General features: G+C 42.4%; 1 protein-coding gene and 1 long non-coding RNA gene across 2 annotated transcripts; both read left to right on the top strand.

Moving 5' to 3' along the window:
- Positions 1-35,128: 35,128 nt before the first annotated feature.
- Positions 35,129-38,626, top strand: LOC136051768 (uncharacterized). The gene is made up of 3 exons (XR_010622496.1): positions 35,129-35,230; positions 35,783-35,850; positions 38,569-38,626. It is a non-coding gene; the product is annotated as an uncharacterized LOC136051768 (long non-coding RNA).
- Positions 38,627-50,026: 11,400 nt separating this feature from the next.
- On the top strand, positions 50,027-66,799 carry PLCXD2 (phosphatidylinositol specific phospholipase C X domain containing 2). The gene is made up of 4 exons (XM_065744125.1): positions 50,027-50,165; positions 62,080-62,540; positions 63,591-63,832; positions 66,097-66,799. Exons 1-4 carry the CDS (start codon positions 50,027-50,029, stop codon positions 66,245-66,247), a joined length of 993 nt encoding a protein of 330 aa, XP_065600197.1. The 3' UTR covers positions 66,248-66,799.
- The last annotated feature ends 5,290 nt before the right edge of the window (positions 66,800-72,089 follow it).

Here is a 72,089-nt window from a genome sequence, read left to right as displayed (position 1 = left end):
CAATGTGATGGCATTCTCGTGCATATATGGTTAAATTAATTTTCCCTTATCAACATAAAAATGTAGCTGGCCAAAATAGATTAGAACTGCATAATACGTTGGATCACATTTTATTTAGGTGGAGAAGAGGAATATATTTAATTTCAGACTGCAGTAGTATTGAGCAGAATAAATGATTGAGTTCAAACAAAGAGATCGTGCTTCTCGGGTTTTTTTCTTTTGTTGCATGAATGAAACGATATCTAAATTCATGACAAGATGATGATTTTCTCAGCTGCAGAACACTGAAAAAAATATAAAGACTTTTCTTTGTGGTCAAACAGAAACTTCTGATCCTGCTGGAGCCCAGTCTTTGAAGAATTATTATCTCTTTGCAAAGACATTCAGATTCTTGGGGTTCACCCATTTTCTGTGCAGTTTGAGGCTAAGGTGGGATGAAGTAGTCTGTGTCCTGAAGGACTGTTCTGTAAAATAACACATCTTCTAAATGGCTCCAAAATACCCATGATTGCTAATAAAACCCAGTTCTTTCCACGTAGGATAAGCAGTCATAGCATTGTTTGGGTTGGAAGGAACCTTTAAGATCATCTGGTTCCAACCCCCTGCTATAGGCAGGGACACATCCCTCTAGACCATGTTGCTCCAAGCCCCATCCAGCCTGGCTTTGAATGCTTCCAGGGAGGGGGAATCCACAACCTCACTGAGCAACCTGCTCCAGTGTTTCACCACACTCACAGTAAAGAATTTCTTCCTAATCTCTACTCTAAATCTACCCTCTCTCAGCTCCATGTCCTTCTTGTGTTGGGGGCCCCAGAACTGGACAAAGTACTCCAGGTGGGGTCTCACAAGAACAGGAGGGCCTGAATCACCTCCCTTGTCTTGCTGGTCACAATTCTCTTGATGCAACCTAGGATACGGTTGGCCTTTGGGGCTGCAAGCACACGTTGCTGGCTCATATTGAATCCTGCATCAAGCAACATACCCAGATCTTCCTCCTCAGGGCTGTTCTCAAGCCATTTTCCTCCCTCTGTGCTTGGGGCTGCCCTGACACAAGTCAATTTCAAGGGTGAAGTTTTACCATTGTCTTGCTATCTTCTGGTAAGTGTATATTTCCTTTTTAGCAGTAACTTCAGTTTACTCAGTGTCTGTTCTAAGCAATCAGTGGCACCAGGCATGTTCCTCTGTTAAGCATGTAAGCAGCCCCTTGGAACACATGAAATATGAGGCCATTTCCTCATGAGTTAGAAACAGCAGTAAGAGGAGGCATCTTTGTTCTGTTGTGCTTCACTGCTTGTTTGAGATTTTCAAGGATTTTGTTTGTTTGTTTGTTTGTTGCTTTCCAAATTCTGTTTTACTTCTACTTGACAGAGAAGTGTTTCTTGAAGTTGGTTATGGGTTTCTTGTTGGATTTTTTTTCTGTTTTTCTTTTTTTTCTAACCATGATGCTGCGAAGAATCATTCAACCTTCAGCTATTTTTTATGAAAACTTTTGTAGAAGATATCTAGTGCGTGTGCCTTAACTGTCTATTTCAATGATTAAAAAAATAAATAAATAAAAGCAACCAACAAAATCCTTAAACAAGACAGGTGAATATCTGCAGGAAAGGGAGATATATTTTGATGACTACTTCTAGTTTAAGCTGTGTGGATGTTTTCCAATCTGTAAATAAAAACTCTCCTTGTAACTGTTGTAGTTTAGTTTCCATGGAAATAAATAGGAGGCATTACTTTCAGAGTGACCTGCATATGTGAATGGAGAATAGATGCATTTTTGCTAAATGTTGCAAACTCATCTCTGTGCAAAACTCCTGGTTTCTGCGCTGTCTTGAAAAGGTTGACCTTGTTGATATTCAGGGAGATGAATGTTAAGTGGCTTCAGCATGAGGTTCTGTTGAAATGATAGAGTAGATAGCACTTCTCCAGAAATTATTAGACTGCATCTGTTAAACAACAGAAGAATTTGACAAAATAAAGTGTATAAGCTGAGAATAAGGGAAATTAAGTTTGTCAGCTGTAATTATGTTTATAGAAGTTTTTGGTACTGTATGTTCATAGCTTCTTACACTCTGTACCAGAAGTCTTCGGTACCCAAGTGCATGTCTGGCTCTTGCTGGCTTTTTCCAACAGCTGATCTTGTGGAAGACATTCCCTTTTCATGGAGGTCTATAGACCCCTTCTTCCTAAGAAACAGTTGCACATACTATTTGCTCAACCACATGAAATGAGAGATGTTGAAATAAAACATAATCAGTAACAATTCTCCAGTATCACCTGATTACACCAGTAATAACAATGTATTTGGGTAAATCTAGTAAATTAATTAACACTGAAATAATTGTCAGTATAAATCATTCAGTTTTAGCTTTGCTATACAAATGGTGTTTTTAAACAGACAAACACGGTTCAGTACAATAAGGATTTTAAAAGTCATTTTCAATACATATCAGGGAGGAGAAATAAGGGAAAAGACTCTTTAAAGCACCAAATTTTTGTATATCAAAGTAGATTTAACATTATAAAATAATTCTTGAGGAGAAAAACACTCCTCCCTCTTCCCCTGACCTATTGAAAGAGGCACCTATTGTGGTAAAACGTTGTATGGGAGAAAGTGTGGCTGTCTGTGTTGAAGGAAATGAAAAACCATTAAAAGGATAATAGAATAAAAGTGCAATGAGATGTTCGGAGGATCCATCAATAAAAGGATGGCAAGCAATTGCTAAAGACAGCCATTTCTAAATGTGGTTTTATTGCCAGAGGATGGAAAATTGAGAGAGAATTTGCAAACAGTTGAATTTATGGTAATGGCATATAAGCATATTGTACCACCAAAGCAAAGCACAGAGAAAATATAAAACACAAAATACACCCATGTCCCATGGAAATGCTTGTATTGGTATTGCGAAATGTAATATCCAGATATTAAAATCAAATATATTGTGAAATGCATTAGCAGTCATTGACACAGATTACATTCTGCTCCGTGCCTGCTTTAAGGTGAATTGCTGGACCAAAAGTAATGCCAGAGGTGAGTGCCAACGAGCTTGCTCCTGTGTGCTCAGGGCAGTGTTGTTTCTTGGCTTCGGTGACATCTGGGCAGCCCTGTGCTGGCTTACGGGTAAATCACCTGGGGATAATTTAAGTCAATTTGGATTTTAAGCCTTTTTAAAATGCGCTGGTGTTTGGTCTGTGCAGCCAGCAGAGGTAGCTGCTAGACGACAGGCCGGAAGAAAACAATTAACTGATGGTCTGGGAGATGGAGCCTGCCAGTAACCAGATAAACCAGAAAGGAGAAGAACAACTTCTGCCGCAGGACAGGCACAAATATCTGCTCTGTATGAAGCCCCAGACAAAGGCTGATAGCATGAAAAACCTGTGGCTGAAAAACCACAGGCGTCAGGGATCTAACTGTATGCTTACAGTCAGCCTGCACGGGGCCAGAAGGGCAGCCTTCAGGGAGGGGCGGGGAAGGCTTTCCTGTAAGACGCTTCGATTTTTTTGCATCTGTGGAGAAACTGCTGGCCAGTATTCAAAGAGGATATCTGTGGGTGGTTTGGGTTTAGTTTTTATCCCATCTCCCTGCTTCACGGTAGCAGCAGTGTGCCATCCCTGCCACTGCCCTCACTGCTGTGCTGCTGCCTGCAGCAGAGGGACAACCCAGCAGCAAAAGCAGCTGGGGATTATTTATCAGTGTTGTTTAGTTTTTTAAAGTGTAGTCCCTCCTACTGCCAAGTAGAGCCTGGGAGCTGGAGCTGGTGGGATCGGAGAATTTTGGGTTCAAGTGTTGGCAGAGCTCAGAAAACAGCACCAACACATAGAGCTGGCAGAGCCAGTTTATGACCCTGCTAAGGTGGATAAACCACAGCCAGTCAAAATACCTCTAAGCCAAGCCTCCATTTTAAAGGTAAAGACTTCAGTGTTAACTTCTTAGTCATCAGCACAGTACTGAGTTTCTTTCCCTGAAAAATGTTTGCTAAAAAGCTAATCAGCATGTGTTGTTATTAACGACTCTACTCACCCTGAACTATAACATCTCTGATTTATGATGTTTTGCTTGTTTCGCATTGTTTCACCTGTAATACAGTGATTGCTAAGTCTCGGGAAAGCCCTTAAACAAAGGAGGCACAGCAAAATGAGCTCTGCTGAAAGATTGTAACCTATCATTCTGAGAAGTGTAGTTATCTTGGCAGCAAACAAAGATTTAAATACCTTTGAGACATTTGTGTTTAATTGTGGAGGAATGGCATCACCAGCTGCAAAAAAAAATGTTGAACCCTCAGAAACACTTTACTTGTTCATTGGCATCTGTTTAGGTGATAATTAGCAGAAGGAGGATCAGAGGGGGGTCAAGGGGCATCCAGAATCACTGGGCCTTGGGAAGGCCACAGGACCTTTCAGGGAGTTTCTTTGAGTTACTGGAGGTTTACAGCATGGTAGCAGTGTCAGTAGCTTAGCTGGGAGGAGAAAAGTTAAAACCTGTCAATCTGGCTTTGAATATAAGACTGGGAAGCAATTTGGGAGTATATTGAGAACTAGAATGGAAGTTGGTCATGTCCTCTCACTGGGCATGATTTTTGGGTTTATGTCTTTCCCTCATTGTCATGGGAAGCATCCTGGGAGTTTAACATGTATGATGTTGTCTCAGGAGAAGCCCTGTAAGTGTAACACAGAGTATGGGGAGTTGGAGGAGTATTTTAGTTTAACATCTGCATTCCCTTTTCCTGCACCACCAGAGCTCTTGTGATAAAAGATGTATACCTACAGAAACAACACTTCTTTTCTAGATTATTTCTTATAACAGGAAAAAACATTACTTTTCTGGAAAGAGCTATGGTAGAAACTATTGCAGATAAAATATTCCCATCACCTATAGCTACTTGTGAATGTTTCAAACCTTGTTTGTCATTAGGAAGCTGGACTTCCAAGCACTGATATGCATCCATGACTGCTGCTTTCTCCCCAGGAGCTGTCTCTCCCACTGGTCACTATGGCATGGTGGTATTTTGATGAATCCTCCCAAGGCTGGCCACTGTAAATCACAACCTCTGTGATAATGAGCTCAGCAGGCTGTCCTCGCTCCTTCCACCTCCTCCTGTTCTTCAGTGAGAAATCCTGATTTACTAAGCTGTCCTTAAGCACAGATCTGATCCAGCACTGTATTTGTCGATCCCAGCTTCCTTCATTCAAGCAGGATAGCTGAAAAATAGCAAACACAACTCTATACCTGGTAGGGTCCAGCACTGTAGAAATCAGTCTCTGAAGACTGGAATCAGGCTCTCCTTTTATATAATTTAAGTAAGTTCTTTACAGGGGGAACTACGCATTTCCTTGTCAATCACTGCCTTCTGCCAAGTACTCAGCTTTCATTCTCTTCACCATTAGCCCAGTCTTCAATTTATTCTGTATAAATTGAGATGCTGTAATTGGGCTTCTCCGGGTCTGCGCAGCCTGTCTTCAGGTACCCCAAGTGTCTTTTCCAGTCTTCAATTACTCCTCTGACAGACTACAGGCATCCTGCCTTTTAGTTTATTAGGCAGTTTCTTATCTCAATTGTAGTCTTAAGAAACTCTATCATTTCAGTAGCACAGCTCCGATAATTAGTTTCTGCTTTTCTGGTCTGGGTAGTGCTACCTTAGCTTATATAAAATGGAAGAAAGAGCTGTTACCTCTGGTAGCACTCACCTATGTAAGGTGGGCACTCCAGTCATGTGCATCAGATGCTGAATCCTGCAAAGGTGGGGTGTTGAGCAAACAAGAAAAGAGGTTCTAACAGTGGCTGAAAAGATGAATCAGGTGAGATAGATTAGCTTTTCACAAAATAAAAAATGCTTATTGTATCTTTCCACTGAAAATCTGCAACAATTATGTTTTCAATGGGAAGATGAACTTGATTTTGGATTAGAGATGCATATATGAATCTTAATCATATGGTAATATGTGCTGCTGTAGAATGGACTGCCAAAGTACAAACATTCTGATTTCACCTGCAATAATACCTTAAGTTAGAACAAGATTCAGGACTTTCAAGTGCTATTTAACCCTTGCAAAAATGAAGCCTGATTTGAATGCATTGAGGCACTATGAACTAGAGATGTTTTAATCAGATATTCTCAACAGTGGACATCGGTAACTCCAACAAATGTTAATCCAGATGAATGAACAAAGGGATAATTTTTGGCCTTCAGCTGTCCCTATTCATGGCCAGCCACATATCACACTGCTGGTTCTTGCTGACAAGGTATCTTCTGTGCCTGGAGAGAGCGTCTGTATATCTCCAGCCACTTCCATCATTTGTCAGTCTGCACTGAGCTCATCACCACCAGAGCTGGTCCATCTTCTGACCATTCACAGGCAAGCAATATGGAGCTCTTTTTCTGGAGGCCAACAATCGTGTGATATCTCACATGATGTGGTATTCTATGGGCATTACAGGAGCCTGACAAAAGGTTAAGTAAGACCCTTGCCTGGCATCATTTTAATTACTCACCAATACAGTACAGGGGGGTGGTTGCCAAAACTACTTCTCGTTTGGCCATACTTCGATGTTGTTCAGGCAGGAGGAAGTTTTAATAAATTATCATCAAGCAGGGAATGTGGCTATAAAGCTATGCCATAGAGCGGAGGTTTTTACAGCTATTTTCAGTCTTTCTGGGTCACATCTCAGCTTCCTTCCTTTGAACTCTTGTAAGGGAATTCAGTCTATGTACAATGTTAAGGGTTTTTTTTTCCCCTTTGGCGGAGCCCTGAATACCTTCATTTTTCAAATAGAGAGGCTGATCCCATAACTCAGATGAGTTAGCTGCCTTATGGGCATGACACATAATGGCAGGAGAAACTGGCCTTTATGTGCTGGGTCTGCAACCCAAAAAGCGTGACTCGCATACTTAGTTTCCATCCTCTTGACAAGTAGCCAGTTTCTGCAGTAAGATGAAATACCTTTACATATAGCTGCTACCGTTTTGAGGTTAAATCTTGAAAAACTCCTGAAGGCAGCAGGGAAAGTTCAGTTGTTAAAAATGCAATGGGGTTTTATGGAAGGGTTTTCTGAGGAGGATGAGCATTTTGGCAGAAAAACTATCAGAGCAATTTCAGCCCAAGGTTTTGATGCCTGCATCCCAGCTGTAAAAAAATGCATGTGCACCTGAAAGCTTTTTTCAGGACCAGAAAGCTGTGCAGATAAAACTGAGAGTTACATGGTCATGACTGAAAGCATTCAGGCACAACATGTTTCTTTTGACCAATTGTTCATGCAGAGGGTTGTGAGCACTTGTGGAACTTCCTTGAGAGATGGTTTGTGAAATACAGCACAAGAGATGCCATTCCCTGTGTTTTTCCCTGCCCCAAAGCGGGAACATTAGTGGGAATGTGCAAACTAGGACTGGTATCTAATATGTTCATGTGGTTGCAGCTTGTCCCTGGTGCCCAGCAAGCAGGGCAGCAGCTACATTCCTTTACCTATCTCTGGGTTTACAGCATTGTACATGAAGTTAATGAGATTTGTCATTAAAAAAAAAAAAAGGCAACACATTGACCATCTCTGTTAATAATTGACTTAATGAGGCTCTAACCACCTTATCCCATCCTGGAGAAGTTAATTGAAGGGATTGTGTTTTTAATCTGCTTTCAGTGCCCTAATCTTATGTTCTAGCACTACCAAGCCACAGACTGATTGATTGATTTTGGTCTCTTGGAGCAAAATAACAACCTCCTGAGACAGACATTGGTATTTTCCCAAAGATTAACTGCATGGCATGAGGAATCAGGAAAAAAAACCATTCTCTTTCATGGTGATTGAATGTAGGTTGCTACACCCTGTTTCTAGAAAATGCAGACTTTGAGATGTCAGGCTCATAGGCATGCTGGGGAGGTCTTTGCCAGAGGGCTCACTCAGCTACATGTGCACTGCCAAAGGAGCTGGTCAGGGTGGCATAACAAAATTTGGGTGAGAAATGGAAAATACACACCCACACAGATAAATTTCCTGAGGTATCACAGGAAATAAATCTGGAGATGTTGTCAAGAAATCTAATACCCCATCTTGTGCCAAAGCAAGATCAAGTATGCTTAAGCTATTCTTTGGTTAATGTTCTTTTAGATAATGATTTTAATTGTAAGATAGCTAATGCACTTGTTCTGTTTAGCACTACCCACAGTTCATTTTGAAACAACCAATTACGTCCCTGCGACACACTACTTATTTCCTGGGGTATACAATATAGGTGCTTTTCTAATCAGAAAAAAGGGGCAGTGAAACACATTTGTGTTTTCAAACACATGTAACATCCACCTTGGTATCATTTATTCTGGTTAAACTGATCATATCCATAGCGTGTTTCTTTCCCTTTTGGTTTCATATAAAGATTGTTTAGTCTCTCTCCTGTTCAAACCACTGAACTATATATGAATTTTCTTTGAACTTACATTTCTTTTACCATGCACTTCAGCCTCTTCTTCCTGGGAATTACAGTCAGTGCAAAGCAGGAAGGCTGCCTGGGCAGTCCAATATCTGAGGGTGATATGAGATTACAGCCCAAATCTAATAAGGATAGATTAGTTTTATTTCCCATTTAGCCACGAGCATCGGTAGTAGAACAAGATATTAAATCAGACTTCAAAAATTGTACCTGTGCTCTGAACAGCTGGCCAACTGCACGACTCCCCAGCCCCAATACTTTCTCTTGCATCCTGAAAAACCACAGCCAGGCTTTCCAGAGCACTGCAAGCCAAATGCGTCTCTGGGGTATTCAGTGAAATCGTTTAAATGAGCCCAAAATGACTCTGAGCACAAGTCTGTGGCACATCTAAAATCTGTGGGGGATTTTTTGTGTTGGTTTTCTTTTTTGGTACTTTGTGGCAGGCTTTTTTTCCTCCTTGTCAACCTCTTTGCCATAGCACAACATCTGTTAGAGAAATACACTGCATGAGTCAGTGCAATTTTGAAGGGAGAAAGGATGACTGGTAATGGCTGTGGCTGGCTTCGTTTGCATGATGCTTGTTGCTCTGGACTCTGTGCATCTGAGCAGGGGGCAGGGTACTGTCCTCTGGAGAGACTGATTCACAAGTCAACTTGTTCAGTTCTGTAACAAGAGAGTTTCCTTATTTGCAAGTAAAATGTCTAATACGGTTGGAGTTCTCTAGCTTACTGACTTGAAGGAGAGCTGAGCAAGATACTGATTTTTATAATCCAATTACAGCAGAAAACTGAAATTAATTTATTGAACTGTTTATTTTCTGAGAGGCAGAAGGTGTCTTCAGCTATTTGGAAAATGAGATTTGGGGAACACAAGCAACTTCCCTTGCCTTCATGATGGCTCAGTTTTAGGGATGCCTACTCTGGAAGTATCCAGATGCTACCTGGGCAGTATCTTTCAGCCCTCTGAGCCTCTGCATATTAAAAAATGGAGGCAATCATGCAGAATAGAGTTTAACTGCTCTGGTAGAGGTCTCAGATGATTTCATGCCCATTGGAAATGTTGTTCAGCTCAATCATCCATGCAGAAGCTAGGCCCAGCCTGCTGTCTGAGAGTGGAGGAGTGGTGCTTGGGCCCAGCAGTGGTTTAGGAGCTCAGTACAGGGACAAGGCACCTTGCATATTGAGGTGGAAGTGTCATTTAGGTTGGGGGGCCAAGTGACAGGCAGGGTAGAGCAGGTGATTATCAACCTGCTTGTGGTTCATAACCACAGCTCCAGATCAAGTGACATTCGGAAATGATTCTCATGATGTGATTCTCACATCTTCCCTTTAACTTTAGACAATGAAAGTGCTTTATTAACTGGGATATAGTGTTTTACTGGAACAAGGGGAAGCAGTACAGGCCCTTCCTAGTATTGTACCTGGAGGTGACAAATTGAGCTAGAAACCTATCATTTATTTAACATGGGCCATTACCCCTGCAAACTAAACAACCGAACAGAAACTAGAAATCTCTGAGAATTCACTGTTGGTAGAAACTTTAGGAACTTATATTGAGAAAATATCAGTTATCTGTTGAAAACTGGTATTTTTTCGTCGTTTATTCAGCTATTTGGCCATGGAGCTCCCTTAGAGGAGGTCAGTACGCGGTGCATGTTACTGCACTGACGAGTCCTTGTAGGCTCCCCGGAGCAGGTTCATATTATGCCTTTGTGCATGGATTGAACAAAAAGGAACCATATATGAAGAAGCTAAATGTTGCTCTGATTACTCTCTGAAAAACATCATTATGCGAAAACATCCAAGAAGTTTCCTGTTGTCCTTTTCAGCATCTAGATGTGTGCTGGATTTATCCTAGCTAACAGCTGTTAATTCTATTGAGATGCTGAAACGGAAGAGTGCACCTCCCCATGCTGCCCTTGTGAGCTGCACTCACCTCTGAATTACCTTGGTTCCTTTTTCCAGGTCTGAGCCAAGGCCTCCAACGCTGCGAGGCTCCAAGCACCCCAGGACCCTAAGCTCAGGCTTCACTATGGTGCAGTCCCTTCTCTGCAGTCACAGAATCAACATGAAAAATAATCTCTGCTTTACTTTTCTCATTTGTACCATTTCTGAAGGGACGAGGAATTAGGATGTTATTGGGAGCTTAATTGATGATGGTTGTAATGGGTGAGAGATGTCACTTCCCTGTGATTGTTTCTGACAGGCTGATAGCTTGAGAGGTGTTCATAGGGCTACAAAGATAATGTGTGTAAACAAACAAATTACTTTCTCAGGTATTCTATCAAAAAAGATCCAGGTTAGGGTTCTCAATGTCAATGCAACTTGGCCTTTTATTGCTGCAAATTATTTGATTTTTTTATACATATATCATGGAAAGGCTGCTTCTGCACTCAAATTGTCATTGCTACTGTACCTGAAGTTCACTTTCACACCTTTAATCTTTCTCTATTTGATGTATTTCTTCAGTGGTGAGTTCTATTCAGGCTGCTGTGTTGAGCTCTGGCCAGACGGCTGTGTGTCTGGGAGAGATGGTATTTGCATACAATAGCACAGAGGAATTTAAATTAATCTGGGAACAAAACCCAGCAAAAACAGTCTGCACAGGATAATGAGCTGTGCAACTCATCTAGGCTCACAGCGCTTCTCCTTTCTGAGTGAGTGGTCTGTTGTTTGTCTAAACAGCTCCCTCTTTCACATGGATCTCAAGGTAAGGCTCCATAGCAGTGTTTGTGAAAAGCGCTTTCTGAGTCAGAGTCCTGTCCTCTCTTGCTGGCATGATTCACAAAAGCTTCTCCAAACATGGTCTCTTAGGATTCTGCTGAAGTGACCAGGAGACAGCAGTCTAATAGGAGCAGATGTTTCCCAGCACTGACAGTGGGCTACTATTTTCTAACAAATGCCTTTCTAAAGCCATGAGTGCTATTGCATTTTGTTACCCGGCCATTTACCTAGTCAGCTTAACTTTATTAGATAATTTGGAGGATGAGGTGTACAAGTGAAAAGCCTCAGGTGATGCTGTACAAAACTGGGGGAAGGTTTGATTCGTCCTGTAGCTGGAAAAGGGAAAGCAACTGGGGGAAAAAGAAGAAAAAACAGAGCTGGTCTCATATGTGCCTTCCATATTATTCTGAGAGTAATGATTCCATACAGTCTTTAAGTTTTTGGACATGTCTAGCTGCCTCTCACATCTTAATTTTCAATGGTGTGTAGTTTTTGGGACAATGTGATTTGTATTTGTTTTGTTGGTTGGTTGTGGGGTTTTTGTATACATTTTTGCCAGCAGTTTGTGCTTTGCACAATGCAGTTTTAAAGTTTTCAATGGCTGATCATCATTGATAGAAATGACATTAAAGGTCAAGGACTACAGGGAGCTGTGACTGGAATGGCAGAGAAGGTGATGGAGCTTGTTTTCTTCAGTTTATTTTTAAACTTAAGCTCTCTTTTTCTGAAACATGACATGTAAGTTAGGCCTTCTAGTTAAAAACATCAGAGCTGATTCTAGCAATCTCTTTCTTATATCCAGGCAATTGTCACAGAAATAGAGAGCTAGAGATGAGCACCCACAAGAACTCAGCCCCAGACTTATCCGAGATACTCTTATTTTCACAAAGGGCATTCTATTGCCTTATCTGAAAGGCTTGGTTAAACACAGAATGGTCATGAAGGTATTTTCCTACAGACAGCAAGAAGTGAAAGTTTGCAGGCTCTATTCCTTGCCTACCCATTCACTTTGACTCACAGCCTCAGGCAAGGCCATTCAAAAGCAAGTTCCTAGCTGACACAGAAGAAAGCAGTAGCTACCAGCAGAATGAGCAAAAGGCATAATTAAAGAGCTATTGCCTAGATGGATTTGCCCAAAATGTCCGTAGGATGTCACAGCAAATGAAATGTTAATTTCATGCCTGCAGTTCTGCTGGAAGGAGCATCCCTGGAGCCAGAGCAGATCGTGCTGGAGCAGGCAGGTGGCCAGGGCTGGGATCTCCTTGTTTCCCTCTGAGCTGCCAGGCAGGGAGAAGGGATGAACAGTCTGATCAAGTCTTTAAACATCTTTTGGCCAGAAAAATCACTACTGAGAAGGAGGTGTGTGTGTCTTTGCCACGCTCTTTAAACAACCCAACTGAAACCAGGGCTGTGCTATGTCAGCCGCACTGTGCAGATGTGTGCATGTAGCCAGGAGAGAGGAGGAGGAGAGGAAGAAGAGGAAACAAAGTGAGAAACGCCCTCTCCACTGGCTCCTCTTGGTGCCGCCTGGAGAATGCCTGCTAGATGCAAAAACAAAACACAATGACAAAGAGGGAGTTTTTGTACTAAGCATCAGCTGATCCTGGAAGGTTAGCTTGCTCTTTAATGAAATTCTGCTTCAAAGTCTCCCTTTCTTTTTCACAGGGGAGCAGCACTTTCTTTAAGCGATATTTAGAGGACACTAGTCTGCAAGGGTAATCATCCTCGCCTCTGGCAGGAAGAGCTCGTGCACTCGCATTTCCGAGAAGGCTCTCTTTGTGAATAATTGAATTTGTCTCTGGAGCACAAGATTTCTTTTTCTGTGGGACTAACTGCAGCTCTGCTTCTTCCTTACGCTCAGCTTACTTTAATTGAGGTAGGAGAAAAGTATTCTGGCTGATGTTTTTGTGAACGTGACGCATAATTGAGGTGATTGCCATGAAAAGAGACATTTATAGCGTTCCAATTCTTCCTCCAGCAGTGAATGGATCTGCAGAAAATAATTAGAGGACCCCCCACTGCCACCCTCCTGCCACCCGAAGGAAAACATTATTGCCGAATGAGGTAGCAAGAAGAATCTGTGAGCAGCTGGCAGGGCAGCTTTGTGCTGCACCCAGAGGTGCTCAGAGCCCAGTGATTCCCCCAGGCTGACAATTCCTCAGCATCTGCTTGGGATGCTGGTTCCCACAAGGTGCAGCCAAGGCCAGCCCAAAAGAGATGGCTTCTCTCACCATAATTTGTATTGCTGCGAGCAGAACACTGGGGCCAATTGAGGAAAAAATCCATCAAAACGGGAGTTGACTTTTTTATCTTTCTTTTCTCAGTAAGCTTAGTAATGATGTTGGGTGGCTGGATTCAGACAATTCGATGTGGCATGGCTGCAGTGTATTTTTAGAATATCATTTTAGGGAAGAGGGAACAAATTCTAAGGGGAAGACGTAGACATGAAGAAGCTGCCCAGGGATTTCTTTGGCTATTAGATACACTCCATGGCACTTGAGCTATCTTGTCAAATTGTGATGCGTGTTTCAGATCAATAAGAAGGCTCATCTGAGATTTCTTTGTCCTGAGCATTACACAAAATGGTACAAATCAGCACGAGCTGATCAGCAGGAGAAGCTAAGGTAACTCCACCCATGACTGGAAGTCCAAACTCTAGATTTAATAGAGTCCAATTTTCTTGGACTCTAGTCTCTGACAATAATATTTGGGTTGTGATCTCCTGTCTGAGCCAGAAACCGGAGCATATACCTTTAACATTTTTACTTATTTCTGTGGCTTCCAAATACAGTGGGTTGGATGCTCTATTCAGCTTCAGGACTCAAGTTTCTGTATGACAGGTAGAGATTTTATCACCCGATCACATTCCTTTAAAGCAACCCAGGCATCCATGACTGTTTTTAGTGCATATCCTTAGATAGCTGAGTAAAGCAAACTAAAAAGGATGAGTACAGCAACATCTGTCCTCCCAGCCACAACTGGTACCTGACCAGTTGTAGCAGCTGGTCCAGCTGCAGCATATTAGCTTGATTAAACATGCTACCAAAAGATTGCTGTGTGGGAACTGCTGAATCACGGCCTGAACCACTGATTGGTCACCTGAGGTGAGCACCAAGTCAGCCATGGGGCCACAGGTGAAGGTGATATACCTGTGTGAGTGGAAGGGGTGGAGCCTGGCTCCACCTCTCCCAAACCCCATTTAAGGGCTGACCACCACCAGGGAAGGATCTCTTCTTGGAGATTCCTCCTATGTGGAGTCCCCTGCGAGCCTTGTCATCCTGAAGGTGAGCCATCCTCTCTTTTGTATTATTTGTATACTGTCTATATAGAACTACTCAAAATGTGCCAACATCTATACTATTTCTTTGTGAAGTACTGTCCTTGGGAGTTATTTACCCCACAATTGCATATGCAAAAATTAGGGAAGTGCTATGAGGTTTCTCAGCATCCAGTAGTGTGTGAAGTGACTGGTGAGCGTGCTCTTTTATTTATTTACTTTATATTTTTCCCTGAGCTCTGTGTCCTGCATGCTAGAGCTACGGGGAGATCCATGGCCAGAACAAGTTTCTTTGGGAAGGAAGCAGAAAACTGATGGGGAGAAAATTACATATGATGGCTGGGAGTTTTCAGAGGCATTACTTGAGTACCAGGAATGGGTACATAAAGAAAAGGGGCTGATAAAGATCCTCAGCTCCTTAGAAATGCTTTCAAGAAAGAAATACCAGGACCTAGCTACTGTGCACCCCTAACCACCAGCCAAACTCAGCAAGGTATGGTCAGCCACAACAGGTGCCAGTATCACCTACAGTGCTGGGATCCTTTACCCTGCAGAAATCAATTAGAGCTCCCCTGCTCCACTGAAAAATATAGATGCGGAAAGCTCTCAGTTCATTTAGGTTTAATTTTTTCAAAGGAAGTGGGAATTGAGTCTGTAAAATACATATTTGGGCTATTTTGAAATAACATGAAGGAAATGAATTGAGGGAAAGAAAAAGCAGCATTTTTATGTTATCTAATGAACCCAAGACCCCTGCTAGGTTTTCAAGGGAGAATGTAACCCAGTGAACTGTTTACTCTGATTTCATCTGAAAAGACAGAGGAAAAAATAAGTCTTGAACATGGGTTTACAGTATGTGTAGTTTTACAGCATTTAAGTTTCACAACACACTCTAATTTTGTTCCTGCAACAGAAAACTGAGTCTTTCACATTTAATGAAGCATTTCTTTGAAGTGAAGCTAAAGTGATGGGCGTGACTGTGCTACACATCTGCCTGTGTGCATGGGGCAGGCCACCACAACTTCCTTTTCTGAGAAACTAGGGAACAGCTCAAGAGAACCTGAGGTATTTGTCTGAGCTTCAGAAAGAGAAGATGGAACAATGGCTCTTCCTCATCTCTTGCTTGCTGTTCGCACCCTGTGTTACAGGTAACAGTGGTGGTGGGATACCTGGCCTTCAGAGCAGGGGCTGGGGAAGTGTGGTATTTTCAGAGAAAACCTTGCAAGTGTGTATTTCTAGTACAAATCCTAACTACTGGTAACGATCTTCTGCTCTGTGACAAGTTTCTAATAACCTTGGTAATATGCAGCTGATGAGGAGTGAATGTTTTGTGCTGATGAGCAGATTACATTTGTTTATTCATAATATCTAGCATTTTTTCAGCAGAATAATCACTGAATTGATCTCACTCATGTTCAGGACAACATATACTCATCTCCAGTTGGAAAAGTCAAACTATGCTTTCAAAGAGCAAGGAAAATCTTTCTCACATATATACCTTTGTGTGTAGGAGGGAGAAAGAGCTGAAACGCTTCAAAGAAGGATAAGTTGCACAGCTCTAACCCCTCTAGCAGACTTTTTCTTTTCCCCACTCAGACCTAGAGCTTGAGAAACAAGTTTGTCATTGCAAGTGAAACTTTGAGCAAATTAGAGTAAGGAGAACTGAATCACTGTTAGGAGTTTAAACCAAAAAGCTACCTGAGGAAAATGGGAAAAGCTCACAAGCCCTTACACCCCAACGAGCTGACAGTCTTGCTCACAGGAGCACTTATTGCCATCTAGGAAACAGAATTTTGTGGGATGAGTCTTTTTCAATTAGGAAAGGAAAAAGTTAAGGTTCATGCATTTGACTGGTATGATAAAATGAATCTTGGTATCTTTCATAGGCTGTTTCTGTCTTCAAAGTCAGTGAGATAGATTGCATTTAAAGTCAGGAAAATATATTAAGTATATTCACGGAAAATAAAAAGTTTCCAGATGCAAACTAAATATAAGTCCCAAGACATTCAAATGGAAGAAAGCTCAATACAATATCATTCAGTAGGACTGCTTTTTCATTCCTGAGAATGAAACCCATGCTGAAGTCACTCATAGGTTAAAGTGGCTACCATCATCCCCTTAGTGGAGATTAGATGCAGGTTGAAATTTAGTAATTTCACAGAGCCCAAATATTGGCTAATGGACAGTACTTGAGCTGGTGAACTGCAGCTAACATATCTAGACTATTTGCTTTGACAAGCAAATATTAAGTTAGAAACCCTTCTGTGTGAGAGAGTTCTACTTTATCTAACCCAAAGTATTAGGCTACTAAGAAACAATAAAAAATATAATATTGATTCCTCATAAGGAACTTTTTCATTTTAATACAAAATATTGAAGTAATTCTTGGTTAGCCTTGTTTATGTGGACTTTTGACCTTATAATGCATCAGTATGAATGTGACAGGAGACATGCTGGGTGTCTCTTGGCTGCTAGTCTAATCCCAATGTTGCTAATCAGGATTTGCTAATGCAAAACTTTCAGTGAAACCCATGAGCATTTGTTATAATGAGCTCCTTAGTCCAGTGAAGGCAGTTCTATGTAGTCTTTCTCACAGCATTTATCCACTCAGACTTATTTGTCTTTACCTTTCTACCTCTTCACATCTCTTGGAAGTAAATTAAAAGATGAACAGTTCATGCACAGATATATTAAGAAAGAGATGGAAGTTTTCCCTGTTCAAGTAGCATTGTTTTCCACATACTTGGTCCTTTTGTGTTTGGGTCATACATCAGCAGCTGTGTCCCAAACCTCAGCCAGCTCTGCAGGGACATGCTCTGATTTGTTTCCCTGCCAAAGGGGAGCTGCAGGTGCCCCAGGTGGCTCCCAGGCAAGCTGGGGCATCATGGGGACATATCAGGGCAGCAGTGAAGAAGTAGTGGAGGCTCATGTTGAAAGCCCCTTCATTTCACTAACCCAGTACTCCTTTACGTGGGACACAGAGGACTACCAACATATTTTGTGAAATTAATTCAGGAAGAAGCCATTCATACCAGGGCTGCTCATGCTGACAGTGAAGAGGGCACTGCTTCAGGTCATGCAGGAGCCATTTAACAACACAGAGGTGAAAAAACAGCTTTCTGCTGAAATAGCTCAGGAGTGGGAATGAGCAGTGGGACCCACATAGGGAAGTAGGGATGTCCTATTTTTTCTTGCAAAAAGAGCTGGGAATGAGTAGTCCTGGCATCTGCTTCTTTTGTATCATTTGAAAGGTTTTCATTTTTCACAGAGCCCCCCAGAGTTATGCTGCTCTTCATTGAGCATGTCAGGGGCTCCCCACTCCTTCAGCAAGTGCTGATTTGCTCTCCAGGTCCCTCTGCAACCCACACCAGCAGGGATCTACAGCATTTCTCAGCTCTACATCTTCTCACTGAAAAGGGGTTATTGTGGTTGTAGGTGTGACCACGCCACCTTTGGAGTTAGCTGGAGGTAAGGCACCAAATCAAGACAAAGGCAGTTCAGGAGAAAGCTTGTAAACCAGCACATGATTAGGAAATCTTCTTGGTTTTAAGTAGGACATGAGTGCATTAGTCTACAAATTGAACAACAGTTGTGTCCACTGGCCAGCAGTCAGGATGAAGTGTCCAAATTGATAAGAAGATGGAGCTGGGCAGGGATGCTGGCTGAACTGGGCAAACTTGTGTCTGTGCTCATGAAGGGCTGGACTTGATGACCCCAGAAACATCTTTCAGGCCGAGGTTTCTGGATTAAATTGATGCAACAAACTTGGCAAGGTCTTGTTTCAGAGCTGCAAAGCTAGCATGCTGGCCTTCTGCTGCCTGGGGCTGTACCCAGCATACTTTCAAGGGCTGAGAGCAGGGCAGGTGTCAGAGGCAGCAGATGGCAGCAGTGCCCATGGGTGCAGTCCTGTCCTTTGTGCAATTTTTCTCCATCTCTTCCCTAATATAGCAATAGTGATAATCAAGCACTGATTGTCTTTTCTTGCTCTTGTTTGATTCTGGCATGTTTGATGCTGTGGTCTACATTTGATTAAATATGGGCAGCTGCTGTTCATATCTGCATCACTGTGGATTTTTCAGCCACTGCATTATGTGCTACTGATAACATTTGCTGGAGACAGCTAAAAAAATCAGTTTGCAATGTACCTCTTGAAGCTTTTCATTTTAAAGTAATTGGAGCTTTTGCAATGAACCTTGTCCACTCAAAAGAAGGCAAAAAACCTTAATGCAGCCTATGAGTGGAGTGGAGATGGGTAGTCATTATCAGTGAAGTACAGCTCCCAGCTGCATCAGAACAAAGTGAATCCAGCAGCACTTTATTCCAACTGAGTCCATAAGCCAGAACTATGAGGAGAGCAAAGTTCAGGAGTGTCTGTGCAGGCTGCAGCACAGAGGCTGGCCAGAGATCTTGACATCTGCCAAGGTACTCACATTATTGCATGACTGTACCACTGTTCTTCCTGCTTAAACGTGGGGGTGCAGACTGATCTGACTTCTGGATAACAGCTGCACTCTGATGCATCACTTCTGACCTCCCACAGGTGGATTTGAGACCCGAAGGAATGGGGAGGGTAGGAGATGCTGAGATGCTTTTTAAAATAGTCAACATGGGAACGAGTGAGAGGCTCTGCTCCTGGGGGAAGGCAGGTTTGAGAATAAAAAAAGGACCACTTACATTGAAAAATGGAGTTGATCTTAACCCATGTGACATGCTGTACACCTTACCTGATGCAAAGAAAGCCTGCAGAGAAAAGGAAATAGAGGGGCACAAGATTGATGTGAAGATTTATTGCAGTGGAAAAAATCATAAGAGAAAAATTGAAGTTCAGCTCCAAAAGGAAACGTTTTGGTCCAGCAGTTAAGCAAAGGTTTTTATGGATTTTGGTAAGGTCGTGAATTAGAGTAATGAAATCGCATGTTGAATTGGATGCAGAGCTTTCATTTAACAAATTTGTCTATGGATAGTGGTGGAAAATTATTCTTCTAATTAAAAAAAAAAACCTCCTTTCATCAGAAGACTAGTCAGCATTAGTTCCTGAATCATAATGAACACTGTTTCTGATTTTCCTTCTGGTTTTTTTCTTTTTGTTGTTCCTGGTGTTACTGTTTTTGCCATGATAAATAAGAGCAGCATTAAATGAAGGAAGTGGTGTGGTTAAACCAGACTTTAGAAATTCCATGCTCTAAGAACATGACCTCAAGAAACTAGTCCAATTATGCTTTGAAATGGATAGTGGTAAGTGTAAGTATTATTTCATCTCAGGTACAAATTACAGAAGAAAAGACAGGGTATTTTTGCAGAGAGAAGTAGAAACGTTAGATCTTACTGTGTCCTGCAGAATCTGTTTCTGTTAAACAAAAGCTATCAACTGTGTTACAACGTGATAATAAAGGAAAAGGTATGGAAGTGGTTTTACAACATAGATACCACAAACAGTAGCTGCTCAAAAAAAAAAAAAAGGAGGGAGGGAAAATCCTTCCTTAATTGCTTTTCATTTTTCATGAGCACATGTAGAGCAGGTCTGTGGAAAGTGACAGAATTTAGCAAATATAACTCAAATATTCTTTGCATCCAATTTCTCATGGATTTTTCTGGTAGTGAAACTCTAATCTCTGAAAAATACAGTTACTGCATAGGTTACTGAGGTATCAGACATTTTTAAATTAAAAAAATAAAAAAGCTGATAAGGTTTTTGTGCTTTGTTGACCTCCACACTACAGGCGCAAGCTAAAGACCTGCACTAACTTCAGTATAAATACCAGCAAGCAGCATGCTTGAGCTTTGTCCTTAAGTTTCTATTGTTGAGGTTTTTCTTAAAGGTGGCTTTCAAACACAATAGGTTTCTCAGTCTTCTGTCTTAGGTCATCACCTATTCAGATTTCTTTGCAGAGATTTCTGAATTTTAAAACTCTTTAACATTTTCATAGGGAATGTGTTTGTCCTTAACACCATTTAGTGCAACTAGGTCACTCTACAAAATCAAGCAGCAAAGTAAGGGAAAAAAAACAAACAACCAACAGCACAAAAGGCCAGCACAATAACACTCATGGGTCACCAGAGTCATTCAGAGAACAGCTTGCAAACATGTACCAAGGCACTGCTACTTGCTCCTGTCTCAGGGTGACTGGAACACAGGCAGTTAGAGGAAATGACTTCTGGCTATTATCACTACTTAAAACTACCAAAGCAAGGATTGCCTTGGTGTTTGTTATGTTTTGTGAGTAGATCTTCAGGATGACTTCCAGGAAGCTGCAGTGAGAAAGCTCTCTGTTGCAAGGGCCAGGACTTACAAGACTCAGCCATTTTACCCCATAGTTTATTGGTAAGATGATGAAGACTATAAGTTCTGAGGGATTTAATCATAAAAAGACAATGTATTTGGGGAAAAAAATAGGTATTGGAAATGTTCACATACATCTCTTCGGTGTTACTCCTCACTATTCTAGTAGTGGGAATAGTGTTGGTCTGCGAAAATAGGAGGGAGTTTTTGGTATTCATGTGTTATGTGAGATGTTTTATTTGTATGAGGAAAATAGAAAGAGAAAGGAACTTATAATTAAGCAGCCCTCCTGTCCTGAGGTGAATGGAAAAGGCAGTGCACTGTATGGGTGGAGAGTCTGAGTCTGAATAACACTCTAAAGATTCTCTCCACCATCATCATCAGTGATGGCAAGAGGTTGTCTCGTGTGAGACTCTGGAACAGCAACACCACCATGAGAGTGTTCAGTAAGAGCATTTTGCCAGCTGTCCTCTTATTCTTCTTAAAGTAAAAATTCTAATTGGTTTTGAAAGCAGTATCTCTTGAAAAACACTATTTAAAAAGAACATGTGTAAGTGTACATGTATAAATACATTCACACTTCACTACTTTTTTTCAGCTGCAGTAAGTTAAAATGTTTGTAAATAACCCTGTAGTTCTTTTAAAGAATAGGCTCAAATTCTTCCAATTTCTGTTGTCAAAAATATTCAGGATACTCCATCAAGAGCATATCGACACCACTGGTGTACAAATTGCTACCATCTCACCCTTATGTGTAAGCTTATGTTGGCACAGTGCAGTGTGTTAGTCATGAAAATCCTTGAGCCCCAGTTATTTTATAACCTTGCTGTCCATAGTTATGAAATCATTGCTAACATTTGTTACACAGAGTGATTTTGGAACTGTTATTGCTCCAAAGTCACATCATTTAGAAACATGTGATTTATAAATGTTCCATAAGCTGAGGCTCTGGAAGTGAAGCCTTACCTGGGACATCACAAACTGCTCAGGAGTGGCAAGGTCCATGTACTGCGAACATATGGGATGGTATTTCACACTGGAAGCCTTCCTCATCTTCATTTTCTTCCTTGTTCCCTTTTTTATGACTTAGGAATCACTCTACAAATGTTGAGGCACAACTTGGTAAAAGCTGATGCTGTGCGAGGAAAACAAGGCTGTAATTTCTGCTTAAACCAGCGGTAGGTCTGAAAAACAAATTTCTAAACCTCCTAAAGTGAATGGGGGTCAAGTGTCAATCATTGATGCAAGAGAAATAAAAATAGAAGTTAATGATCTGAGATTTCCTCTTGCATTTGCATGATTCAAAGATGAGTCTTACTTATAAAAAAAAATAAACATTTGTCAAACAGCTACAAATGTTACCTGGGTAATCATCCAAGTATACCAAGATATTTTAACTCTCCCTGTCCTCTGCCCCTGCTGATGCTCTTTGCCTTGGTTTGTACATCAGTCAACTAAAGTGGTTGCTTTACTTGGTTTATTCACTGAATTACTACATCACGTGTGGCTGTATGTGCACCCCAACCAGCTTTTTAACACAAGAGGGAAGAGTGACAATCGAGAAAGAAACTACAGCCTTTGCTGTTGGGTTTTTCTGAGCATCCTGTGATGCTTCTGGGAACTGTTGCCAGGCCTCTGATGGCGGTGCTGGGCCAGCGCAGTGGCAGTGCTCTGAGTGCAGGGTTTGGTGGAGCAGCTCTCTGAGTGAGACAGGTGCTGAGGCAGCCTTTATAGACCTTGGGCCAACAGAGCCCTGGTCCTAGAGGAAATGTGTGTTGTATGCTCCAAAGCCCTTCATTGAATCTCAGCCCGTTCATTGCTAAGGCAGGAGCTAGGGAAAAAGGAGTGCAGGGACTCTGAGAGCTGGGCAGCATGAACACAGCAGAGACAGCCCAGGTCTGAGGGACACAAGTGACACGTGGCCTGGGTGTATGGGAACTGCTGAATCACGGCCTGAACCACTGATTGGTCACCTGAGGTGAGCACCAAGTCAGCCATGGGGGCACAGGTGAAGGTGATATACCTGTGTGGGTGGAAGGGGTGGAGCCTAGTTCCTCCTCTCTCAAACCCCATTTAAGGGCTGACCACCACCAGGGAAGGATCTCTTCTTGGAGATCCCTCCCGTGTGGAGTCCTCTGCGAGCCTTGTCATCTTAAAGGTGAGCCATCTTCTCTTTTGTATTACCTGTATAACTGTTTGTATAGAACTACTTAAAATATACCATCTTCTATACTATTCCCTGGTGGAGTATCGTCATTAGGAGTTATTTACTCTACATTTGGCGAGCCAGGCAGCTCTAACTAAATCCATAATGTCGTTTATTTGGAATATGTTTAAATGGGCCAAGGGGGAGAACGTTACCCCCCTAGAACAGACAATCCCTGGTCTAATTCCAGGATTCATGGGGTCACCCTACTATGGATTGGCATCCGTTATTGAGAAATGGGGACCCATGCGGGTTCCAGGGACTGCCGCTCCTTCTCCATCTTATTTGACTGACTACTTTGTAGGATTAGATAAAGACATACTTGTTACCAAGGAGCGGCGGTTAGCTGCCTCTGCAGTAGCCTGGCCATTAGTAATGGCCATACTCAAGTTAGATGTTGCAAATGTTAATTTGGAGACTGAAAATCAGTTATTACGAGACCGTATTGAGAAACTGGAACAACAGCTGGGTACGTTAACAACCAAAAAGCCTGGCCTAAATGTCCCCACAAGACAAATAAGGAATATATTGGTAGAAGACACCCCAAAATCAGAGGAAGAAAACTCTGATATGACAGGGGAAAAGATCTCTAAGGCAGATCTCGAAACTCCATCTATGATGGACCCATTCGAGATTCGGCCTATTATAACTCAAAAAACAAAGAAGGTACAGGATAGACCAGCAGGGGTGCCTCCTGACCAATGGCCCCCTGCAGAAACCTGCCTCCATGTGACCGCTCGTCCATATACAGCCAATGAGTTGATGGACCTAGTACAACGGTTCCATCAGAAACCAAGAGAAAGCATACCATCATGGCTCCTAAGGTTATGGGATGCAGGAGCTGAAAGTGTTTTAGTAAATGGAACAGAAATGTCAAAATTAGCATCTATAACGATAAACCCGGCATTAAGACAAAGATTATATGCAGCTGTCCATTATAATGAGGAAAACCATTCTATTATAGATTGGTTGATGGCTGCATGCCGCTTGACATGGCCCAACAAAACCGATATCCCTCTTAATACTGGTTTGTGGTCCTCTATGGAGGACCTCCAGACCTATATCAGAGAACTGGGTATGAGGGAGGCTCTGTATGCGGACACTTTTGAAAGCCCCGATACGGAAAAATTTACAGCGGGCATGAGAGATCTAATACTACAGCAGGCCCCCTCCCACCTATATGGGATGTTGGTTTCCATATTAAATCCATTGGTGGCATCAGAAGCCATCGTACAGCAGGCAGCCCAGTTAGTAGCAGACTTAGGGGAGACGGAGCGCGTAAGAACCAGGCGTAATGTTCGTATAGTGGAAGATGCTGAGGCCTTCCCTATTAGAACTAAAAAGCCTGCTCCACGGATGCCCCGATCAGGCCCCGTACGGGTATCCCGGAGGACTATGTTTAATGATCTCATACGGGCTGGGGTTGCATTTACCAAAATTGATGGGCAACCCAACCATGTTTTGTTACAGCTGTGGAAACAGCTTAGAAATGATCAGAAATTTCAGAGTGCTCCCAGAAAATCGGGAGTACGAATTATAGAAAAAACACCAACAACAACCTGGAATTTGGCTGACTTTATAATACCGAACAGAAGGAAAAAATATCCGCAGGTGTCACAGGCTACAGTGCCTGAGCCACCTGTGGCAAAAGATTTAGATCTGGCAAAATTCATGGATTAACGGAAAATTCTGGTCCCCATAGGGCCTCTAGCTGTGACCGGAGGCCCTATGTAGAACTAACAATATTCTGGTCCAGGACAAATGTGCAGAAGGTGATGGCTCTAGTGGATACTGGCGCAGAAACATCGATTATATATGGAGACCCAACGAAATTTAAGGGTAATAGAGTGATGATTGGTGGGTTTGGGGGACAGACTATTCCAGTCACCCAGACGTGGCTGAAATTGGGGGTTGGGCGTCTCCCGCCCCGGGAGTATAAGGTGTCGATTGCCCCAATTCCAGAATATATCTTGGGCATAGACATTCTATGGGGTCTGGCTCTCCAGACAACTGTGGGAGAGTTCAGACTACGGCAGAGGTACATTAGTATCCGGGCAATACGGACAATATTGAGGGGCCATGCGAAACATGAGCCCATTTGTTTGCCAAAACCACGCCGGATTACTAATGTAAGACAGTACAGACTCCCGGGTGGACAAGAAGAAATATCAAAAACAGTGCAGGAATTAGAGAAAGTAGGTATTATAAGGCCTGCACACAGCCCATATAATTCCCCCATATGGCCAGTACGGAAGTCGGATGGAACATGGAGAATGACAGTGGATTATAGGGAACTGAATAAGGTCACGCCGCCCATCCATGCGGCCGTACCCAATATTGCCTCCTTAATGGACACTCTTAGTAGGGAAATTAAAACCTACCATTGTGTCCTGGATTTAGCGAATGCGTTTTTTAGCATACCTATTGCTAAAGAATCACAAGATCAATTTGCATTTACGTGGGGAGGCAGGCAGTGGACCTTTCAGGTCTTGCCACAGGGGTACGTGCACTCACCAACATACTGTCATAATTTGGTGGCACGTGACCTGGCTGATTGGAGGAAACCAAACAGTGTGAACCTATACCACTATATTGATGACCTCCTGTTAACATCCGACTCACTGGAAGCAGTAGGGGAGGCAGCAGATTCATTAACTGCCTACCTAAGTGAAAGAGGATGGGCTATCAATCCTCAAAAAGTGCAAGGTCCAGGACTGTCCGTAAAATTTCTAGGGGTAGTCTGGTCAGGAAAGACCAAAGTATTACCTGATGCCGTCATAGATAAGGTTCAGGCATTTCCAGTCCCTACAACACCAAAGCAGCTGCAGGAATTCCTGGGTATATTGGGATATTGGCGTTCCTTTATACCTCATTTGGCGCAGCTGCTGAGACCTTTATATAGACTTACCAAAAAGGGCCAATTATGGGACTGGGGGAGAACAGAACAGGATGCTTTTCAACAGGCGAAACAGGCAGTTAAACAAGCCCAGGCACTGGGTATATTTGATCCTACCCTTCCAGCTGAGCTAGATGTTCACGTAACTCAAGATGGCTTTGGCTGGGGCCTGTGGCAACGTCAGAGTTCTGTTCGGACCCCCATTGGATTTTGGTCTCAGGTGTGGCATGGAGCAGAGGAAAGATATAGTATGATTGAAAAACAGTTATTGGCTGCCTATTCCGCATTACAAGCGGTAGAGCCAATAACCCAAACGGCCGAAGTTATAGTCAAGACTACATTGCCAATCCAGGGGTGGGTAAGAGATCTGACCCACCTTCCTAAGACGGGGGTGGCCCAGGCGCAGACGGTGGCACGATGGGTTGCCTATCTCAGTCAGAGGAGTAGTCTATCTTCCTCACCGTTGAAAGAAGAGCTTCAGAAGATTCTTGGCCCAGTAACGTATCATAGTGATGCACCAAAACAAACTTCGGTTGCTCCACCACAGAAGAGTCCCGTCCAGGAAGGAAAATATCCTATTCCTGAAGATGCCTGGTACACGGATGGGTCCAGCAAGGGCAACCCAAGTAAGTGGAGAGCAGTAGCGTACCATCCTGCCACAGACACAATCTGGTTCGAAGAGGGGGATGGTCAAAGCAGCCAGTGGGCAGAGCTGCGGGCAGTGTGGATGGTTATAACCAAAGAACCTGGTGATGGTATCCTGAATATTTGCACAGATAGTTGGGCTGTGTATCGGGGGCTCACTCTTTGGATCGCACAGTGGGCCACCCAGGATTGGACTATCCACTCCCGACCGATCTGGGGCAAAGATATGTGGTTAGACATATGGAATACAGTCAAACACAGAACTGTGTGTGTCTACCATGTTTCTGGTCATCAACCCCTACAGTCACCAGGAAATGATGAAGCTGACACACTGGCCCGAGTTAGATGGGTTGAGAACTCTCCATCTGAGAATATCGCTTACTGGCTACATCAAAAGCTGCGGCATGCTGGGCAGAAGACCATGTGGGCAGCCGCTAAAGCGTGGGGACTGCCCGTACAACTATCGGACATCGCTCAAGCATGCCGAGACTGTGACGCCTGCTCTAAGATAAGACCGAGGTCGTTGCCTGAAACTACAGCCCATCTTGCTAGAGGACACAATCCTCTACAGAGGTGGCAGGTTGATTATATTGGGCCTCTCCCTCGGTCTGAGGGGGCGAGATATGCCCTAACCTGTGTCGACACCGCGAGTGGGCTAATGCAGGCCTATCCAGTACCAAAAGCCAACCAGGCATACACTATAAAGGCACTCACAAGGTTGATGGCTGCCTACGGGACACCGCAAGTCATCGAGAGTGACCAAGGAAGTCATTTCACGGGTGCAGTGATACAACGCTGGGCAGAAGAAAATAATATTGAGTGGCGATTCCACCTGCCATATAATCCAACGGGGGCAGGCCTTATCGAACGTTACAATGGTATTCTCAAGGCTGCCCTGAAGACAGACTCTCAGTCCCTGCAGGGGTGGACAAAGAGACTCCATGAGACCCTGCGGGACCTGAATGAAAGACCTAGAGATGGCAGACCCAGTGCCTTGAAAATGTTACAAACAATATGGGCCTCCCCACTTAGGATCCAAATTACGGGCACCGATAATGAAGTGAAACCTCAGATTGGCAATGAGAACAACCTTCTGCTCCCTGCCCCTGAGGACCTAGAACCAGGTACCAATAGAATAAAATGGCCCTGGAAGGTGCAGGTAGGACCACGATGGTGCGGCCTACTTGCACCTTGGGGGAGATTATTGGAGGTGGGGGGTTCGGTAGCTCCTCCGGTTATAGGTACATGGCCTACTGAAATAATGGTTAACACTCCAGTCTTCATTGCTAAGGGGACCCCTATCATGTCTCTGTGGCAGATCAGGACACCCCCTTTGGTGCCTGATATAGTCGTACAGCCACAGACATCGGGTCAAAGGGTTTGGTACAGGCGACCAGGGCGTGCCCCTGTACAAGCTGAAGTGTTAACCCAAGACAGGAATACGGCCTGTATCTTGCCCTGGAAAGCGGATCTTCCCCTCTTGGTACCTCTAAAACACTTGTATTACTCCCCATAAGTCTATGAATCACCAGAAGGAATCAAAACAATACTGCAGTGTTCCAGAGTTGTTATAAGACCATGTGAAGCATCTGGTGATGGTCTAACCGGGACTGATGACACGTAAGATGGACCTGCACTGTATGATTACATGCTTCCAGTAGATACCACTGAGCACTGGCCCAAAGAAGAGTTCGACGGATGCGCCGATCATCACTCATATCAGATTACATCAGCATGCGTTGCGACGGGCAATTATGTAAGCGTCGCGATGTATTGGGTCTCTGTATCAAGGGGAACTCACCTTATGGTTACTTGATCAGTGGTTCATGTCGTGAAGGGGTGGAGTGTATGGGAACTGCTGAATCACGGCCTGAACCACTGATTGGTCACCTGAGGTGAGCACCAAGTCAGCCATGGGGGCACAGGTGAAGGTGATATACCTGTGTGGGTGGAAGGGGTGGAGCCTAGTTCCTCCTCTCTCAAACCCCATTTAAGGGCTGACCACCACCAGGGAAGGATCTCTTCTTGGAGATCCCTCCCGTGTGGAGTCCTCTGCGAGCCTTGTCATCTTAAAGGTGAGCCATCTTCTCTTTTGTATTACCTGTATAACTGTTTGTATAGAACTACTTAAAATATACCATCTTCTATACTATTCCCTGGTGGAGTATCGTCATTAGGAGTTATTTACTCTACACCTGGGTATGACTGAGAGTGCAGTGGAAGGATGAGGAGTGCAGGTGAGAATCTCTCTTTGAAGTTGAGAGTCTGGATAGGCTGAATAGAAGATGGTGTTCAATCAAGAGAGCTTTTCTGAAGAGGGTACTTTTTGACTGAAATGCTTTAAAATGTGTCTTTCCTAGAATGGAGCCCTTCTAGGTACAAATTTTCAGAGCAAATGTGTGGTCTTTTCACATCGAATTCACATCGAACTTTGCCAAATATTGATTTCTCCTTTTGGCAATGGCTCAGCAACAGAAGCTGCTATACTAAATATTGAATTTCTGCTAGACCCAAACCATTGGTAAAGACAAATGAATGTCAAACAGTTAACAGAGGCTGAGCTGTTAAATGAAAAAGATCTACTTGGTAATTCAGAGCTGTGCTTGAGAGCTGCTGTCCAGCATAGCAACCTAGCAAGCATATCTTCTGAAAAAGCAAAGGCCAGCATCCAGCACTGAAGTGGAGATACGTGCCTATTCTCTTAAAAACTCCAAAGGAAAAACCAACACCAGATTAAACATTTAGTCTACCAGCCAACCTTCAGCTCAAGTTAGAAAACCCACTTTTACCATGTTTTCTTAAATCTGGAAATACATATCTGTCCTCTGACATCCCCACTACCACTTGTACTGCCTCGGAAAGGTGGAAATCTTATGACATTCCATGTCTGATAAGGAGAATCCTTCAAACAGAAAGCAGAAAGGAAAGAAAAAAATTAAAAAAGAAAATTCCACTCAAAATGTATCCTAAGTTCAGAAAGACACAAGACAGTGATTATTAAACATTAATGTCCTGGATTCAGCTGGGACAGAATTTATATTCTTCACATCTGGTATGATGCTAAGTGTTGGCTTTACGAGAAAAACAATGTTGATAGCACACCGATGTCTTATTTGTTGCTGAGCAGCACTGTACAGAACCAAGGACATTCCAGTTTCTCAGCTCTTTATGCTGTCTTGTCAGTTAGGGAGGCTGGGAGGGGACAGAACTGGGCAAAGGGATGTTCCATACCATATGACATCATGTGGAAAAAACTATAAGGAGGAGTTGGTCATGAGAGCAACTCCTATGAGAGGAGTTGGTCAGGGAGAGCAGCCAGTGCTTGGAGACTGGCTAGTCAGTAGATGGTGAGCTATTGCATTGAGCATCATTTGTTTTATATATATATATAATTAACATTACCATAATTTGTCTCCTTTTTTCCATCTTAGTGAATAGTTTTTCTCTTAACCCACAAGTTCTATTTCTTTTTTTTTCCCTGATTCTCTTCCCTGTTCCACTGGGAGGAAAGGGAGTGATCAATAGACTATGAAGCTGAGCTGCTGCTGCTTTAAACCATACCAATAGGTCAGACCAGGCATAACCAGTCAGAAACACTAAGTAGAAAAGTGGAAATTAGAAGAAGAGAGAAAGTAAGTCCTACCTGGATTGGCTATAAAGAATGTCAGTGAAACTTGAACTCATTATCTCCAAGAGGAAAGTAAAGAACTAAGGTGACCCTACATGGGTTAACAGGGTTAGCAAAAAAAAGAAAAGCAAATTATATTAATAGTGGCAATTTATATGAGATTTATGTTGGAAAGAAAAAGAATGGCAGATCTCCTAAGTAACTCTGAGTCTTCACTTGTTTCCAGGCCAGTTTTAAGGCTCAGAAAGGGCCAGAAACATGATTTATTCAAGGCTTTTGGGTCATGTAGTTACCACAGTTTCAGCACTTCTCACTTAACACTCAACATAGCTGCAAACCAATGCCTAAATCAGAAATGCCAGGAAAATATGGGCTTATGGTACTTAATAGCTTGTGTCTGTACAGTCAGCTGTGCCTGGAACTGAAATACTGTGTGAACAAAATAAAACAAAACACAATTTCCATTTATTGTGGTCATCAAAAATGTGCTGCTTTAATGCAAAGGTGAAGTTTGAGCTTCTTGGACAAGCAAGAACTGTCTGTGGTGTGACACTGTCACATATCTGCCCAGGAAACAGAATATGAGAAGATGGTTATTCACCATCAACGGAAATTTTGGGGGACAGAAGGCAATGTCTAAAGCTTCTGCAGATAGTTTTGATTGGCAAACACCTGTAGGAACCAACAGGTGGAACAAATGCCCTGCTATCAGCTGTGATAGAAGGATGGTTTTAGCTAGCTTTAATAAAGCCAGCCAGTCATACTTTGAAAGGTATGGAAATGCATCGCAGATCTTGTAGTAGTAGCTGCTGATATATGCTTCCAAGCCACTTCCTTGACCTCATATTGGAGTGTGCAAGCTTTTATCTTGCCAGGTATGTGGGTGTATGTAGGATTTAATTTGCACTCTTTTTACAAAACAAGGCCATTAAGTCTCATTACAAGCTGTTACTGTGACCTTCAGTACTGATTTCATTGATACATTTTTGTTTGCTTTCCAGCCTACCCTACAATTTCTGCTGGCCTACAGGGGAGCTCAGCTGGCACCTTGCAAATGGTGAGCTCACACAGCAGCTGCAAGTCACTTAGCCACTCTTGGTGACTCACATCTCTTCTGAGCAATTCCTGTCTCTGTAGCTGTACACTGCTTCTGTGAGTCCAAATGAGAGCTAGCTGGGGGATTCTTCGTGGGGTGGTTATTAGCCGCCAGGGAAGGCTCCAGGACAGGATGGAGAGGCTGCGAGTGGTCGGTGGTCTTGCAGGCGGCTGTGGGTCTCTCAAGAGACATGATGGAAATTTTAGAGCTTTAGCATCCTGTTCAAGTATTTATTTTTAGGTTAGGAAGTAGCTATTTATTCTATGTGACTTTTTGAAACAAAAATGAAACAATGGAAATCATGATATTTATCCAAGGGAATAATATTGCATAAGGGAAGAAAGGTAAGGAGCCAGGGACACTGTAGCTAGTCAGCTTCTGAGAAATAAGCAAGAGAGAAAATACAAATCATTTGCAAGTGGTCCATTCCTTGGGCTTGAATTAAACATGGTTTACAGCCAGCTAGTCAGAAAATGACTTTTTTTTTTCTCTAAAAGGCAACCGTTCCTCTTTTGCAATAACATCTGGTTCATTAGGACATGGAAACTACTGTGTCACAACATTTATTTTTATTTTAAGCTTCAAGTAAAAACTTAAAACATTTTAATGGCTGTGTTTCATGTTGCCCGGGCAGGCTGTGGAAGCCCCATCCCTGGAGGCATTCAAGGCAAGGCTGGATGTGGCTCTGGGCAGCCTGGCCCAGTGGTTGGGGACCCTGCGCACAGCAGGGCTGTTGAAACTAGATGATCTTTGAGGTCCTTTTCAACCCAGGCATTTCTACGATTCTTTGACAAGTGTTAGCCTGTTCTTCACCTCCAAACAAACATTCACTCTTTTCCTTCTCTTTTCTACGCTTCATTGTCAAGCTTAAATCTATTTTGGATGACAGATCTATATTTCTTCATAGTAAACATCTATGTTATGAACTAAAATAGTTGAGCAATAAGAGATTAATGAAGAGAAAAGAGGAGAAAGCAATTATGCTATGAGTTCAGTGACTATTTACCAATACAGAGTTTCAGCTGGATAGTTCCAGTCTTCATACTGAATGATTGACTTCTGATGCTGGCAATACATCAAACTTGCTTTCAGCTAAAAGTGTATAGCATTTTCCTTGATTGTGGGTGCAAAGGTGTTTAAGCTGCATGAGTAATGGCATGAACATCTTTGTTTAGAGGTAAAAAGCAATTTAGCTTAGTACCGTAAGGTGCTGAGTAAATATAATTAGGAACATCCAGGCAGCATGAAGACAAGATCTCCCACCCTGCTAATGCGCATCTCTTTATCCAGGCTTGATTTTGAATCTCTCTAGTCCTTCTCTTTTACTGCTTAAGGAGAAAGTAAAGTGAGAACAAATGCATGTTTTTGGAGCAATTAGCGTACAACCAGGAGTACTGCATCTAAAGCATGCAATTTCTTGTGACTTCTAGAAACCTCTTATATATGATGCCCTTTAGAAAGGTATCTGATTTTGTATATTCAGTGTATCAGTGTGCTAGGCAGCCTTGTTCATTGTATTTATCTCCTTATCCATCTAATGAAGGTAGGAGTTGCATGGTAAACAGGAAGTGTCTCATTCTTGGCCCTGCACTGTGCCCATTAGTAATGATAGTGCTTCTCCGTTTGGTTGTTTGTCCCTGAGGTATTGAACTGAAGCATGTGGAAGCCCATTATTCAGCCTGGCTCCAAGTAGTGATGAGGGTGTCCCTTGACTTTCCTTTAACGATGTCTCCAATCAGAAGTATAGCAGGAGAAGAAATGCAATGAAGAGGAAGGAAGTATATCCTTGTCAAGCAAGATGGTAAGTAACTAAGTTTGTAGGAGAGGCTCTGTCTGTTGTGGATATTGGGAGTCAGCAGTGGCAGATGAGTGAGAAATGCTGGAAGCCAACAATTGGCTTTTACTGCCCCACAGCCTAATGTGAGCTGCATTGTGAGAAAGGTGTTTTCCAAGCCAAGCATTGTGTGGTATGTGGACCAAGAAAACTGACAGAGCAGCCTTGAGGTAATAAAACCCATGGATAAGTCAATGATATAACTGTAGAAATGACTAACAGCAAAAGCATTGGTTGCTAAACCACTTCTGCCAGTGGAAACATGTAGATGTCCATCTGGGTTACCACTCTGGATAGCATCTCAGCCAAGAAGCTTTCAGCCATATGAGCTTGCTTTTCAGTAACAGCACCATTCTGATTTATAGTTTGAAATGCAATGAAAGGGGTTTGCAGATTTGCTTTGTGTTTTTGTTTCTTTGCTTCTTTTTTCTTCTCTAGAAATGTCTGTTGAACAAAAAGACTCACGAGACAGCGAAGCTTTCTATCATCAGATCCATACTTAATATTGCGTGGGACACACTAGGTGCATGCGTCTGTTTTCCTTTCTTGGGAATGAAATATGGAGTATATAAGAAGAAATATTTATTTCCTTTGGTGTGTTTTTCATAGGTAAGACATCTGTAATGTTAAGAACACTAAACATATGTATGCTTTGTTATTTAAAATACAGAAGAATTGTTAACTGTATGGAAGTACTGTACACATTCATCACACAGCTTGAACTTTTTCTGGCAGATTTCTTAGCTCAAGTCTCTAAATGTGGCAAGAAATCTCTCACCTGAGAGAACTTAACTAGTTAAGAATAAACTCCTACACAAACAAAAGTTGCTTGCTATTGTTGGGCAGCATCTTGCTGCAATTCCCATATCCAAAAGTACACTCACTCAAAAGTACAGCTCACCAGTGCTGCGTAGCTATAACTATGCATTTCTCAGTGAGTAATCCTGCAGTGTGGCTGCCAAGAAGTGCAGACTGACTTCCTTTAGCACCCTCTCGTGCATGTCTCATATTCAGGTGTAAATGCACAGTTAAATTTTTTTTTAATCTTCTAATGTGTATGCTCTTTGCACACTAACAATATAACTGAGCTGCTGGACTCTGAGCAGCCTGTATTGGTACACCAGGTGAAGCAGCAACTGCTTGCATCTGTATTCACTTTCAGCTGTAGATACACCTATTGGTATGTTTTTCAACAAAGACTTTTGAAAACCAGAGCTCAGTCCCCTTGAAATATAGCTTCACAGGGAGAGAAGATAAATGATCATTTTTCTCTAAAATGACTCATTTCACACAATTTGCAGTTTAGTAGAAATGTATTCAAAAGAGAGTTCCATCAATTAAAGAAGTCTACTTTTTTTTTTCCTGCGGGCTATACAAAGATAGCTCCACTCTGTGTAAAAACGTTAATGTATTTCGATGTGACAGAAAGGAAGGAATCTGCATTAATGCTTGGCTATGTTCTATGAAGGTGATATATTAATGCACTATGACACAAACCCCAAACTAAACTTTCAGCTTTTGCTTAAAAAAGAAAGCCTCATTTCTTTTAAGGACTGCTTTCATCTTTTTCCTCCGTCACAGACAATGTATCTAATGAAGCCTCAACCCAACCTTTTACCACGATGGCTTCAGAAGGGTAGAACAAATTATAACACAAGTTATTTTGTTTTCTATGTTAGGGGTGCATCTATAATTTTTTTAAAGCTATTATAGAAATGGTTTTGCAATAGTAAGTTATTCTTTTCTGCTGCTATGACTTCAGAGCAAATACAACGAAGAGAGACTCTGGTGATGTAATCCATCATAGCTAAACCCAAACATAACCAAACTATAGTTTAGCTCCTTGAGGAGCACTTTGTTCTTCCTGACACTTTGTCTGGCATCTGAATACGACCCCTTCAGCACTGAGCTGGTAATTAGAAACAACATCTCTACTAATGGTTCAACATTCTGCTTAAGGGAACAACCAACATCCTCAACACTTCTACCTAACTGAGGAACTGATGAGATATTTCTTGATTTGTGTAAATTTGGCAAATCTATGCTCTGTCTCCATAAGTTCGTCTTAGCTTATTGTAGATAAATGAGCTGTTTTCCCTACACCTCGGGGAAAGTCCTTTGGAGATGGCTCTCGTTGGACGGCTGGCTTTCTCTGTACAGGGTACTGCTGTGTTTCAGCAGTGGGTCATGTGAGCATGACAGAGAAATGATGTAGACAAATGGCAAGGAAAGAGGTATATTTTTCTACATAGGCCTCCTCTTACTTGGAATGTAAACGCTGCTTGGGAAGGACAATATCTGCTGTATTTTTTCCTTACAGTCCAAGGATTGTCAGCCAAATTATTTTTCTCAACTTCTTTGAGGACTCAGTGAGCACTTTTCAATGGAGTGTCCTGGCATTTCCTGCCAGAGTTGCAGCCTCCAGAATGCCTCACAGGTGGAGCCATGCAGGTGCCACCACCAGGTCATATATGCTATTTCAACCTGCCTGCTGATAAGACACATCTGTTTGTATGAGTTAAAGCCACATAGCTTACTGCTACTCATAAGGTAAGGTGTACATACTGGAGGTGCGAGGGGCTTCAGACCCTTTAGCCCCAAAACCTTCCCTAGAGATTGCACAGCCCCGTTACTTCAGCTGCTTCTTGTTTCTTGTCAGATCACCTGGCTGGGTTGTACACTGAAAAATTACTTGGAAATAAGTGTGATGCACTTAATTTCACTTTTAAGCTCTTGAACGATCCTCTATTTTAAAGACTAATAAATACTTTTCACCCTTAGTAAAGGTGTTTGCTTTGATTCATCATAGACCTTGGAAAATCAGTACTTCCATCAGCTGTCGTGACTGCCTCAGGTAAGGAAAAAATTTAAAAGCTTTCCTTATTACTCAGTCAATAGAGGTATGATCTCTGCTTGACCTGTACTTCAATGCCATGTACACAGAGCCAGAGGCATACCAGTGAGAGGTCAGTGTGCCCTGCACTGGCAATACCTGTAGTGCTTTTGGACGGGAGTTTGTGAGCTGCGAAATCATTTAGGAAGAGAGCTAACACAAATCTTGCTAAAGCTCTGTCACGCTGTGGCAGCATGTAAAATGGCTTACTGAATATCAAATGTTATTCTTATATTTTTTATAAAGTGGAATAGAAACCCTATAAATCTATAAATAAATTCATCCTACTATGATGGAGAGGTGCTTGTGACAGAAGAGAATTTTAAATTCTCTTCTTTTTCCTTTGACCTGACAGTAGCAAATCAACCCCATTCATTAATTACGGGTAAGTGCTGCTCCTTTACTAGAGGAAACATATGGATAACCACAATAAGCTATTTTCTGCAATTGCGAGGAAATGCCACAAGGGTCTGCGAGCACCACACCTACACAGCTCTGGTGTTCTCCCAGACCCACTTCTGGAAATGCCCTGACTAGGCCAAGGACTACCAGCATGTACATAACCCACCTCACAGCTGTTAAACTGAACTCTGTGCTTAAAAACAGAAATCAGTAGTGCGCAGCAACCCCATGTGAAAGGGTCTGCTTTAATAACCTTAACTGTCACTGACTGCCTGCTGAACTGATGGGATTTGTTTTGAGCATTAAACCTGCAACCCTGACAGTAGGCTCTTGCCACAAAGTCCTTGTTTACCCAGTGCCTGCTGCAAGCTCTTTGATCTATACTCAACTGAGTTGTTTTTTTATGATTTATTCATAATATTTTTAAAATACCAACTAAAAGGGATACTGTTTAATATGTGATTATTTAGAGGACCAGCCTACATCTTTAGCCTCTCTAAATTTCACAGATCAAGCAAGCATTTTGGGCAATGCAGTGCAGCAGTGCTGAGGATTGCCTTCCCCTCTGTAGCAGCACAGTGGCCGTGGCAAGAGTGAATATAGTCTGCAGTGTCTGCGGCAGCCTTATTCTCCAAACAAAATGGATTGCAACAGGCTGACTTTCATGAGCCTGTGAGGTATTGAGTGTCCTCCTTCACCCATGCAATTCAACCTTGTAAAATTCACTTAAAGAAATCTATATTACACTACAGCAATATTTACCCAGACATGGGTAAGCAATGCAATTGGCATTTGTGTCACAATACTGGAGGGTGAAGCTGAGAAAAAGTCTTGATTCTGACCCAGCAGTGTTGCTTGGGAGCTGAATCCCTTCCTATAAAGTCCAGGGGGATGAAGAGGTTATATTTGTGTGTGTATATATTTGTGTATGTATATACGTGTGTGTGTGTGTATATATACATACCATAACATGAACACAGATTGCAGTGGCGCTGAAACTAAATCTGGATTCTTCACGGTCTGCAGTCCTCAGTTCCTAAAGCAGAGACCTGGCTGACAGTGGGTCACTAAGGGGGAATAATTTTGCCTATAAATTGCCTAAGACTATAAATATACAATGTGAATAGAGAGGCTCTCTCTCCATGGGTTGTATATCGTCACTGGTTGAGGAGGTACAATGTCAAAGTCATAGTGCAAGGCAGAGCTGAGCCATTTCTCTGCTATAAATAGCCCCGGGAACAGCTGCCTTTTAACCAGCACCCTAGACATGTGGCAGAAGCACTTTGCTGACTATGGGTTAATGCTGCATGTCTCCGACTCACTCTTAGTTCCAACACCAGTGCCACTATGGCCCTCTTGGTCAGGTCTTTTGGGCTGCAGCTGAGCTTGCTAAGTCCAAGCCTGTAAGGAAGGGTGTTGTTTCAGCTCCTGTTATTTTGCAAGATTTTAAATGAAAGCCCCGAGACAGCTGGGAATTAGTATAAGGGAACAGTGCACAGAAATAGGTGGGAGAAGGAGGGAAGGCAAAACCAAGGTTCTTAAATTCACAGCTTGGTCTCTGAATCCAGAGGTGCCCAGGCTAAAACAAAGCTGTTATTTCACTTTCTCAGATTTGTTCGGATAGCAAAATGGTACTTTTCTAAAAATGAGACAGGTGTTAGGAAAGATGGTCTCTTTTTAGTAAATGTGAAATAATCCTCATGGGCAAATAGAAGTCTACTTGCTAACCACCATCTGTCTGTGTTTGATTATCAGATAAACATTCAGCTCCAAAATACTTACTGCTTCAAAGGAAGATTAAAGGAAAATGTTAAATAAGTTGATAGCACCAGACATTGCAGGTGTGTATCCTCTGTACCAACTTCCTCAAAACTTCTCTTTGTTAGTTGGGAAAACAGTTTCATCCCATTGAAGTGGGTAAAACTCTATCTAAATTCAGATTTATGTATGTTTGTTTATTGCAGTCAATTGATATCACGTTGAAAAGAGCCAAAATGCTCACAGTTTTAAGTTTGTTAAAACTCAGCTGAAACCCAACAATCCAGGCTTAATGCCCCAAAGTTAATTCATCCGTTTCACTATGCTCCTCTTGCATTTCAAGCTTGTGACATACCTTTAAAACCAGATGCAGCTTTCTGTGGTTGTGTCTGAGGGAAGCCAAAATTTCAGGTGGTAGTTTATTAAAGATTTGACATCTTTAGGGAAGAAAGAGGAAAAAATGAAGAGCAAGCAGTGGGATTCTCAACAGTTATTATTGCAAGCATGGGTGTTTTTCAGCAGGAGAGACGATTTCTATCCCAGTGACAAAAAGCTGTATTGGCATCAGTGTTCAGAGAAAACAAAAGAGCAGCATGTGAATAGATGAAGCATCTTCTTTGCCTGTAGCAGGGGAGTTATGAGGATAATTACAGGTGGTGCAAAGTGCAAGTGTGGAATAATCTTTGGTTTGCACATTTGTGTTCTCATGCAAAAAGTGCAGTAGCAGGTACACGACTCTATGAGGCCCCTAGCTTGTAATGCCTTTGCTAAGCATGTGACATCTGCTGTGCTTAGTTCCTGTGATCAGTTCCTGCCTGATAGTCATCATACTGCCATCCACAAATGATTACTAAACATGGCAAAGTTGTGTCCAAGTAGAGAGCAAACACTGCGTGGTGTAATCTGTACTAGCATTTTAATGCTCCATAGAAGCATTCCCCTGCATGGAGTTAGGACACAAAGGCTTGAGTCTTCCAGTCCACTGAGGATTTGCAGCAGCCAGAGAGAAATGAAAAACATTTGAGTATACTGTTTTTATTAAACATATTTAATTTAATAACATTAAAATAGAGTTGCTAGGCAAATGCAGTGAGTATCGAGGATAGTCTGTAGATGAAATAAATTACTTGAGAAGCTAAATAAAATCATGGAGCAGCAAAGAAATCATGAGCTAATGTGGGGCTATAAAGGCTGGCTAATAGAGCACTGGAAAACAGCCTCATTAAAGACTAATGAATGAAAAAAAGGTGGGGGTGGACATTTTTTCACAGATTTCCCTTCAGAAAACCTCTGTTCAGCAGCAGAATGCCAGAAATTAACTTCTTTCTCAATATCTTGCTTTGTGCTTTCAGGACAGGCAGAACCTGTCTGTGGCACTATTGTAATTGTATGACAGACATCTTCTGGCTGGAGCACAAACAAAGCAGCCACTTATCTTTTCCTGAATGCATTGTTGGCAGCACACTGGTGCTTCTTTACCAGCATATAACCCACAGCTATGCATTTCAGCCAAAACCTTGTGACAGCACCTCGTGCTTCATGATCCTGCTCTTCCACAGCTTGCTCACTACAATTTCATTCAAAGAGGGAGGTTCCACACACTGCTTAATTCTCTCTCTTCCCCACAGCCTCATCTGCCTGGCAGGCTGCAGGAACATGGCCCTGGAAGGTCCTCAGCAAAGCAGCTACAACTGAGAACAGTTTCAGGGAACATGAGGCACTGGAGTGCCTGCTGAGACACAGCAATGAGTTTCAGCATGCACCCCCAGGGCCACCGGGCTCCTGCAGCAGGGATTACTGCTATTACTTAAATCCTCTGAGGCCGTAACACAAACCATTATGTAAATAATCATACGTTGCATCCATTGGCGTGCTGTATAGAGCAGTGTTATGAGGTTTCCATGTCCTTTTTTTTCCTTTCCTAAATGACAGGTCTGCCACGTATCCCTGTAGAATTTAGTACCTGATAAGCAAGGCAAAAAGGAAATTTAAATTGAATTAACATAAAATTTGTAGAGTGAATTTTTAGAGTGCCCTAAAAATGAGCTGATTTTTTTTTGTGACTGTAATTGAGCATTCATACATGCTTTGATGCATATATACATAGAACTGGTGGGGGTTTTTAATGTATATGTAGTAAAATATACATAGATACAATACATGTATACATGCATACACATACATGTATTAAAAAATAACCTTATTACACATAAGTATATAGATGCATGTATGAGTGCTGAATCTCAGTCAGAGCCAGCACCTCATGAGAGAGCTAGAGCTGCCGCTGTCGAGTTACTGTTTTACATCATTTAAACAGCGGGATTTTTTTTTCTTTGATCTATAAACCAACAATTATACTACAGACTTTCAGGTATCTCTGTTACCCCATTTATTATTTGCATCAGGAAAAAGTGAACAACATAAAATAGCCCCACTTAAGCCTAATGAAGCAGCCATAAAGGTGCTGTTAAAATAATTTAATGGTGTTCCTCCTTTTATACAGATTTGAATGTCTCCACCACTGAATCCCTGCAGAGCCTCTGCAACACAACGCACATCACTGAGGGTACAGCTCCTGAGCTCTGTAAGTGCTGTGGCAGTTCTGCAAATACCATGTAGTCATGGAGCCACATTACTGAAGTTATTGTTTTGGAGGACATGAACACAGGGTTAGCTTGAGAAAGCAGGAACACATCCTTTGGCAGCACTGATCTTAAACGCAGGCAGCTTAGCTGTATTTGGAAAGGGAAAAATGTCTGTCTATAAATAGATTAAAGATGATTTCTGTGGTACAGAGATAGTTCTTGATACAAAAGACTGAGGCCTCACTCAGTCATGGCAGAAGCAGACTAGGCTGCTGCTAAGCCACTTTAGTATTGTCAGCTTTTTCATTAGCATCAAAGAGGCAAAAGGCTTATTGCTATCCCAGACTGCTATGCTATTGCTGGAACATCTTAATAGATGTTTCTTTCAAACATCCTTTCTTTCTTCTAATGTTCTTTAACTTGATAAAAGCATAGGTTTTTTTGCCTAGCAGCTGGATGTAGGCCAAAAATGCAAGTGTCCCACCAATTGCACTTTGACATACAGTCTCTGGAATATGACTTCCAGTCCTCAGCAAAGTGAATGATTCTGGCTTCTAAACACAAAATCAGAATGTCTTGGGCATATTATTTGTTTATAAAAGTGAAATAAAATAAAAAGAAAAAAAATTTTTTTTTAAAGTAAGCTACTAAAAATGCCCATATCTTTGCATGTTATGTGTCCTTCAGCATCACCGACCAGTCTGTTCCAACTACCATGTGACCAGGCTTAGCTTATCACTTTTTCCTGTGTCCTCTGCAGGTGATGTGAGGAATACAAAAGTCAGTCACTTCCCCTGGCCAGTGGTGGTCCTGCTCCTCTTCTGCAACTTTCTGATATTGTTAAGTATAAGGAAATAGCGTCAGTACCAAGAAGAGATGTTAAGCATCAACTTGGGGTACAAAAAGAGTGGAAGGTGCAGTACAGCACAAACTCTAGTCCAGCTGTTTGTACTCAAATATTTTCATATACACTGGAAAGCTGTGCTGCCACTCAGCAAGACCTGGACAGACTGGAGAGTTGGGCAGGGAGGAACCTGATGACGAAAAAGTGTAAAGTGACAAGAGAAAGTGTAAAGTCTTGCACTTGGGAAGGAATAATTGCATGTGTCAGTACAGGTTAGGGGCTGACATGCTGGAGAGGAGCTCTGCAGAGAAGGACCTGGGTGTCCTGGTGGACAACAGGCTGGCCATGAGCCAGCAGTGTGCTCTTGTGGCCAAGAAGGCCAATGGGATGCTGGGGTGCATTGAAAAGAGTATGGCCAGTAGGTTGAGAGAGGTGATCCTCCCCCTCTGCTCTGCTTTGGTGAGGTCACATCTGGAATACTGTGTCCAGTTCTGAGCTCCCTGGTACAAAAAAAAGACAGGGATCTCCTGAAAAGAGTCCAGAGGAGGGCAACAAAGATGATAAAAGGCTTCAGGCATCTCCTGTACGAGGAAAGGATGATTAACCTGGGTCCATCCAGCCTGAGGAAAAGAAGACTGAGAGAGGACCTGATTCATGTTTATAAGTATCTAAAGAGAAGTGGGAGACAAATCGATGAGGCCAGGCTCTTCCTGGTGGTATATAGTAGTAGATCAAGGAGCAACGGCCTAAAACTCGTATGTGGGAAGTTCCATACTAGACATGCAGAAGATCTTCTTTACGGTGAGGGTGATGGAGCACTGGCACAAGCTGCCCAGAGAGGTTGTGGAGTCCCCATCTGTGGAGGTATTCAAGACCCATCTGGACACCTACCTATGTGACCTATTGTAAAGAACTGCTTTAGCAGGTGCATTGGACTTGGTGATCTCTAGAGGTCCCTTCCAACCCTTGCAATTCTGTGATTCTGTGACTGTAACCTGAGACTATCCATGGCACGCAAGCTCTTTAAAGTACATGGATCATTGCTGCCATCTTTTTATGCAGAGGCATGAAGTGTAGAGTGGTCTCAGACATTTCATCCATTCTGTGGACTGTCCCTAAAATAAACCTCAAAAGGTGCAGCTTCAGTGCATGCTATAGGGTATGAGGGAAGAATGCAAGTAATTTTCTCCCCAGATCCTCACACTTCTAATTTTGTGTGGCTACTGGAGGACATACTTTAAATTAAACTGTACTTCTAGGGTAACGGACTATTTGAGTTGTGGCTAGCACACATGAAAGTAGGCTACCTAACTCTTAATCCCAGTCAGAGAAGCACTGTTTGTAATTATTACTAACATTTAATTCCCTAGTAAAGCATTCAGAGATCTACTGATGAAAGTAGCATCTAAAAGCCAATTATTTTTAATCTTAATACTATTACTGAAGAGCTTGAAAAATCATGGAGATCACAAATAATTCTCCATCCCCAGAAATCTTTTAGAAACAGAACATCAAACCCTAAATATCAAAGGTAAAAAATAAATTTATTTTTTTCACTGATTTGGGATAGGCTCTTACTTTATCTTGGCCTATAAATTTGCAAAAGAAAAAAGTTATCAGTTTTTAAATATGCCTTCAAAAAGCAGTGGGAGCAGAAGACCACTGTGAGGGCTTTGAATGGTTCACCAAGACAATGATATTTTTTAAAGCATGGAAGAAGTAAAGTTGTGAGATGGGAGCTAGGAAAGTCAAATGGACACCAAGAGGTGCACTGGGGCTATAAAACAGAAACAGAGAAGTAACAGTGTGTGAGAGCTAATGTCAGGTGCTGTTACACCACGCTGTCCGCTTACTGTCCACTCTATCCTCCTATGGACATTTTACTACAGTCTTTCATATGTTTTTTGTGTTATACCATATTTTGTCTCTTACGTTTCAGTCTGAGCAGACCTTCATCTTTCAAGCCACCATCACAGCCCCCAGAGTCCATGGTGGACTCTGATGGGACTCCCCCATCCTGCCACAAACTGGAAAACCTGTAACATGGCCTGTGCTGCTTGTGTAGTGTGCAGGAGTCTGACAATTAAGGAGCGCTGTCTTTAAAGCAGTGATTACAGGAGCTGGGTGTTAAAGACCCATATTAAGCTCCAGAGTGTCTAAATGACATTAATGTTGGAAGCTGAGCACTCCTGAGCACACTGACTTCATCCCGCCTCTCTCTCTATGCATTACACTAACACCATTGTGAGTGTCACAGGGAGATTACATGTGCTTAATTTGAATTGGGTAATCAACTGGGAATTTGCTGTCTTGTTAATGGGAGTAGATTAACACATCATTCCATAAGCCTGCCTAAAGAGTGCTGAAGCTTTCTGTTTTACTAAGTGCACAGAGATGACAGCTCTGCCATATGGACACAGTGATTACATGGAAAACCTTGGCTTAATACAAGCTTTTTGATACCTATATGAGCAATCCTTACAATTAATTTTTTTACTTTGCAAATATTGACTGATATGAATGAACAGTTTCCTATCACTGTGAAACCAACTGAACAACAACAGCAATAAAATACACCAGTACAAAAATCAGTAGCTCACACCAAGAAGAAATACCTGTCACCAGAGGGTTGCAGCACAGGATGGCTGGGAGGAGCATGTGAACCCAAAGAACACCCTGCAGGCCCAGTGGATGTGTTCAGAAAGAAGACAGAGATGCCTTCAGTGAAGTCACAAGAGTCAGATTTGGGCTCATTTACAGTCATTGGTGGTGGACCAGAGACTTAAGGACTGACATGAACGAGGACTCCAGGGGTAATAGAACATGCCAGTTATTTTGGAAGAGCTGTGCCTTTGAAACAATAATTTATCTTGGGTCTGCTTTTCTGAGTACTACATTTATGGTACACATGAAAAGGGAAAGGAATATAATCATTTTATTTTTCTTTGTTCTTCACTGTATTTTGTCATTTGCTATCTTTAGCTTCTTCAAGACCTTGGGGGAAGTTTCCGATGTAGCTTATCTTTGTGGAGGGGACAGACAAGACTGACCCTAATCCTTGCACTGACACTAAAGATCAAATGACTGCTGCGTGGGTTGGGTCAGATCAGCACACTGAATAATCTCAGCTGGGTCAGTGGTTGTGTGATAATCAATGCAGGGTGCAAGAGATACAGCAGGAACACAGCTTTTGGCAGCAGTTTGTTCTCACATTGACTTCAGCAAGCCAAGAAGCTGTCCCTGCAATCTGGTTTGAAAAATTATTGTTACCACAGTGGTCTTTCCATAATTAAGGCAAATCAACTAAAATTAAATCATGTCAAATTTAAAATTGGTACTCTGATCTAGAAATGGGATTTTGCACTATTTATTGCTAAGCACTGGGCACTGAGTACCAGGGCTCAGAGCATGGAATGTATTCTGACCTTACATAAATTAATGACTTTACTGGAAAGAACAATCTGTCAGACAATTTTTGTTTTAGAGAGTTATTTACCTTATAGTACAAGGAGTTTTAAGGTCATTGCTAAGGTAATATCTGTGCTCAGTAGAAAACAGTTTATTCCTGCAAATTATACAAAATTTGCACCCACAGAAGACTATTAATTTGAACATTTATTGTCTGTAGGGGTTTGTAGAAGCACAGCAGTTTAACTTTTGTTATACTATCAGTGCAAAAGAGGGATGCTTTTTGTTCTTTAAAAAAATATGTATCTGAGAAAAAGATGGATAGCCATATTCTAAGGGATGCAGAGAGTCTGGACTTCCTTCCTGCCATTTGTTACGCTGAGTGTCTGTAGCACACCTGTCAGAGAGAGTTTATTTTATCATTATAGGTATTTTAATAACCCTAATTGCCTGATGGCAGTGCTGTTCTTCTGGTACGCGGGTTTGAGGAGCGTTACTGCTCGGGGTTACCGTGATCTCCACAGGTACCATAGCCAGGTTGGAGAGCCCGACGAATCCACCACCAAGGGACGTTGCCGCCCGCACACACCCGCTGCCAGCACACCAATGCAAAGGTGCTCAGGCACCCCAGAGGGTATAAACAGGGCCAGGCCAGCCCCCAACAGACAGAGGGGGGAGAACGACCTCGAGGCCCCCAGCCAGCCTCAGCCGCACCCCGCCCTGCGGCGCTGCGTCCCCGGCGCCCAGCAGGTGGCGCCACAGCACCGCAGCCGGCGGCGGGCTCGGCCCCGCTGGGCTGCCTGGCCTCACTCCCTCCGTCGGTTCTTTGTCTCTGCAATGAACGTAGAACAGTTTTTACCTCTCTTTGACTTCGTATTTTCCTTACCAGGATAAGCATGTATGTATACAGTTGCACAAGGCTTGTGGCTGTGTTCCCAATTCATATTTTTCAAGGAAAAAACAAACAAACAAACAAAAAACACCACAAAACCCACACTTTTACAATCCATGTGGGCCTCTTCCAACTGGAAATACTGTTATTCTGTGCTCCTAAAAGCTCACTGCTGGGCCCCCAGCAGCCGGGCTGGCAGCATGGTGCCAGGGGGTGTGTAGGGCTTCTTCACTGCTCATCATCTCCCCCCGGGGTTTCCTGGGGAAGCAGCCCGTCTCCTGCAGACCCAGCGGGTTTTCCCTTGATGCAGCTGTGCAGAAAGCCTTGTCAAGTGCTCCAGCTTCATTTTAATTTATGTGTTTGTTTGAAAAACCTGTTTACAGGAATTACACTTGCTAACTAGAACAGGTTATTAATTGCATTCCGTGATCTTTTTTGGATTTTAAGCCATCACTTCTCAAAGCAAGCAAACCTCCGTGTGCATGAACTCCAGAAGAAGCAGTATATGAAGAAGTTTTGTTTTATTTAGTGTTTATGTTAGCAGGTAATGCTTCCTGACTCTGCAATTAACTTCCAGCAATAAGCCAAGGAGAGCTTCTAAAAAGCTCTGTGGGGGAATAATGATTAGTTAATCCCATCTAAGAAGATTTTAATGGAAATAATACAAAATCAGATTGTATTTTAGATGATTCCTCAAGGACAAGACAAAGCTCAGGGAAGCCACCACCAATATTATTTGATTTCCGGGAACACCGGATTATGCCTTAGAAACGCCTCTCCCATCTGTTTTCTGGTGTGCGATGTTTCATCCCGTGCTTTGAAAAGGACAGGGTTGCCCCAGTATGATTTTCATCAATGGGAAAAAAACGTAGCTGCTTGCCTGTTGGCTCCGCTCCAAGCAGGAGGGCTTCCAAATTAACTCTGGCATTTGACACAGTTTGAAACACCCTCGTGCAGTGTACACGAAGCAGTCAATAGCTCACTGTTGTCAAACATATGACTCACACAGATGCCAGGGCACCGAGACGAGAGGCACATACTGCGTCGGTACCGACTGTCACCCAGAGTGCCAATGGCAGACAGAGAAGTGGAGGAAGACAATGTTAAAAGCATTATGTGATAGACATCTAATTCTAAGCAGCGGCCTGAGGAAACTGGAAAAGTGCTAGCGTAGTCACAGCACTTTTCTGACTCGATATAAAGTGGGAAATGAACACTTTTATTTGGTCCACTGCACTTGAAGGAGAGGTATTTTCAGTGGTGCGGCGATGTCTGCAGAGCTGTGTGATTGAGTGTGTCTGATGGTTTTAAATGTTAAATAATTCCATTAGAGTCAGGTTAGAAATGGTAATGAACAGCTTGGAAGAGTCTGAGCGTACTGACATGAAATGTTGAGCAATTAGCTTCTCCCTGTGAGAGTGAGTCCTGCAGTTCTCATCAGTATTAAAGTGACCTTTAAAACATGTGGATGACACAGAAGCTGTTTGAATAACTATTTTGATCTATTGTCTGCTGATAAATTGCACGTAAGGATTTGGGATTTACGTGTCACAGAAGATTTTGGACTAAAATGGGAGACCTTGAAAAGCTTTAACTGAAAGCTCTGTAAAAGCAGCAGTGCAGTTTGTTGAGTTTGGGGACGTGATATTTAGATATTCGATGTGGGAAGGAGGATGAGGCTAAGGTCGCCACAGCACTCGATGTTATCAACCTGTTTCCATTTGCTTTAAAGAACCTTGAAAATTCACTGTTCTGGCTTTGAATTCTGTGTATGGCAGCCAACTCAAGAGCCACATGGTAAAATGAAAATACATTTGGAATTAGCAAACAGTGAAAAGCATATGCATATTAGTGCTTGAGTGGCACCAGCCCAATCAGCACATCTAATCTTTTCACCAGGAGAGGTAGGACGTGGGAGGGTGATTCGAGCTGCTCGACTGCTGTCCGTGACATTGGATTGTGCTCTGAGCTGAGGCACAAGAGAACAGCTGAGCTCTTTCGGTAAATCTATGTAAGGCGTAAGGCTGTATAATGAGCAGGGGAATGGAGAGTACAGCTTGAGCCAGGCTGTATGTGATGCAGATGTGAGCACACTAGAAGCATGGAAAAATACAGCTTCATACTGACCTCAATGCAGAATTTAAAAATGTAGACAGAATGATATTTTCCCTGCCTGCTTAGGCATTCATCTCTGTGGCCACATGCTTGAAACGGAGTTTTTGGACAGTCTCGAGTGATGAGGCCATAGATAATATGTGGGCTCAGTTTGAGGGGAAAAAAAGACAAAAAGTACTATTAATCCACTTCAGTTCTATCCCTGTATTATTAATGTACATCATTGCAGGGTTTAGTACTGGTTACAGAACAAAATTACAGAGTTCCGTGGAGATGGAGAGGTTGAGGTTTTGGGGAAAAGAATGGGCAACGTAATGCTTCTCATCTCTAGAAAGGCACAAGGAGGTTTTTTTGGACCATAAGAAAATTATTCCAGTGGTTCCTGCCAGCAAGTGTGTGCACACCGTAGCAGATGCTCGCAGCTGAAGTCTCTCTCTGCAGAGCTGAGGTATCCCCTTCACTTGTTAGGTGTGCTGCTAGCTGTTGGCAGTCCAAATGCCCTTTGCAGCTGGGGTGCCTAGAAACAATCCTAGCCACGGAAGCCAGGGAGCATTACTGCAGTGTGGGCATGCTGGTGAACAATGAGGTCACTGGGCTGTGGCAGCACTGAACTGCCTGATGCTGTCACATGCTCCCTTGGTGGCAGGGGGACTCCCAGGAGGCTGTGAAGGGAGCAGATGAGAGGCTTTAGACCTCCTCCAGCTGATGTGATAGCTGAGGGCCCCGAAGACCTGCTCATGTAGCAGAGGTTACAGCACAAGGCAGTGCAATGAGACTCCTTTTCCCATGCCAAAGCACTCCCTGCAGCACTCTCTGGGATGAGAGGGAATGGCTCCAAGTTGCACCAGGGGAGGTTCAGGATGGGTATTAGGAAACATTTCTTCTTAAAAAGCACGGTGAGGCATTGGAATGGGGAAGTGGTGGAGTGACCTTCACTGGAAGTATTCAAGAAAAGGATCAGTGTGGCACTGAGGGACATGGTTTAGTGTTTGGTGATGATGGATCGACAGTTGGATTTGAATGATCTCAGTGGTCCTTTCCAGCCTTTAATGATTCTGTGATTCTAACTTGTTGCTCTTCAGACTCCTGTCTGTCATACACACCCATCCTCTCCATGTCATTTAAGGAGCAGTAAATGCAGGATGGTTCTGGCAAGAACACCAGGAGTGCCACTTTAGCAGTCAGCCCTCATCCTCTCGGCTTTAAACTACAACTTCAGTTTTTATGGCTTTTCTAACCACGTGGAGCACTGCCCCCAACACACGAGTGGAGGAAGATGCACAGCCCAGCCCAGTGGTGCTGAATACAGTGCTCACAGCCTTCTGGTGGTGCTGACAGGGCCATTGCACAATGTGCGTGCACAGGCACACACCGGACAGGTGCACAGCATCACATTCCCGCACAGTGTGGTGACAGAAGGCCTCGGTGCCTGCAGGAATACGCAGCTGGTACCATCAGCAAGGACAGGCGAGCCAGCTGGCACTGAGAGGTGACATTTCATGTGGCTGCCAACGTGGATCCCCCATGCGGCAGCACCTGCAGTGAACTGACATTCAGACCTCAGCTGACATGACACAATCTCCAGTTTCAGAGTGCGCTGTTAATGCCCTCTGTTCTCTGCGGCACAGAGAGGGAAAGCAGTGATTTTGGTAACTTTACGGCGTTAGTTCAGCGCAGAGCAGAGGAGCTGAGGGGAGGACTCGTGGCGGCTGCAGCTCTCACAGGGAGAGGAGGGGCAGCGCTGAGCTCTGCTCTGTGTGACAGCCACAGGGCCCGAGGGAACGGCATGGAGCTGTGTCAGGGGAGGGGCAGCTGGGGGTTAGGGACAGGGTGTGCACCACAGGGCGGTGGGCATTTGTGCTTCGTTTACGACTCCCATGACAGCCCCAAGGTTCGCTCTCGGCCCTCGGGGTTTCGAGGCGACAGCGCAGCCAGGGGCGGAGCAGCCAGCGGGGCTGCCAATGGCCGCGGGGCGGCTGTGACGGCGCTGGGCCGCGCCGAGAGGTGGCGGCCGGGCCGCAGCTGTTACATAAGGCGGCGGGCGGCCGCTCAGCGCCCCGTCCGCGGCCGCCCCTTCGCCGTTGCGGCCCGGCCGGGCCGGGGGCTGCGGGGCGGCAGCGGCGCCGGGCGGGGATGAGCCCGCTGGGCGGTAAGGAGGGCGGCCGGAGGCGACGCCGGGCGGCGGGAGTCATGGCGGACGCAAACGCGGACTGGATGGGCTCTCTGCCGGCCGCGCTGCGCAGCTACCCGCTCTCCAACCTGGCCATCCCAGGTGAGACGGGGCGGGGAAGGAGGCGGGAGGATGGCGGTGGGGTTGACCTTCCCTCCTGGGCGGCCGGGGTCACGGAGAGAGCTTGTGTTTCTTCATTCATTGCTTGCCAGTCTGCCGTTGCCAAATAGTTCGTGACAGGGGTTTGTTGCCCGGTGTAGCAGGCCCAGTGCAGCGTGTTGCTACCTAGAAGTGCACTGCTTGCTGCGGTTTGTTGACCCGTGCTAAGGAGGTTGAGCAGATGCACTCAGGTCACACACGGTGTTGGCATCACGGCTTAGTGGATATTCTGCAGGTGTTTGGTCTGTATCGTTCTGATACTGTGCTGGGTGTCCTCCCTTTAGGGTTTGCTGTTGGGCTTGTGCTTGTTAGCTTGACCTGTAACAAGCATGCAGAAAGCCTATCTTGGGAAGTTAGAGCCTTGTTTCTCTGCAAGGCCATTTCCATTTGGAATGGGGTGACTAGTCTCAAGATTAAATGTGTTAATGTTGATGATAGCCCAAATTAGCCCTTCATTCAGTTGAATGTGAACTTGTGTTCACCCTGAACTGTGACTTGGTGCTTTTGCCTTTCAGAAGTTAAGTAGGAGTAGCGTGCTAGGAAGCTTTTTTTTTTTTTCCACCTGGAACTCTCATTTAAGTATAAATTTTGGAAGATGGGTTTCTTAATGGTGCTGTTTGATTTGGGTTTAGTGTCCAAGAACTTGTGTGTAAGCGCTTTTATGGACTCCATCCATTGCAGGACTGGAAGAAGGACTGCTGAAGGCACCACTTAGACGGTGGTGATCTTCCTTCTTCATCAGCTGAGTTTAAGAATGACTAACTCCTAGCTGACAATTTCTTAATCTTTGAGTTACAAGGAGCAAGTGTCATTGTTTTCATTTTAGACAGGTGAGCTGACAAATGAGTAAGACGATACCTTCGAGTTTATTTATGAGTACTGCGGAATTTGAATCTAAATGACAAAAAAAAAAAGTAAGAAAGAAAACTGGTATTGCTCTTAATTCCCAGGATGGAAGACTTTTAAGGGTAACTACTGTAAGCAGGTCATTCTGATGCTGGCCTCTGTTGGCTAGTGGTAGGCTTCCTGATAGTAGCTTGATTTTCACCATAGTGCATTAGTTTGTCAAAAAACTCTGTAAGGTCTCCTTGGAGCCTTCTCTTCTCCAGGCGCAGCTCTTTCAGCCTGTCCTCATGGGAGAGGTGCTCCAACCTTCTGGTCATCTTTGTGGCCCTCCTCTGGACCTGCTTCAGCAGCTCCATGTCCTTCTTGTGCTGGGGGCCCTGGAACTGGACACAGTACTACTGCTAGAGTCTCTCTTGAGTAGAGGGGCAGAATCACTTCCCTTGACCTGCTGGTCACACTTCTCTTGCTGTGACCCAGAGTACAGTTGGCTTTCTGGGCCGCAAGCACACATTGCCAGCTCATGTTGAGTCTTTCATCAACCAGCACTCCCAAATTCTTCTCCTCAGGGCTATTCTCAAGCTATTCTCTGCCCAGCTTGTATCTGTGTTTGGGATTGCCCTGACCCAGATGCAGGACCTTGCACTTGGCCTTCGAACTTTGCCTTTGAACTTCATGAGGCTGGCTTGGGCCCGCCTCTCAAGTCTGCCCAGGTCCCTCTGGATAGCATCCTTTCCCTAGAGCATGTCAGCTGCACCATTCAGATTCGTGTCATCTGTGAACTTGCTGAAAGTGTGCTTGATCCCACTGTCAACTTTGCCTATGAAGATGTTAAATACCACCAGTCACAGCACTGGTGAATATGTTGAGGGGTGTAGAGAAGAAGGTGTAATGGCTCGATACTTGGGGATTATATTTTCTTATTTTCAGTTATAGTCTAGTAATTCTGCTGAAGTGGGTTTTCAGTTGACAAAGCAACCTTCATGGGAGCTAAGGTGATGTTACTAGCAGTATGCAAGAAAAGGGTTATACAAAACAGTTTGCTGTTGGGACATCTGTTTATATATGCTGATTATTGGTGAAGGCCTGTGATATCTTCAAGAAATCTAGAAGGTAAACATCAGCTCAAATGAGAAGTGTTTTGATGTGTATGTAATACCTGTATGCGCATGACAGGTGTGGCTTGCTTTTGACCATCTCTTGATGTGTTTGCTTTCACCACTGGAATGATGGAATCAACTGGTTTTTAGATTTTTTTTTTTTGTAGAGGTTTGAAAAAAATTGTAGGGGTTGGAAAAAGGACCTCTAGAGATCATTGAGTCCAATCCCCCTGCTAAAGCAGCTCCCTAGCCCAGGTTGCACAGGTAGGTGTCCAGGTGGGTCTTGAACATCTGCATAGAAGGAGACTCCACCACCTCTCTGTGCAGCCTGTGCCAGTGCTCCATCACTGCACTGTGAAAGAAGTTCCCATGCACGTTTGTGTGGAACTTCCTCTGCTTCAGTTTGTGGCCATTTCCTCTCCTCCTTTCACCACTGCAATGCTACTGGTGCCACTGGAGCAGTTGAAGCCCTAAAACTTGTTTCATCTCTAAATAAAGACAGTATTCAAAAACCTAATATGCTTGGTTTTGGACTTTTACCTTACCTAGACAAATAGAGCATTTAAAGATAAAAAATGTTCTTAAGAGATGTAATGTGTTTGAAGGGTGGGGCTATTCCAAGTGAAATAATAGCTAATACACACAAAAAAAAGTTTAGATTTAATCAGTCTACCGTGTTGAAAATGACCCCATTTAAGTAACCCTCTTGTATGAAGCTAAGAGTGTCTGCACAGAATTCCTTATCTGATGCAAACAGTTGTGCTTTTGGAGCTTCATGTTTTCACTGTCTTTAAAGGTAGCTGTGACCTCTGGGTTTCCTTTTTAGCCAAAATGTTCAGTTTCCTCATATGTGTTGAGAAATCTGCTGCCTGAGGAGAGAGGAAGTTGGTTTTTTGTATGCCCAATCATAAGCAACTGACAACAAGTAGTGCTTAAGATAGGTATTCTATTGGGTGCATCCATTTAGTGCTTACATGCTGCTTAAATTCTGTGCTCAAAATAGAGACTGAAAAAAAATGGAGTAGTCTTCAAAAGTTTGGGTACAATCAGTTCTAATATTTGGTCTTTTCTGGAGAAACTGGAGTCTGAATTCTAAACCAGTTCAATACCATCTAAAGAGAATAGATGAGTTTGTGTGTGCTTTGATGAGGGAAGAAATCTTACAATGAGAAATTGAAAAATGTCAAATAACCAAAATGTCATCAGATTGTTTGCTTATGCTATTTTTGACAAAATTAACTGTCTTTAACAAGTTGTGACCTTATCTGAAGCTCTAGAGATTTTTTTTTTCCTAATTATGCTCCAGACTAATCCTCTTTGAATGTGAGTTTAAAATGAGCTCTTGAGCATGGATTGTGAATGTGACCCTTAGCAGGATAATGCAGTGTGTTGTGTATGTATAGCATTTAGTTTAATCTGAAGCTATTTTGCTTTAAGCACTTTTATGGAGCTGCACAACTCTGGCACTTGCTGTTTTCCTTACCCATCTCTTGACCTATGCATTTTCAGAGGGTGGGAGGAAGGGAGGTAGGTTTAAGAAAGACGTGGGCAGACAAGGTCTGTTGTGATAGGATAAAGGGAAATGGTTTCAAACCAAAGGAGGGGGAGGTTTAGATTGGATATGTGGAAGACAAACCCCAGGGTAAGTGCTGGAACATGTGCTGTCCTGAGGGGATGAGGAGGATAATGTGATCTGTCGTGGTGCTGCCCACCCAGGCAGGAAAGAACAGATCCAGTGGCTGCATCTGAGAGACATGGTGATCATTTTTTTTATAACTCTGATGAAACACCTGATATTGGGGAAAAATTAAACTTGGGTTAGGATGAACCTGAATCCCAACTAATTTTAGTCAAGAGTGTTTGGAGAAGAGGGCTTACTGAAAATACTTGGAATCCAGTTTGTTTTTACTTTAGCACTTTGAATTGTAGTATTAAAGTCAATTCACAGTGATGCTTGTCCTAGATTGTAAGATTTTTCTCAATATTGGGGGGAAAAAAAAAAGCTTCTGTGTTGTTGGCTTAACCTTGTTTAAGACTGATCTGAAACATTCTTAAATTTCCATTATTCAGATATAGGTACGTATAGAGCTGTAGATAATGCTAGGCAGGATGTGCTGCTGGAGTGGGGTTTGTGAGCAGTCTGCCTCTTGGGAGAGAAATAGAGCAGCTCTGTAATAATTGCTTCTGACAGGGCACAGAGCCTTTTTGTCATCCCAGCTGATACATTAGCACTTCCTGTGAATGTATGTGAGAGCATAGCCAGGGTGTCATCTTGAAGCAATGCAGAGCAATTAAAATGTGGCTCAGTTCCTGTCTGCTCCTGGTTGAGTGACTGGTAGAGAATTGCCCTTAGGATGCTGGGCCATAGTTAGCCAGAGGTGAATTTCAGATTTCCAGAAGTGTTTTGTTAACGTAGAAAATAACCTTGGCTCAAATGTGGCTAAAACATGGCTATACTGGGCAGCTGAAATAGTTGCTGAAATGTCTTCGCCTGTTTTTCACTAATATTTGAGGAGAGGTGTGTCCTTAGTCTCTTAGAACAGATTAGGTCTGTCTGCTGCTCCAAGTTACTGCTGTAGTGAAGCTACTAGATTTTTTTTCCCCACCACATACAGTTTCTTAATTAACTATCTCTGTAACTTTTAATTGAATAAATTTCCATAGTTTGTTCTTGGGAATGTCAGCATGACTGTGGCTGAAGCTTTTGATACTCTATGTCCCTGTTTCTACCTGCTGATAAGATTGCTCTGAAACCTTGACAGAAAAACCTAATGGTTTTGAACTGGCTGATCTAAGCCCTACAAAATGATCAGCCCTGGAAAACAGTCTCAGACAGACTGCTGGGCATGTGGGGAGTGCTGGTGGGGTCACACATGGCTGCTGCCACCTCTTCAGCCATGGGCTCCCACCACTTTTGCTGTCTTGAGCAGTTGGTAGAACTCCTGTGGGCAGCTTGTGCTTAAGCAGGCCAAGCTGAACCCAGGTGTTCACAGAAGATGATGCAGCAGCAGCCCTGTCATTCTGAAAACTGGCCACTCACATTTTACAAGATGTAATGTTTTTTTCTCCTCTTTGATGTCTTGACCCTGAGGTGAGTGGTTACACTTGCTAACGCAGCAGTCATCTTGCTGCTGTGTTCCTGGGTTTGCGTGCCATGTGGACATGCCTCCTGTGAGGAAAAGCAGTGGCTTTTGGGACTGCGTTGTCTTCCCAAACAGGAAAGGACCTTTGGAGTCCTAATTAAATACATTGTTGAATCAGCTGAAATGGCCATCTGTTGGGCTAAAGCTCAAAGAGAAGAAAACGTAAGATTCATGTTTTGATTCACCAGGCTTTATTTTCCATTCCAGTTTAATTGGCCTCTACCAATTAATGATGGTATGACCATTAGTGGAACACATCTGCATAAATATGGTGTTGGATATGATTTGTAAATGCAAACTTCTCAGGATTAACCTGTTCAAAAATAACAAGGACTTCATTACCTTATCTTCTACCTCATATAGCAGCTAGCTGCAATGGTTATTTGAGAGAAGTTTGGTTTCCTAACAGAGAAAAACCATTTGTGTCAATATTAATGCTTGTTTCTCTCCTTTAGTACTGTGTGCAAGTTTGTTTTCTTGCAGTTCCTGAGAAGATTTTGGAAGTGCTGCATGATGAAAATGTGAAAAATTCCAAAGGAGAATGGGAGTTCTTGATCTGCATGTTTCTGACTAGTTACGGAAAAGGAATATGGGAATTTAAATTGAAGTTTTTCTTCTCAGAGCAAGAGCATCCATTCAGCCTTTGAAATTTGGTGAGGTACTGTCTCTTTGTTTTCCTCCCTACAGGAAAATAGTAAAATAAATGGAAAGTCATAGTTGAATTACACAAAAACTAGTGGAGATAACTCCATCAAAATGGATAATCCAGTCCAAATGGATTTCTTCCTGCTTGAAGGAAAGCAGACTAATGTGGTATTGTGTTTGAGACAGTCTCACTCAGGCTTTTCTCTCCTTACACCATTTGTTCCTCCCTAACTCTGCCTTCCACTATAGGAGGGCTGGTGGGAAGTCATGGTAATCCTCTGACAGGGAGAAGAGGTTTTCCTAAGAGGATTTGATCTTTACCAGGCTCGCTCCTAATGAAACTGTATTAAAAATACCTGAAGAATTATTTTAGTTGTATTGAAATATTAACATGTTTATCTAAATAGTTTTAAGTTATTAATTTTCAAAAGGATGCTTGTTATTCCTGCCTCTTGTAGTTTGGCTAAGCAAGTGAAAATGAACTATTCAATTTGTTTTTCATTAGTGAAGAGCTTTTAAGAAGTTAATCTTTTGATTAGAAAATCTGGATTGTTAATGACCTGAATCCTGAGGACTTTGAGGCTCTGTGAGGCACTTCTGTTTATCCCATTTTCCCTCAATTCTGGCACGTGTGGGACATTTAGTTCAGAAGAACATGTGCGGACTTCAATTTGCTAGCGTTTGCATCCCATGTTTTTGGAATTTGGTGGCTGTCCTAAGTGTCTTGGCTACAAAATGTTTGCTACTCTGTCATCTGTGGTGCTTTGTAATTGTATGGGGAATGGACTGAGCAAAGCTTGCTCTCCGTAGTCTTGGTGTCTGCTACAGCTGGGGTGATTCTTTGCCCATAATGACCCTTCAGTGTTGTTAATGGATTGGTACAAGTATGTTGGCCTTGCCTCATAGGAATGATTAACATTTTGTTGTTTTCTATCATTTTTTTTCCATTGTGTAAATATTTATTTCATGTGGAGATCAAAACAAATTGCTCTGATTCAGTTAAACTCAGTGACTATGCTCTCTCCTGCCCTTTTGCTTTCATTATTGTTTCTCACTAGCCCTTTTTTGCAGGAAGTGTCTTTACCTGCTGCACAGCCTTGCAACCAGGGAAACTACTCATGCAACTGTGAGCATGCTTGTTTTTAAAAAAGTTTCTTGTTTTCAGTTGGCAGCATGTAAGTAATATGTCCTTCAGTGGAATATCTCTGCGTTTCTATGTTTTATTCATACTTCAAACATTCCTTGAATGTAAACTAGTAACAAATCATGGGATTGTAAGGTGATACTTAATCCTTTCTCTGTGCTGCATCTGTACATGGAGAAGGTAGTGATGTGGAAACAGAAGATCATGCAAAGAGATACAGCCAGTAATTGTTAAAATTCAAGGATTAATAATGTTCCGTTGATTAATGTCATTGTTTTGAGCTGTGCTGTAGGTTATTTGGCTATCTGTGATCAAGGAGCATGGCAAATAGAGACACTGGAAAGTTAAGACTTTGCAGATGTGCTGATAAAAGTCTGCTGCCTAATAATTAGCACAAATACTTCAGCAAAAAAGCCATCCCAGCTCTAAAATACAATCTGTTTAACATACAAATTGAATTGAGTAGCGATCTATTTAACATACAATTAACTTGGGAAATTAGTGTAATGAGAATAAAAAGGGATTTAAAGATGCAACTGTGGATTAACTTTTATTTGCCTTCTAGGATAAAATTCAGAGCTATCCATCACTTTAGCAATTTGATATCTGAGGTACCTCTTTCTAATACTTGAACCTTCCCGTCTTTGTGAGGTGAAAAAAAATGAAATTAAAGCAGAGCAGCCATTATCTCTTACTCTGTCAGAGCTACCAGCAGTTTTATTTTTATTTTGAATATACTTTGAATTGAATACTATATATTGAATACTATTATTATATTGAATAGTATTGAATACTATATATTTGAATACTATATATTTTGAAAAATCATAAAACCATGACAGGTACCTTTCACATTTAAGCTTGCTACTGTATGCCTGTGCCTTTGGTTTCTGGAAGGTGTGAGCATGGCAGTGGTACTGTGTCACTGCAACCCTTCCTGACTTCTGCATTCACAGAATGCCAGGGATTGAAAGGGACCTTCAAAGATAATCTAGACCAATCCCCCTGCCAGAGCAGAAGCACCTAGATTAGGTCATGCAGAAATGCATTCAGGCTTTTCAAATAAGCAGTCTGAATGTTGATCTATTGTCAGACACAGTGATTCCTCTTGAGTCATGTCAGTGTGCAGCACGTACAAGAACACGCCTTTGAGGTTATTTGAAGTAGGTTATCTAGCCTCTCTTCCCCTAAAGGACAATGTGGACGAGGTTCTTGGCTCTGCTGTGCCTTAACTTCTCCATCTAAGCCTGGGATTGCTTTGTTTGCAATCAGTAGGTATAAGGAATATGTTTGAGTCAATAACATGGTGTAATTCATATTCAAAATTGAGTATCACCTGAAGTGTTTTCCTGATGTGACTTGAGCTTTCTTGAGAAAGGGTTCAGTGTAACTTGAAGAGATGCACACTGCTTGGTTGGAAGCACAGACTGCGGAGAGTTTCTTGTGCATAGCACTTTGCATGGCACAGTGAGAGCTGATTCATTTTTATTTGCTCTGATCAAGAGCCGTCCCCTTTACTGGCACTGTATGACGTTACAGTATCTGTGTATTTTCATATGTACTTGTGTTAGGTTGTAGCTAGCAGCTCTCACAGTGAGCTCCCTACAAATTGCAGCTGGTTTGCTCCTTGTATCTGTTGTAGACTCTTGCCTTTGAAACTGTGCAGGATTGGTGTTATAAATCATGCTTTTTATAAAAATTATAAATAATAATGCTCAATCAGGAACCAGCCTGGCTCATGCTGTGGCTTCAGAATGGCTGGGTCTTCCATGGGGCTCAGGTGTAGAAAGGAGAGCAAGGGATTCATTTGACATGATGCAGTCAGCTTAGTAGTTTAACATCACAGCTAAACTTTATTAAAAGACAGTGGCTGACATAACACAATGATCTTAAATCAGAGAAGGGCTTGGTGGATGATGTGAGTCCTTACCTGTCTCTTAGCTCTCATCCCAATGTCCCCAGTAGTGCTGCTTCAGGTTTTTGGTTCACTTTTTTTCTTACCGAAGTAGAAGCATTCAGTCATGACCTGGATACTTCTCACAATTGGTGGCTGGCCTCCTGTAATGGCATTGAGGAATTTGGTTGCACTCCTGTTGTGTCTTCCTATCCTCAGTACAGATGATGCTTCCCTGTACTGTAAGGGAGGTGGTCCTCTGTTGAAACAAAGAGCTTTTTTCAGATGCTGTAGAGCAGATTCTACTTGATTCTGTATATGTATGCATGTTGACTTCATTGTAAACGAGAAGTCTCACTTCTGAGATTCTTCAGTTGAGGCAGTATGAGATTTTTAAGCATCTTTAGGAGGAAGCATGTCATGCAGTTCCATTTCCTTAAATAACTGCCCTGTGGAAGAGCTCTGTTCTTAAAGTATGTGTTAAAAAAGGTGCACTGTGCATTTGGATTTTTTCTAATTGTTTTCTGTAGCTCTAAATAGAACCTGTTCTGTAATACTTCAAGGAGAAATTTGCTTTTTGTACCTCTCCATGTGCCTTAAATACAGCCATCTGCAATGGAAGAAAGCTTTTGTAGCTGTGAAATATATTATCAGACTTAAGAAAACAAACTGTTTCTTGGCTTAAATTTGCTTAGACAATTCCTTAAAAGTTGACAACAGTATACTTGATGCCAGTTAAAACTGTCATTCTGTTCATTCCGAAATCATATATCAATGTCACTGTGAGTGGGGCCATAGCAGCAAGTGACTTCTCTAGATAGGAGTTCTTTGCACAGTATTGGTTATAATTAAAACAATTTATTTTATTCTAACAGAGGCTTAAAGGAAGAAATTAAACTGAACTGAGAACTTAAAAGAAAAAAAAAGTTACCAAGTGACTTACTGAGAGGCAGAAGACAATCCCCTTGCTAATGAAGTCTGCTTTTCAAACGTTATAGAGGATTGAAAGGCTCATTGTGTTTCACAGGAAGGTGTGTGGAACTTCAGCACCTGTGAATTGCAGGTTCTTTTATGAGTAAGGCTTTCTACTGCGCCTTCTGAAACGTCTTCATCAGCTATTTGATCCTGTATTAGTGATGCAGTATTTGTTCTGGGTTGCATATTTGGAGGTGGAAGAAACGCTCCCAATCTGACAGTTACTTCTTGATGTGGTTTATTGTGACAGCTTTTAAAAGCAGCTTTTTGTTACTTGTCACTTGTTTTCCCCATGACTAAAGGGAAAGCCACATAAGAGGCGTGCTATTATGAAGACCAAGAAGGATAGACAAGTTGATCAGGAATTAAGTATTCTCTTATAGACCCTGGAAACAAAATTTTACAGTTCCTTTTCAGAACTTTCAAACTAGTTGAAATTCATGCAAAGAGGAGTTCATTGAAGCTGGATGTGAACTGATGTTTGGTCTTTTCTTCTATCTGGATTAAAAAGTCCTGACAAGGTAATCCAATTGAGACCATAATCTTATTTACAGCTCTGACCTTGCCTGGCAAGAAATGTGTGAGCCTTCAGTTGAGCACTTGTACACAAATAAAAGGCTTGGATAAATAGGGTCTATAGAGTCAACTGTTGTCTTAATCTAAAAGTCCCGTTAAGATTTCTTTAGAGTTGCAGAGTGAGGTAGGGAAGGAAATTCTGGAAAAATATAGCCATAGGAGTGAGGAGAAGGAAACGGGGCCATGAAGAAGGGAAGAGGCAGATGCAGGCAGCGAGGTGTGGTGTGACTGCAGCCCTCAGACGGCTGGAGGAAGAGCTTGTGGTGAGCAGGGGTGAAGATGTCTTCCCTGCACTTCAGCTGTGGGGTTTTTCTCCATGGAAAAGCTGCTGTCCTGAAGATAAAAAGGAAAGCAGAGATGTTTAGAGCTTCTGTAATATCTTCTAGATGGAGTTTCACAGAGAAGTCATGACTGGAGCAGTTGCAGCTTGTTGGCCAGAATGCAGGTGACTGGTGTAGATTGTTGGAAAAGCCCAGAAATGTTCGGTCTGTGGTAGATCAGCATCTGCCCATCTTTAGCTTTTGACCATCCCAACACCGAGGGAGCAGATTCACTGCTCAGTGGTAGCTCTTCACTGACTTCACTCAGCTAGGGATATTTCTTCACCTTGCAAGCTCTTATCTTGGAGGGGTCTAGTACTTCTCAACTTTTTAATTGTGTATTCGGTTGTGGAGTTTTTTCTAGTAAGCAAAAAATTCTTATTGCAGCTGCAATTTCTTCGCCAGGATGCCTGTTACATTCAAGGAGCCTGTGCTGATAGCTTTGATTGTGGGTCTTCCTTTTGATGAGTTTTATATTTGTTGTATTGAGGCTACTGGAAGTCACTGCCAGATTGAAGAGAAATAGATGAGGTTGTTCAGCAGTGTCTAACACCGGTTTAAGATGAGACTCCAACTTGATTGAAAGAAAATCTCAGGCTTAACTGGTGTTACCTTGAACTCAATTGTTTTACCTCTGAGTTCAGCCAGTCTTCAGCCACTCTCCAACTACTGATCATTTACCATTTTGAGGCTGAAGTGAAGCATTCTAGTGAAGCACGTGCATGTTAACATCCCTCTGTCACATGAATGAAAATATCTGTTCCAGAAACTTTGAAATAGGTCATGATTGGATTTACCAGGTAGAATAAAAATTAAATGTGTGATTTTTCTTTCAGTGAAATTGGAGCCCCATCTTAAACCAGTGATCCATCAGGCTCTAGGAAAGCTTTGGAGATAGCTTGACAGTTTATAGATGGAGAAAAGAGTTTGGGTGGATGTTTTCCTTTAATCATGAGGCATATATCAGTGGTGTAATTTTCTTAGTGCTTTGTTTGATATTCACACAAGAACACAGTTCAAACTCTGAGAACTGTACTTTGTTTCTGTACAGTTGAGAAAGGGAAAATAAAATATAAAAGGATCATCTGAAAGAGTGAGTTTGGTGCAACTCTTCTGTGTCCCTGCTATGCATGTATGGCCTGTTCTACTTTACAAGGGTGTGTGTGCTGCTGAGGGGAGTCCAAGTTCTTCTAACTATTCTTGGCTTTATTTTCTAGGATCACATGATTCTTTCAGCTACTGGGTTGATGAGAAATCTCCTGTGGGACCAGACCAAGCCACCGCTATCAAACGCTTGGCCAAAATTTCTTTGGTTAAAAAGATTATGAAGAAATGGTCAGTAACTCAAAATCTGACTTTCAAAGAGCAGTTGGAAGGTGGAATTCGCTATTTTGATCTCCGTGTGTCTTCTAAGCCTGGGGAAATAGGACAGGAGATTTACTTCATACATGGATTGTTTGGCATCAAAGTATGGGATGGACTAATGGAGATTAACACCTTTCTTGAGCAGCACCCCAAGGAAGTCATCTTCTTGGATTTCAATCATTTCTATGCCATGGATGACAGCCATCACTTCTTCTTGATCAACAGGATTCGCTCGGCATTTGGATCCAAACTTTGTTGCGTTGAGTGTGTGGAATATGTGACGTTACAGTACATGTGGGAAAAGAAGCATCAGGTGGGGAAAGGATGACCTGTAATTCTTTTTCACACCAAGATTCAGATTCATATAGGTAATCTGGGTAGGATTTACTCTGAGGTATCAGCCCAGGATCACAGCTGATGGATAATACAAGCTTGCTGAGGGCTCATTAAATAATTAGATGACAGTATCCTCAGGGTCTTGTGTTCTTTAGCAATGTTTTTCTCTTCTAAGAGAGCATGTTCTGCTGACTTCTACTGCAAATATGATAAAATGTCACTGTTTTTGTGTATTTAAAGTATGTGAAGCCCATCATGACTAAGGGAGGCTATGGGACTTCTAGCTCCTCTACAGCCATCCACATCTATAGTGGCAAGACTAAATGCCTCTTTTCTGCAGACTGAGAGAACAGGATTTCAGTGACTGCATGTAATGCTTAAACTGCAAGTTAGGTGAGACTTTGAGAAATTCCTCTGAGCTGGTACTATTAGTGCTTTGCCTTATGAGTCTACTAGGGTCCACAAAAGAATTGTAGGTAAGATTGGCTTATAACAGTGTTGCATCTTAGTGCTACTTTCTTACAGAGGGCCACCTTACAAGGTATAAAATGCCGATTTGTTTAGAGAATGTTTTGCTGAAAATAAGATTGACTTTTAACAGCGTTTTACTCTCCCTGAATGTTATTAAAATGCTGGATTAGCCCAGTGTGCTTTAGCCATTTAACAAAAGTTACATAGGAGATGTCAAGAGAATCACTGAAGTCAAGGATTTTAGCTATGTTCTCTGGCAGAGCTCTGAAATGCTTTTTAGGCAGAGTGCTTAGAGTTGGCATTTCACTGTGCTCCCGGTTGTTCTTTCATTTTTAAACTGATGACCCTTAAAGCCTGAAGCAATCCTGTCCTTGCATCTGACAAAAATGATCTGCATCCCTTGTTAGTAAATTTATTGACAGTCATGACTCGGGAGTAACTTCTTTGCTTTCCCACTGCTGTGCTAGCTCCAGGAGTGATGCATAATCTAGTATTCCCTCCTGCTTGTAAATTGAACAGTTAATAATTGTCTTCTCCTTTTTCTTGTTTCTGTTAGGTCCTTATTTTCTACCACTACCCCTTGTATCGAGAATTCCCCTTTCTATGGCCAGGGAATAAAATGCCAGCACCGTGGGCTAATACGACCAACGTGCACAAACTCTTGCAGTTCCTGGAGACCACTCTTGAGGAACGAAGTCGTTATGGGACTTTTCATGTTTCTCAAGCAATTCTCACTCCTCGAGTGAAAACTATTGCACGGCATCTAATCCGCGGTCTAAAGAACACACTTGTCCACAGGTAAGGACTTCTCTTGATTTCTCAGTTCTTTACTTAAAATGTTTCATGTTGAAATGGCACTAAGTAAGCAGGAAACTAATGTCTGCATAAAAGTAAGACCTGCTGACTGATCTTGTAGGAAGCATGCAGTTCTACTTCATTACTGTTGCTGGGTTGAGATATTTGTGGTCATCAAAAATCTCTAATTATTGAAAACAGAGATGTAATGGGGTATATATTGTTAGCATAAATATGTTTTCTGGCAATTGGAGCTCTTGGAGTGTAATCCCACAAAACATGGGCTTGTTTGCCAAAAATCACCAAAACCCCAACAGTCCTGGTAGAACCCAGCCTCCTGGCTTGTTTGCCTGTCTTGATGTCACTAACAGATTGTCTGACTCTACTATTCTAAATTAACTTGTGTAGGTGGGCACAGCTGCCTTCACTGGCTCTGTGACTCTCATTGTGAGGATCTCAACTATTTTTACTGTTAAGCAGTGAGATAAGTATACATGCATCAATTGCAGCTGGTTTGTGTTTACTTCTTGGGAAAATCATTAGCCATCTTGTAAGAGCATAACTTTGGAATTGAAAGTTGAGGTAACTTATTTTCTTTAAAAGCCTTTCTAAAGAGCAAGTGCTGTAGTTCAGCAGTCACAGAAATTGCTCTTGGAAATATGGAAATTCCAGGTAAAGTGTAAATTGTGTATATTGTGACTTATATTTCTATAAACAGGAAGGACAAGTAAGAGATAATTGCAAAACATGTTGAGAATGTAGTCAGGTATCTGCTTTGGGCTTGCCCTTTGCCTTTACTGGTGTGTGATCAACATCAGACACTAGATGGTGCTCAGGTGCTTCAGAACCGGTTGCACGAATGTAAATATGTGTGGTTGGTAGAGCTAGACCTGTACTCTGTTAATTAACTTATACCTCTGTAGTGCTTACTTTATGTACTTTTGTCTTGTGGTTAAAGTTAGCAAGATGTCACTGAATTTCTGTTTTCGAACTAGTAAAGAATAATAAAAAATAAGGTAATAAACAAGCAGTTTTGTTTCAAGTGATTTCTGACACAGACCTGGGTTTTTAGCCACTGAGAGGCTGGAAACCCTGCTCAGCTTCCTCCTGTCCCATCCCATCATTGGCATGTACCTGTTATAACTGTGAAAACCTGAAATAGAGGCTGCTGTTTGCTAAATCATGGTTGCTCCTGCGCACTTACGCATGCTAGCTGATCTGCATGCACAGATCTGTCTCTGCAGTTATGTCTGCTTTCTCATATGGAAATTTTGCCCTGAGCATGAATATTTAAGTGTTCTGGAGCTCTTGTTAGAGGAGAAATGTACAGTATTCACACTCCACTGACTAAAGTCTGTCTCTCCCCTTGGTACGAACAGCCCCTATTCCTTTACTTCTCCCTCTTTCTTGTCAAGTCTTTTTCTGGTGCAAGAGCTGTGGAAAATTTTTGTGGGTTTTTCCTCCCTGTCCTGTTAGCCAATCTGTGTGTCTGCTAACTTCTCATTGAATATATGCATACTGTGGCACTAACTAAAATAATTGTAATGCATTTAGTCATTTTTCTCTGTGCTGAAAACTGGGACTGCATACTGAAGTACACATGAACTTGTGCAGACTCCTGACTTGCTGTCTGTCCAGGAAATGACTGAAACTTCACAGCACTGTAGAGCTGAAACAATTCCTGGCACACCTTGCCGTTCTTAATTACAGCAATACATGGTGGGATGCTTAGCCCTCACAGCACTGAGGGCTGAATCCAGCTTGGTTTTCCTTCCACCCAATGCTCTGGATGGCTGTAAGGTGTCTGATAGAAGCACCACGTGTGCTGCCCACAGCTGCTTCTTTCCTGCCTGCCCTAAGAGGAAGGTGGGCACAGGGACATCTTGTGCTAGATGCTTTGCTCTATGCCACTCTGACATGCTAAGCTTTTAGTTCAACATGTACTTGTTTGAAACTGAACAAGGATGAAAACCATTGTAATGCAGCATTTCATCCAGAAGCACAATCCTCTAGGTGAAAATTTATTTATTGTTTACAGATTTCATTTTGTCTATCTGTTAGTTGGGTTTGACTGACCAGTGTTTCTATTTGACAGCTCACAACTGCTTGCTGTGTTAAGCGCATTTCTTTTCATGCTGGTTGCATTTTTGGGTGGCAGCTGGGACCTGATCAAAAGTGAGAACATAATTTGCTGTCTTAGGAAATAAGCAGAGTGCCTATAGAGAAGAGTCTTAAATGTTTGATTTTTCTTTTTTTTTTTTCTCCAGGAACCTGCCCATGATTTTGAATTGGGTGAAAGCACAGAAACCAGGTGTTATGGGTGTTAACATAATTACATCTGACTTTGTGGAGCTGGTTGATTTTGCTGCTACAGTCATTGCATTAAATGACCTCCTTCTAGAAGAGGATGATTCTTGAAGTAAATCCTGAATGCTGTGCCCCACTTATACTTACCAGTGAAGAACTTTCAACTATGCTAAACAATTTTTTTTAAGTGAAACCTACTGTAAACAGTTAATTTAAAGTTTTCTAGAGGAAATGAGGTTTAAAAATAATAAATCATATACAGAAGGGTTTTCTCCCGGGGCTCTGTGGATCGGAGTGGAACACGGAGTACCAGCTGAGTGCTGCTGCATGGCTTTCTGTGGCTACATGTTTGACTAAGTTATGCACACATCTGCTGCAGCACTCAGTGTTGTCTGCCTGCCAACAAGAGGCTGGCCTCTGAAGCAGATGTACCCAGTTACTGTACATATCTCCCTGGTGACTAGACTCACCGTGTCTGTGTGCATCCTGCTTTTTCCAACTCAAGGACTCAAATCAAGGATCGTTTCTGATCCCTTTGTAGCAGTTCTCCCATTGCAGCCAAGATCTTTTTGTTCTTTGGCCACCTCAGGCATAGCTGATCTCAGCTGGATGCTGCTCTTGTATTCATCACACTGTTTTAGACACTACCTCTGACATAACTGGGCAGGGGAAAAAAACAAGTGATACCCCTGGTGTTTAGGTAGAAGCTGTTATACTCTTGAATATCTTAAGTATCCTTTGGACCCTAGATGCAAAGACGTGGCACACACTGCCTCTTTGGCAACCAAACTCTACTTCTAAACTCTTAACTGAAGTAAATATTTTACTGCAGTTCTTTGTTGTGACCATGTTTTAATGTGTCTTTCTTTTGGCATTACTTTGGAGAATATTCCAGTGATCAGTATTGTAACTTAATTCTGTATTCTTGTTGTGAGAGAATTAAAACAAAAGCCAGCAACCTTTCTTTGACTTGCTGGTCACATGTTTTTTTTTTTTCATCCATCAAGATCTGTGAGGTAAATATCTCAGCCAGATGGTCCTCCTATGGAAGGAGGTGGGCTAAATGGGAATTTGCATGGTAGTCAAAACAGTATTGATAAGAACTAATCAAAACTGTGGTATTGGATCTGAGTTTTACAGTGTGAGTGAATTCCAAAGCTGGACTCAAATGCTGTGCTTGCAGTCAGATCTCCCACAGTTATGTGGGAAGAATTTCCTCAGCCTTTATCTATGTGTGACAAAGTAAGCTGTACTCACAAGGGCTACCAGGTATCAGTGCTGAGTGTAGTCAGTCGTTTTTGTGTTGATGCACAACAAATGTGACTGTGTGCTTGAGCCAATGAAGTCACAAGTTGATGTTTCTGAGCTGAAAGCAGCCCCATGGTCTGTTTATCTTGGGTTAAAGAACAGCACAAGTGACTGGTGAGCAGATACTTCTTGACTGTCTTCCTAAGCCAGCTGTTGGTTCATTAATTATTCAGTGTGCTTGTATTAACTTGTATTAATATATTCATAAGAGAATGGATCATCTTTATGGGTCTTTTATTTGAAAGAAGAGTGAGTCTCTGGCTTTATTACTTGTTTTATTCTGTATCTACCACTGTGATGAGACAGCACAGAAGAATCCCAAACCGTTTTGTTTGTCACAACCCTGAACTCAGGTCTTTATCTATAGGTTTGCAAGGCTTCCAGTGAACCTTGGCCGAGTTCTGAGCAGACTGTGATCTGATTTATCTTATCTACTTGGTGCATGGTTTTTGTTTGAGTTCTTCGCATTTCTTTTAAACTGAATTAAGCTGAGTCTCTCTTCCCTTGGGGTCTGGGGGGGGGGTTCAGTCTTTCTGCCTTCTCCTGTTGAGCTTCAGTGAGGCAGGGACAAGTGAAAAAAGCCATCCAGGGGAAATGAAGCTCAACTTTCTAGTTTAAAATTTTGTTGGGCAACTCCAGCAGCAAATCTTTATTGCTGTTTTTCTTGTTGGTTAAACCCTTAGAACTTGTTCTGATCAATGTTATTTTGTCTGCAAAGTTATTTAAAAATACCTGTTTTTTTTTTTTTAGCTGAGTTTTGTTAACGTACTTTTAGCATGGCCAAAATCAGATCTCCACAATAGTATTAAATGTACAGATTCTGTTCCAGTGGTCTTCTAGCTACAAATTAGAGCAGGAAGACTTAGATTGGGTACTGATGAGGTTGGAGTAAGAGCATACATTTGCAGGGTTTCCTGCAGAGCTCGAGAACAAGATGAGAAGGTGGAACAGGTATGACGTTTGCATCTGACCCTTAATATGTTTTGTACTGTATGTTATCTACCTCAAAAGAGATTTATTCAGGCTTGTCTAATACTTATATTGTGTATGCAGGGTAATGACTGTGTTGCTAGTCCTTCTGTTCTATTTATTTGAATAGAGATGTGGTGTTGGCAACTCAGGGTTTTGGTTAGGTATTCTTGAGTACAAACTTGAGTTTTTTACTTGTTTGCTGTTGGCTGCAGCCTCTTGAAATAGGACAGAAGAGTGCTGGGAGTTAAGAGTGTTGTTAGCAGAGGGACAAGAAATGGGAAATAGCTTCAGGATTAATTCTGAAGTAGGAGTAGAAACTCTTCTGTAAACCTAGCCCCTCTGAAGAGGCACATATGTTGTTTTGAAGCAGTGCTTGGTGTTTTGCCTCTATGAGGAGCCTCATTTCATCAGTAGAAAGCTGGCAACTGGCAGGTACAATTGCCTACTATGGGATATGTTCTGGAGGTGCTCTGGGCAGTGTTAGTACTGGTGTTTAGAGCTGATTTTAGGATAGTTGTCTAAGCAACAAGAACTGCCTTTGTCCTGTTACACATCACAGCCCATAACGAAGCTGCTCATGTAACCGGGCTTATTTCTCTTAGCACCACAGCATATCCAGATACCCTCACGTACTGTGAAAATTAGCTTCTCTCCAACCTGGGCTTTGAGCTGTGGGCTCCTATTTTCCAGCAGTATAGAAATGACAAGGAAGAGGTGACCTGGGCAGGAAATGAGGGTGAGGGAAGTGAGTGAGTAGGCTGCATCTGGATCCCACATGTGAGGTGTGGCAGTGCTTAGTCAGGTTTCTGGCAGCAGTGGGGAGCAGGTCTGGTGTGTGCTGGTGGTGCTGAGAAACTCAGCTGAGTCTTGTTCTGAGCAGGCTGCAGCTGGGTCAGGTGTGGAACAGCAAGCAGGCGGCAAGGCTGTGTGTGTGCGAGCCTGAGGGAAGTGAGTGATTCTGTGAAGACTGTTAGTGCAGGACAAGGTTAAGGGATCTGTGTGGCTGATGCAGACTTGCATCTGTTGAGCATAGCTCTACTTGCATCTTTCCCAAGCAATAGAATTCACTTTTAAGCAGTTTATGTGGAAAACTCTCCCCGGGGAGTTGAGTACTCGGTCATTTTGTAGTTGCTGGGAGAGAAAACGTCCATAAACTAATAGCTGCTTGAGGCGAAATACTTGAAATGTGTGTTCTTGAGTAATTATTTATATGGCTTGTTATTATAAATTCAGTTTATTTATTTGCCGTTTCATGGCTGTCACACTTCTCTTCCTTGTGTGTGCAGATGCTGAATGCTGAGCACACTGGTGGTGTGCCCATGCTCCTGGCATTGAGTACTGTTGTGTACAGCCCTCAGGCACACCTGAGGCTCTCAGAGCTCTGTGCACATCCAAGTGGGGAGCAGCTGGGAGAAGAGGATGGGGAACATGTGAGTAGCAGTGTCTTACCATGTGCTTGTAAGTGAAAGCTAAGAATTGTTAACTAGATTTTCAGACAGTCAGTCTCTTAGCTTCTTTTTTTTTGATTTGGTGACAGGACACTATTTTCTGATTTAACAAGTTGTAGAGCTGAGAGCTGTAGGTTTTTTGTTTGCTTACTTTGTTGTTTTCTGGTGGGTTTTTTTTTTTCCTTAAATTGAGACTGGGAATCTTCAGGGCAGGATAGCAGCCTCTTTGTAATCAGCATTTCTACTGAACTGACATTTTAGGGAAGAAATTAACAGCTGAGAAAAAAAGATCTGCTTCTGACACCTGTTTTCTGCTGTGTTGATACTGAAACAAATTGTTGGTATTCAGGAGGCACTCGTGCTGTAATGATGAATTTTTAGAGCAGGGACTTTGGTTCAGAGCAGGGTGTCTGCCAAGATACTTATCTGTTGTTCTGATCTGGCTAAGCCTTAGAAATATTTTCCTTGTGTACCTATCTCAAGAGTTCATTCTTGTCTAATTAGCAGTCCTAGTTTAGCGAATTTTTATTTTAGTTTTACCTCTTTTAAGTTTTTACTTCAATTCAGATTTGGAAAGCTGTTCTGCGGTGGTGAAACTCTGCACCTGCTGTCACTAGGAGGTGTCAGAGCACTGCAGGGCTCACACCTTTCCTGAGGCAAAGGAATTCGGGCACTGGGCTGAGATCCCGCAGAGGGCTCTTCCAGCAGAGCACACTGACATCTCTTTTGGCTTCAGCTGGCACATGAATGTGAGCATATACTGGAGAGTGAGTAGATTTTATGCTAACAGTGTGTATCGGGCTGATGTGGGTAAGAATGTAGCATTCTACTTATCACATATCTACTCATGACTCATTAGCACTTTGGGTTAGATTGTTAAATCAGTCTCTCTTTTACACTAAGAAGTTAGGCCCACTGAACTTCAGTCTCACTGAAGAAGTATGTACATGTAAACATCTTTTTTTTTTTCTACAAGTCTTTAATCTTGTAAACAAGCTTTAGATCTTAATTGCAAGGCCTGGAATAGCACTGTCAGTGTAGTTGTTTGCTGAACCAATTTATATTTTGTTATTTCTAAGTATTTTCATATTGCGTTGTTTGGTGATACAGTGCTGCTCTTACTCTTTGTAGACCTGTGATAATTTACTGTCTGTATTTCTCAAATTCAGCTGTAATGTGTTCTTAATTCTTAGGGGGGAGAAAGTATGTTCTATATCAAAGTAATTTTGACTCTTTAATTCTCCTCAATGTCAAATGTATTTTGTAGTTGAATTTTTGGTTATACCCTCGATGGGAGGGGCAAAGGGAGCCAGGTGAAGCAGAGTTGATTAACTGCAATTCACATGTTGTGTGATTTCTCTTCTTTCTTCTGTCTATTCATGTTTTATCAGTCTGTGCAATTCAGTGTTGTGATATCAGGATGCCTCACTTGAACTGCAGATAAACTTGGGGTTGACATCTGTTTGTTTCTGCTTTATTCTGTGTCTGTATCATTGGGGTTTTTAATCCTGAAAATAAAAATATCATGTGAGATAATCCTGCTGTGTCTTCTGTAATGCTGACTGATAAATGAAAACTGCATTGAGTCACTTGCATTGATTGGACTTGTTTCCTTTTTTCTAATGCAGAGTGGTGTCACTGACAGAATCATAAATGATCTGGGTTGGAAGGGATCTTAAAAGTAATAAGTTCCAACCCCCTGCTATAGGCAGGGACACCTCCCTCTAGACCAGGTTGCTCAGAGCCCCATCCAGCCTGGCCTTGAATGCTTTCAGGGAGTGAGCATTCACAACCTCACTGGGCAACCTGTTCCAGTGTCTCATCAACCTCACAGTAAAAAATTTCTTCCTAACACCTAGTCTAAGTCAATATCTAGTCTAAATCTATAAGTTCAAGGTTTTTGGGGTGCCACATCTTGCTGCACTCAGCCCCTTAGGCAACAGACCTAGACAATGTGCTTGGTTTTAGGCTGTGCTGAGAGCAAACAGATTAAGAAACTGTATTTTGCACCAGTATGCATGTATGAGTGCATGTCTGCCTGAACAAACAGGTGAAAGCATGCTGTTACGTGGGTCAGGTTTTATCCTGAAAGGCAGGTAGATGCCTGTGTGCAGCACCCGTTGCTATAATGCAGGTGATGAAGGTCCATGGTAATTTTCTATTAGAAAATGAAATACTGATAATGATTCCCAAAGCCTGGGTTGGCTACTGGTAACCCAGTGGGG

This window comes from Cyrtonyx montezumae, unplaced genomic scaffold (assembly GCF_038088225.1).
Source record: "Cyrtonyx montezumae isolate F1298 unplaced genomic scaffold, pur_monq_1.0 scaffold_3, whole genome shotgun sequence".
In the NCBI taxonomy this organism is placed as follows: Eukaryota; Metazoa; Chordata; class Aves; order Galliformes; family Odontophoridae; genus Cyrtonyx; species Cyrtonyx montezumae.
Note: the sequence above shows the minus strand (reverse complement) of the source record. Positions and strands in the feature narration are given on the sequence as shown.

Bases quoted from the DNA above. Each gene is read 5' to 3' on its own strand.
- PLCXD2 (XM_065744125.1), top strand. From the start codon at position 50,027: ATGAGCCCGCTGGGCGGTAAGGAGGGCGGCCGGAGGCGACGCCGGGCG. The intron at 50,166-62,079 runs GTGAGACGGGGC...TTTATTTTCTAG, and splicing joins CTCCAACCTGGCCATCCCAG to GATCACATGATTCTTTCAGC. The intron at 63,833-66,096 runs GTAAGGACTTCT...TTTTTTCTCCAG, and splicing joins AAGAACACACTTGTCCACAG to GAACCTGCCCATGATTTTGA.